The sequence below is a fragment of the Calonectris borealis genome, unplaced genomic scaffold, assembly GCF_964195595.1.
Source record: "Calonectris borealis unplaced genomic scaffold, bCalBor7.hap1.2 HAP1_SCAFFOLD_58, whole genome shotgun sequence".
Taxonomy (NCBI): domain Eukaryota; kingdom Metazoa; phylum Chordata; class Aves; order Procellariiformes; family Procellariidae; genus Calonectris; species Calonectris borealis.
Genome location: NW_027441464.1, coordinates 1,033,828 through 1,104,993, shown reverse-complemented (window position 1 = coordinate 1,104,993; position 71,166 = coordinate 1,033,828). Strand labels below are relative to the sequence as shown.

At 49.2% G+C, this 71,166-nt stretch overlaps 1 protein-coding gene across 1 annotated transcript; it reads right to left on the bottom strand.

The window, feature by feature from the left end:
- Positions 1-17,509: 17,509 nt before the first annotated feature.
- On the bottom strand, positions 17,510-62,564 carry LOC142076487 (uncharacterized). The gene is made up of 13 exons (XM_075138771.1): positions 62,475-62,564; positions 31,194-31,387; positions 28,916-29,043; positions 28,542-28,711; positions 27,592-27,771; positions 26,799-26,933; positions 26,326-26,457; positions 25,738-25,887; positions 21,345-23,840; positions 20,476-20,631; positions 19,942-20,049; positions 19,737-19,787; positions 17,510-17,841 (listed from the first exon to the last, which is right to left on the bottom strand). The coding sequence occupies exons 1-13, from the start codon at positions 62,562-62,564 to the stop codon at positions 17,671-17,673; spliced, it is 4,161 nt and encodes a 1,386-aa protein (XP_074994872.1). The 3' UTR covers positions 17,510-17,670.
- Between the last annotated feature and the right edge of the window lie 8,602 nt (positions 62,565-71,166).

Genomic DNA, 71,166 nt, shown 5'->3' with positions numbered 1-71,166 from the left:
AACAGGTTCTGAAAGGCTCTGTTGCCGTAGCAAGAGACAAACAAAACGCAGATTGACCTGTTTTGTTTGCCCAGGTAGCCCACATATTTTCCCACATTGATAACATTCGCATAACACCCAGGGTTTACATCGGTGACAGTCTTCGCATCTGATTTTGCTTTTTTCTATTTCATAAGGAGAGGTCATAACAACGTACAGTCTCGGTCGTTCCTTTGATACGTCTTCTTCTTCTTGTGAAAGCACAGGCTTCACCGCTCGGCTAGGCACCCGTATTGGTCCCTTATCTGTGGAAACACACATGTATCCCCTCCCATTAAATATTACCGAAACTGGGCCCAGCCACATGCCAGTGATTGGGTCTCGATACATTACTTTTAGTTTCGGAAGCGTTGTATGAGAGTTAAACTTAAGGTTTTGGTGATGGATTATAATCGATGGCTCTTCTCTGTCTCCCATCAGACACAAATAATTTAGAGTAAATAGGACTTTATGCAGTCTCATTTGCGGGTCCTTTTCTTCCTCCTTTTGCTTTGTTAGATAGTCCTTCAATACCTGATGCGTGCGTTCTACAAGGCTCTGCCCCGTCGGTGAGTGTGGGATGCCAGTAATATGCTTGACCCCCCATCTCATCAGAAAGGTTCTCAACTTCTGACTGGTGTAAGCAGGGCCATTGTCTGTTTTCAGTTGTTCTGGCACACCCAACACCGTGAAGCAAGCAAGGAGGTGCTTACACGCATGATGAGCCTTCTCACGCGATAAAGCCGTGGCCCATATTACCTTAGAAAAGGTATCTATGGTGACATGTACATATTTGAGCTGCCCAAATTCAGCAATGTGAGTGACGTCAGTCTGCCAGAGCTCTAAAGCCTTGAGACCTTTTGGATTAACGCCCAGCTCTATTCCAGGTCCATGATTTCCACACTTGGGACAGGCCTGTATGATAGAGCGAGCTTCGTTTTCTGATAACCCATATTGCCTTCTTAAACCCTTTGAGTTTTGATGAAATATTTCATGACCCTGCCTAGCTTGTAAAAATTTATCTACAGGTGGTACATGACACGCTGGACTGACAAGATTGTCCGCTATCTGATTGCCTCGTCCTAAACCCAACTCCCATTGACGGCTACGGATATGAATGACGCAACACGGAGCCGCTCGCTGGGAGATGGTCGATCTTAATTGAATAAATAGTTTCCCCAGCTGAGGATTATTTGTTTCCCTAATCAGTGCATCTTGAATTCTTGGTATAAGCCCAGCTACATATACAGAATCAGTCACCACATTCAAAGGATGATCAGGCCAGTTCCCTAATGCCCATACCACCGCCATTAATTCTAAAGTCTGTAAGGTATCTCCAGCTTGACCTTGCAAAATCTTTTTGCACCATTGATCTGTTTCCCACCATACGCATGCAGCTTGTCTAGAGCGTTTTCCTGCATCTGTGTATACCGTCAACCCCTCGAGTATCGGGCTAACAATCACTTTAGGTTTTTCTAGCCACTGATTTCGTTTTAGAATCTGCCACAATTTCCCTTGAGGTTGCTGAGAGTGCACCTTTCCGCTAAATCCTAACAGAGATTCTTGAATGGCCAGCACGTGGCGTATCCACCATTCTAAATCTACAGCGTGTCCTAGTTTCGGCAGGGATAGGGTTAAATTTCTTCCTAGTGCTGTGTTTTGGATTTAGTATGAGGAGAATGTTGATAACACACTGATGTTTTCAGTTGTTGCTAAGTGCCCTCCTAGTCCAAGGACAGCTCCCGTGCCTACTGACTGAGCTAGGTACACAAGGTGGGAGGGAACATAATCAGGACAGCCAGCCCAGCTGGCCAATGGGGTATTCCATACCATGTGACGTCATGCTCAGTATATGAACGGTAGGCGTGATCCAGGAAGTGCCGATCGCTACTTGGTTATCGGTCAGCGCGGGTGGTGAGCAATTGCATTGTGCATTTTGTATATTCTATCATTATTTATTATCATTATTCTTCCTTTTCTGTTCTATTAAACTGTCTTTACCTCAACCCACGAGTTTTTCTCACTCTTACCCTTCCGATTCTCTCCCCGTCCCACTGGGGGGGCGGGGGGAGTGAGCGAGCGGCTGCGTGGTATTTGGCTGCCTGCCAGGTTAAACCACGACAAGCGTTAACAGGAATATTGATGTCTGCTGGTTCCTGTCCTGTCAGCTCTATAATTCGCGTTCTCCCTTTTCAGATTAATTCCCCTAGGGCTTCAGGACGAGTTTGTATACTGAAACGTGGTTGTACCCGTAAGAAAACCCATTCTAAAATTTGAAAAAAGGAGGAATTTGGCAAGTTATCATTATTCTTGTTGTCAATGGCAGTCACGGAGTTCATTCCCTGTTGTCCCTTCATCTCCCCCTTCTTGTTTTGCCATTGACATATAACGGCAAAAGGTGATTCTTCGGTGTTACAGATAAGCAAAGAAAGTGGCAGGTCAAGGATTCTTCTTGCAGTCCAGGCTATAGTAAGTTTGTTTATAATGTGCTGTAAGGCTGCGTTTTGCTTGTCCTTCCAGTGACTCAAAATACAACCTAAGAGGCTCTTTGTCACAATGCCTCCACTCTGTTGACCCCCCATCCTGTTTGCCTACACAAAGAGTAGTTAAAATTAGATTTAAAATCACTAAAATTTTAAAGATATCCTCTGATTGCACCAAATATACTTCACACGTACAATGCAGACACTCAGTCACACAAACGGGCCCGTTACACTTCTCACTCACACCACAAACTGTACCAATTAGAATAATAATCAAGCTCACATATAGCATAAATCATTAACCGTAAACCGTTTGCCACAAGTCTACACAGATCAGTTTAAACCATAATACACGGTACTGGATTTTACAACAGATGACCATAATTATGGCAATGCCACATACAACTCCTATCACTACAGTTAGGTGACCCCAAGGGCAATCGCTCTTCAGTCATGGGGCACTGGTCAACCCAAACAGGGTCATTAGCGAGCCATGTTATGTTGGATGCAACCCCCCACTGTCCGTCCAAAATAGCATCCCGAACAACTCCACTCCATCGGCCGGGACGGGTAGCTGCGGTAGGTCCAGAGAAACAGGGTGGCAAGTTGTCTCTCGAACCGGCGGTTGACCAAGGTTCTCCTTTTTGCTGAGTCTGTGTAGTTAATTCCTTTAGTTGTTGCACAACCTCTTTTAACAGCTGATTAATACTTTCTGTTGAATTTTTCTCTTTTCCGCCGGATGGTGGTGTGGCTGCGCCGGAGGAATCACTGAAGGGCGGCAAGGGCGGGTAAAGAGGAGGGGCAGTGGGAGGAGGGCGGCATCCTTCCCCGCACTGAATTGGGGGGGTGGGCGGAGCTGGCCGCTCCTCCCCCTTCATGCCCGGCGGTTGCTCTTCCGCTTTCGAACCACACTGCTGCGGTGCTACAGCCCCGGCAACTTCCGGCTTTTCTGGCGAAGACGACATTACGACATTGGGCGTTTTAACCTCAGAGTCCTGCTCAACTTTATCACGCAATTCAGCAACAGTCTTACAGGCGGACCCCGTCATACCCTTCACAGCAGGCAGCCCAAAAAATCGCGCGAAAGGTCCCGCCTTGGATTCCATGCTCTTAGACTGTTCCGGCATGGGGTCCGGAGCCAGCATCTGAACAGCCGCACACGCCACCTCCCGTTCAGCTTTCAGAGCTTTTAAAGTTTCTAGTACATCTCCCCACAATTCTCTCACAGACTTAATCTCCTTCTCCAATTTTTCATCACCTTCAATAATCTTCTGCCACATTAGTTTTCCCAGCTCCCGCCATTCAGGCACAGAAAACAACGTGTGAGTGTCTTTAAAATGTCCCAAACGTTGTCCTAACTTAATTAGCTTGATAAGCTGTTTCACCGTTGTCTCGATCCCTCTCTTAGAGAGTAGTCCTGCGAGCAACGCAGCTGCTGCCTCATTCTCCATGATAGCAGCGCACCCTCTGGGAGGCAGTTGGCCACTCTGCACCGATATCTATTCTATCTGTTTGAGCAATAGAATAGTACAACTCCCAGTCGCTGGTTTCCCACTCCCCTTCTCTCGCTGCGCTTACCGCAGTCTCGAAGAATTGTAGTCTCTGCTACCAGACCTCTGGGTTACGAGCCCAGCATGTTTCCGCATCCTCTGCTACCAGATGTCGGAGTGACCAGGGGTCGGAGTGGGAGCGCGATCCCGGAGTAATGAGGAGTCCCAATGTGGGTATGGTCATTCTCCTTTATTTCAAGATATTGTGCTACTTTTATAAGCTAGCCACACTAACACGCGCATCTACGAATCCTCTATTGGTTTACAGTCAGCAAGCACACGAATCTGAACATACACAGATTGGTCAAAAGCAGGTGTCCACGCGAACGCTTCCTGCGCCTGCATTCCGTTACCTAATCTACTGATGTTTACATTCCTCAGCCTGTTTTTCCTACTCTACTATCACTTCAGAGACTCTAAAACTACAATTGCTCTTTAGCAACCCTTTGCCTTATACTGTTGTTAACAAATCCTCAGTGCTTGGAATGTTCATAGGATGTCTGCTATTTAATAAAAATCCTTCCACAGTGTCCCGCATGGAGTTTGCTTATTTGAAAGATGTAAATAATGCCCAGCTTTTTGCTCTGTTTAAAACCCTCAGAGAATGCATTCATCGAAGGATCCACACTTTTTTTATATTGCATATCAGATCTCATACTGCATTGCCGGGGCCCCTGGTTGAGGGAAACCAGTTGGCTGATTTGCTTGCAGGGGCTGTTGTTGTCCTGGGGAAATTTGAGCAAGCGAGGCGTTCACATGACTTTTATCATCAGAACGCTAAGGCCTTGGCTAGAATGTTTCATTTACCACTTACGCAAGCATGCCAAATTGTCACTGCATGCCCTGAGTGCCAGTGTGCAGGCCCTCCACAGCCGGGGGGAGTCAACCCTCATGGCTTGCAGGCGCTCGAACTGTGGCAGGCTGATGTTACACATCTTCCCGACTTTGGTCGACTCAAATGTGTCCACGTCTCAGTGGATACATTTTCGGGAGAAATTGCAGCCACAGCCCGCACTGGGGAAAAGTCCCGGGATGTCCGAAAACATTTTCTTCTTGCTTTTTCCATTCTCGGAGTACCGAGCAAAATAAAAACAGGTGATGGCCCCGGGTACGTTGCCCAAGCCACACAGACATTCCTGCAAACGTGGGGAATCACTCATATCACGGGAATTCCACACAGTCCCACAGGGCAAGCCATTCTTGAGCGCGCGCACCGTTCGCTCAAAGACATGTTAACAAAACAAAAAGGGGGAGTAGGTGATTTGACCCCACAGGAAAGATTGGCAAAAGCCGTTTATGTTCTTAATTTTCTCAATCGGTGGGCTGAGGAAGGTGGACCCCCGATTTGCAGACGTTTTGATTCTGTTGAAGGTCGTGAGGCAATCATAAGGGACAAGGCGTGGGTAAAGGTGAGAAACCTGGAATCTCATGAGTGGGAAGGCCCGTTTTCATTGATAACCTGGGGTCGAGGGTATGCTTGTGTCTCCACAGATCGAGGACCAAGATGGGTACCAGCGCGGTTCTTCAAGCCGTCTTTTTCGACGTTGTCGCAGGCGTAAGCGCGTTTTGGGCCCCACTGCAGCCCAAAGAGAACATCTGGATCGCCCTTGCGAATCAGACAGGCCAGGAGACCATTTGCCTTTTGCTCTTGTCACCTGGAGATCCTTTTTTCCACCTGCTTAGTGGGACTCCCGTGGAACAATTGGACCCTAGGTCTCACGGAGCCACATGCAACACTTTGTAGTGGCAGCCGCAATGTGACTGACAATTGGGACGGATGTTTGGTGTACCGTCCACCCCTGAGTGTAGAGCCACAAGAGATGATAGAATTATTGGGGCTTGGCAAAATGGGTAATGAGTTTGATTGAACTGGGAATTATATGTTTGATTGTATTCGTATGTATTCTTGTGTGTGTTTACTATGTTTATTGCAATGTGTGAGATGAATAATAGAAAAGTCAGTTAGCTTAGTGTTTGTTGTAAAAGAAAAAGGGGGAGATGTGGAGGAATCAATGTCTGAGAGTACAAGCAGTATCATAGCGTTGGTAAACAAGAAGCCATGGGAAGATGGGAAGTGAAAGAAGCCGGGGGGAAAAGGGAGATAAGAGGTGGCAGTTCACGGTTCTGAGGGCGTAACAAAGATAAGGAAATTAGCGGAAGAGTGTCGAGATGACCTTTGCTTAGGCGATGTACTAGGGAATTCTTTGAAGTGCATGCGTGGCATAATGTGAGGTATAAAAAGGCGCTTGAGCTGTATAATAAAGGGATTTTCGTCTTCGTCTTCGTGCCCTCTCAGACGGAGTCCGTGTCCTTATTCGCCACAGAGGGGGTTTGTGTCTCTTCTCTGAATGGATGGTGAGCTAAGAGATATTTCAGCCTTAAGGAACCTGAAGTTAAACCAAAGAATGTGGAATGAGTTCAAAACACTGCTCAAGCCTTTGGAACATCCTGGCTATATTCATTTAGGAAAATAAGTATTTTAGTCGAGCATCCCTTATGCTAGGTAAAAGGAGAGGATTAAAGGCTTTTACTGCTTAAAATAATCATTGAAATGTCATTTTAAGTGTGGGTCTTAAGATGAGGTATGTCTGCATTTCTTTTCTTCACAGGACAAAAATTTTGAGTCTGTTTCCAGAATCTAAAAGAGCACAGGAATTCCAAGGAGTTTCATGATGGAGGTGAAAGACCCCAATACAAAGGGTGCTATGCTGACAAACACTGGAAAATACGCAATACCAACTATTAATGCGTAAGTATGGAATTCATTGGACTGACCAAAAAGTGAGCAAGAGACACCATGCGTAAATATCTGAGTGGCTATGCAACCAAGTTGGCCAGCATCTGTACTTACGGGGCAGGAAGCACTGTCATTGTGCTTAACCATAGAATCTGTGATACTTTTGAATATTAAAATAGGGTGGTCCTACTGTTCATGCCCCTGGAAGTTGGTTAAACCTGTGGTATGCTAAGAGTCTGTATTTCTGCAAAACATTTCAGTAGTGTTTACAGTGGAGTCCTTTTCTCTGAAAGCTCATTTTGCTTTTGGTTTATGTTTCAAAGGCTTCTTGCAAAATTTAACCAATAGCTGTTGGATTGACATTTCCTTCCCTTCTGACTTTTATCAAATCCCATCCCAGACTGAAGTTTTCCTGTTGCTATAAACTAAGAAAATACTACTGTGTGCTGACACGAGTGGCTGTTTTAAAATGCACTTGGTAGCACTTCTGTGTTTCTGTCATGGATCTCCTTTTGTAGAAGCTGTAACATAGATTTCTTCCATGTATAAAATGTAATTGCTCGGAGGCTAACTTCATCCTGAGCCTGCAATTTACATTTGCCCTCTGGCAAAGGAGAGGTGGGATTCATTCCACCTGATTTCTAGCTGTCAAAAAGTTATTTTTCTAGCCTGAGGTAATTTCTTAGTTGATCCAAAGAATGGGGGAGTGCTGCAGAAGGAAAATTGTTTCTCCCCTCCCTCTTCTAGTGTTGTGGCTATAGAAAAGTAGTTTAAACTAAATGCGTACGTTTTAAATGGCTAGTGTGGAGTGAGAATAATTCCATCTATTGTCTTCCTTTGATAAAATCCAAAGCTTGGAGAAATTTTCCTTTACCCATCTTTAACTTTTTTCTTTTTCCTTCCCCTCCAGGGAAGCTTATGTGAGAGGAAAGAAGGAAAAGCCTCCCTTTTCACCCAAGGAGCCCGAGTCCTCCTCCTCCTCCTCCTCAGATGATCCTCTTCCAGATGAGTTGTTATGTCTCATTTGTAGATACGATGACTGAGCAGTTGTTAGTCCCTGCTGTGGAAACCGTTATTGTGAAGAATGTGTTACTCCCATGTTTGTTAATTCAAAACATCATATCTGATCTTCTGAAAGCAGAAATAGGAGATAACAAAGTTACTTTGTTACCGGTTCTATTTAATACTTAAGTATACCCTGAATAGGAAAGGACTCTTCTCCTATAAAGGAAAAAAAAAACGGAAAGCTTTTTTCCCATTTTACGTATCTAGTTAAATCCTCTTTACATGCGGAAGGACGAGTATGAGAAGAGTGCAGAATTGTGCAGGTGATTACAGTGTTGGATATTGAATGCATTTAGTTTGTCCACAGCCTTTTCTCTCATACAAAATTCTATAGCCAACTCTGGTGACTTACTGTGGTCTGCCACAAACGGATAGTTAGGCATTTAATCCACATTCTTCTCCACAGGAGAGTTGGTTAAAACCTTCAGAACTCAAGCCTACTAATGGTTTTGTGAGAAGCGTTTTATTCATTAACCTTGAGGTTGGTGACTTCTTACTGTACTAGACAGTGGAAAGAAGACTAGTCGAAACATCAAGACACAGCCTACTCTACATCTTCAAATGTTACAGTAGTGAAATATCAAAACTGTATAGTTATTTGCTGCATACTAGAAATTTTTTACACTATTGAACATTTATAGCTTCATGCTCTCCATTCCAGACCATATTCACCCATTAATCATATACATCTTTTTATAATTGATTAAAACCCCAAAAATGTCCTTAGTTTGGCTAAAAACTATTTTGATTATTCTAATTATTCACAGGTATTAGAACAGCATTACTGGAATCTGAGGCATATACATGCCCAACGTGTCATCAGACAGATGTTTCTCCTGATGTGTTAGTTGCCAACAGTTGCTACGCCAGGTAACATGACGACTTTTATGTAAACTGTTTGTAAGAAAAGTCTATTTGTAAAAAGCTGAAAGAGAAGAAAACATTAATTTACATCTCCTTCAGCAAGACTAAATTGAATAAGGCTAAATTTACTTTTCAATACATTATCTGCTGTTACAGAAGCTTACAACTCTTTAAAGACAATCTGGCAAATTCAGGTCACACTTTCATTTAACATGATTGCCTCACTTTCAAATTCGGCGTTAACACTGAAGTACTTTAAATACAGATAAACTCTGAGTTACCAGTCATTAATATCAGTGTTTCATGTGATGTGTTCATATATCTCCATAAGAAGGTTCAGCAGCAACAGCGGCAGCAGCCACCGCCACCAGCACTCACGGCTGTTATACCTCCTGCTTCTCTGGTGACTGCCGCCCATCTTTCTAAATCTTCTTCTCTGTCAATCTGCAGTTTGTTGGACGAGAAGGTATGTTGTATTTCAACATATGCAGTGATTCTTGTATTTTAGCAGAGCTTATTTTCCAACTGTTTGCATTTATTCACAAGGGCTATCAGGTTCCTGTACAAAGACAACCAGCATTACCAAGTCTTCTCAGCCCCAAAGGACAATCAATACCCACAACTGGTAAGTAACTATAACTTCAGAATTTCTATAAAAAAATTATCTTCAGAGAAACTGAATGGGATTTTTTTTCTTCTTCCTCTTCCCACTCCAGAAGGTCATCCAATGAGAGCCAATACAATTCACTCAGCAGGTGGCAGACCAGGCTGCGAACTGTAAGCATTCTACAGAAATTCAATAGATTACTACTTGTAACCCGTTAAATGAGGCCGTAACACATAAATTCTAGAACAGCTGATTTATAGTGAAATAGGTGGGCACAGATAGTTGTGGAGAACCCAAGTGATAATTAATTTTTAAATGGTTTAATTTGAATTGGCTTTAACAAAGGGGATCCGTGCTTCCAGTAAGGTTATTTAAAATAAAATTCCAGTACATGATTGAAAAGAGGATGCTGAAAAATGAACGCTTTTTGAGGAAACCATAAGTACATATAAAAATTAAAGGTAATTATAGGATCAGGTGGAAACCCACCCTCTTGATTACTGGCTGAATAGGGCTGAAGAAACTGATTTCCCGATAGAAATCAGCCTCCCAACATTCTTTTTTTAACAACTTAGTTGATACTGAATGAGCAAATTGTTGGAAAAGTCAACGCTCTTATTTTATGACAGTTTTGAATTTCTTCAATTTAGTCATCTCAAATACCAGGCTTTGTGCCTGTGCCTCCACCTCCCCGGTATCCTCCACCGCCCCAGGCACTTCCTCTTCCACCGCGGGTACCACCACCACAGTTTCCTCCTCAGTTTCCACCTGGTCAGCCTCCATCTGCTGGATGCACTGTCCTCCCTCCAGGATATCCCTCAGCTCCTGCAGACATGTCATCAGCTTGGGTACCAACAGCAGTACCAACGGCTCATTCAAATACCATCCCAACGACACAAGAGCCTCCTTTATAGAATCACAGAATCATAGAATCATTTATGTTGGAAAAGACCCTTAAGATTGTCGAGTCCAACCGAAAACCTAACACGGCAAAGTCCACCACTAAACCATGTCCCTAAGCGCCACATCTACACGTCTTTTAAATACCTCCAGGGATGGTGACTCCATCACTTCCCTGGGCAGCCCGTTCCAATGCTTGAGAACCCTTTCGGTGAAGACATTTTTCCTAATGTCCAATCTAAACCTCCCTTGGCACAACTTGAGGCCATTTCCTCTTGTCCTATCGCTTGTTACCTGGGAAAAGAGACCCACCCCCACCTCACCACAACTTCCTTTCAGGTAGTTGTAGAGAGCAACGAGGTCTCCCCTGAGCCTTCTTTTCTCCAGATTAAACCACCCCAGTTCCCTCAGCCGCTCCCCATAAGACTTGTTCTCCAGACCCTTCCCCAGCTTCATTGCCCTCCTCTGGACACGCTCCAGCACCCCAATGTCCTTCTTGTAGTGAGGGGCCCAAAACTGAACACAGGATTCGAGGTGCGGCCTCACCAGTGCCAAGCACAGGGGCACGACCAATTCCCTGCTCCTGCTGGACACACCATTTCTGATACAGGCCAGGATGCCGATGGCCTCCCTTATCTAGGAAGGACTTTTACAGAGAACAACGGACACTTATAGAGGAGTAAGTATTTGGCTCAATGAAGTTGAGAGCCAGAGAAATCACAAGAAAAGATCTGCCCCCTAACAGTCAAATTAAGTAGAAACGCCAATAACGGCAAATGTGACTTCCAAGTAACTCAAGTGGGCTAACAGCGAGATGTTCAGATAAGCTTACTGCGCTGACTGAGACCAAAATCTTAATTGGAATGTATAGTTAAATGGGCAGCTTTCTCTCTAGATTTCTTATTTGGGCATTCATAAGCATCAATTATGTATTAATGTAATGGTTTGGTTGTAGTCCAACACTACTTATTAATTCTGATTTGGGGATTTGCTTTAATTAGATAGTACTTTGACAGTGCTGTTTAACTCTGGTTTGATTGAGTTTCTAACGGCTTTAATCTTAGTAATATACTCTGACCTACACCCTGGTGGGCATTCCAGCTCTTCTGACAACAGGATGTGCTGCAATACCGCTTCTGGGGTCAGGCAGCACCCGGAGCTGCAGCGAGGGCTGGGGGCTGACAAGCAGAGCGGCACCGGCTGACGAGGCGGCAGACGTCGAGCCAGGTGTGCGGAACGGCTGCCTGGATGGGAAGCTCTGCTGCAGGAGCCTATGCTGACCCAGCCCTCCTCCCGCCGGGGTGGATGCCAGAGGCACCGTGGCACAGAGCTGCTGGCTCCCGCTGGGCTGCAGGCCCCTCACAACAGGGCTTTCGCAGCAGAAAATAAAAAGGTCATGCTGCTAATCTTCTGCACTTGCTGTTCTTTCTCAAACATACGGGCTAAGGCTGTGCAGCCTGCTGGGAGAGCTGATGGAGGAGCAGGAGCAGGCAGTGAGCTCTCCCAGCCACAGGAGACGGGGCTCCTGCACACATCAGCTGGTGCTGAGACCGGTGCTCACGTTCATCAGGGGCTCGGCTCAGGCACGCTCGCCCGTGCAGGACCTTACAGGAGGGCTGGCTGGGCTGCACCCGTTTCATGGGGACAGCAGGCAAGCACTCCGAGACTTCGAACAAAAGCCACTTGTCAACATTCAATCTGGAGAAAACCCACAACTGAAAAAACTAACCAGCCTAAAAGGCTGGCTGTTAGGCAGCAGACCCTGGCTATGATTTCCTATAGGAAGCTGAAAACTACTGTTACAGCTTATTTGCTAGTGTTACACAGCCATCTATGTGTAAAGTCAGTCCTTTTCTCCTGCTCACCTTCCCCTATTGGATATATGCTACTTTGCTCTTCCTTTTCCTAGCGCTACAGCAGTTGCCACAGGATTTAACCACCTGCTAATCCCGGGCTCGTCCACTGTGCTCACTGCGGGCAGCAGGGATTTCCTCCTGGGAATACTCAGTGTGGCCAACGGCAGCTGCTTGGGGAAGCAGCAGGCAAGAACATGAACCCACCATACGTAACGAACCGTAACTCCCTTTCCTCTGCATTTCTGGGCATATGCTCCCTGTGTTCTCACAAAGTTCCTTATTTTAAAGGGCCTGATCAAACAGAGAACACTTCAACATTATATACCTTAGCCCCTAGAGTATATAAGCTTGTTTCTTCTGTACCCTCTTTCTAGTCAGCTTGTGTTCTTAAAGGGTAACATCTAACAAAAGACATCCTGTGGTACAGTAAGAACAGAGAGAGCAATTCTGGGATGGAGGAGGATAAAGAAGAAAGGGTGCTCTACACCTGTTTAGCATGTGTCCTTGAGCACGAGGCACAAGTCCTTTTCTTTTGAAGAAAAAAGATTAAATTTGCCTCAACTCTAATCCAAACTTGCCGCTTACTCTCTAATCAAATAGTATTGCATGGGCAACACAAAGCAGGCTCGACACTTTGCAACGGACGCTGGGGACAGTGCAAGGCGCAGCGGCAGCGGCGGTGGGAAGCAGCGGCACGGGACACACGAGGCCTCCCCCAGGCCAAAGAGACGACGACAGAACAGGGGGCAGTCCCCAGGCCACGGGGCCCGGACCGCTGGCTGGACGAGCCAGCAATGGGCGGAGCCAGCAACGGGCGGAGTCAGCAATGGGCGGAGCCAGCAACGGGTGGAGTCAGCAATGGGCGGAGTCAGCAATGGGCGGAGCCAGCAACGGGCAGAGCCAGCAACGGGTGGAGCCAGCAGTGTGCGGAGCCTGCACCCGGCCACATGGGAGAGTTAAGGCGGCCAAAACAATCAACATGGTCGATGCCAACGGTCACGGCAATGTGCAGGCACGCGGCAGTGGGCAGAAAGCTGCGTCCTCAGCTTCCCCAGCGCTCCCAGCGCCCGGCAGAGCCCCTGCAGCCGCACTGCCAGAGCGCCTGTCCCAGCAGGCGCCCGTGTGGTATTGTATGGTATGGTGTGTATTGTATCGTATATGTTGTATGGTATGTATTGTATGGTATGTTTTGTATGGTATGGTAGGCGTTGTATTGATTGTTTTGTATTGTATTGTATGGTACAGTATGAATTGTATGATATGTATTGTATTGTACAGTATGTATTGTATTGTATGTATATTTGTATTGTGTGCTATCATGTATCGTAAATGTATTTTGTGTGGTATTGTTTATTGCATTTTCTATTGTATTATATATTTTATTTTGTGTTGTACTGTTTATTGTATTGTATAGTGTATTGTGTGTATTATATGGTATGGTACATTTGGTGTGGGTAGTGTGGGTATTACATTGTTTTGTATTGTATGTATCATAGGGTATTGTGTGTATTGTAGGGTATTGTAGGTATCATGTTTTATATATTGTGGTTTGTATTGTGTTTTCTATTTTGTAATGTGTTTTGTATTGCATTGTATGTATTGTATGGTATGCTATTGTACTGTATGTACTGTGTCTTGGTATTGTTTGTATTGTATTGTATTTTGTATTGTATTGTATTTTGTGTTGTATTTTAGGTATTGTACAGTTTGTACTCAATGTTTTGTATTGTATGTATGGTATGTACGGTATGGTTATGTATGGTATGGTTATGTATGGTATTGTATTTTATATTGTTGGTGTTTGGTATAGTATTTTTTGTGTTGTATTGTTTTGTATTGTGTATTGTTCATTGGGGTTTGGATTGTATTGTTTATTGGTTTTTGGATTGTATGTTGTTTTGTATTGTATGGTTTGGTATGTATGGTATTGTACGTAGTGTATTGTATGGTATTTATTGCATTCTGTATTGTATTGTACATATTGCATGTATGGTATGGTATGCATTGTATGTATTGTATTTTATATTGTGTAGTATGGTACATATGGTATGAATTGTATAGTATTGCATGGTATGGTATTTATTGTATGTGTTGTACATAATATGTTGTATTGTATTTTGTATTGCATTGTATTTCGTATTGTATTATATGTATTGTCTGTAGAATATAGTATGGTATGTAAAGGATGATATGTAATGTATGCTATGTAAAGTATTCTCTAATATATTGTATTGCATTGTTTGTATTTAGTTGTATTCTGTTTTGTCTGTTGTGTGTATTGTGTTGTATTTCATTCTATTTTATCTTGCACTGTATTGTTTGTATTGTATATTTTGTGTTCTATTCTATGATATGGCATTTATTTTATTGTATGTATTGTACTGTAGAGTATGGTATTTATTTTTGGTAAGTATTGTATGTATTATATGGTATGGGTTTTATTGTACTTTATTGTATTTTGTATTGTATGGTATCTGTTGTATGGTATGGTATGGTATTGTATGTTATGGTATTGTATTGTGTTTTGTTTTGTATTGTATTTTGTATTATATGTATTGTATTTAGCGCATGTAATGTATGGTACTGTGTGTATGGTATTTGGTATTTTGTATTTTGTATTGTTTTTATTCCATTGTAATTTATTTTGTATTGTATTTTACGTACTGTATTGTATGGTATTTATCATATTGTATGTATTGTAATGTATTTTGTATTGTAATACTTATGTATTGTATTTTATGGGTGGTATGGCTTGTATTGTACGGCTTGTATTGCATGGCTTGTATTGTACTTCAGTTTGTTTTGTATTGTACTGTGGTATTGTAGACTATTTTGTAGAAGAATATATACAATATGTATTGTATCCTATTGTGTATTCATTGGTATTAGAGAGACTTGGTGGAATGAGTCTGGGAGTTCTGGGATGGAGGGCTATAGGCTGTATTGTATATATTGCATTTTGTATCGTACTGTATTTTTTGTATTGTAGTCTTTGAATTGCATTGTATAGATCGTATTTTGTACAGTATTTTGTATTGTTTGTATGGAATTGTCGTGGTTTAACCTGGCAGGCAGCCAAATACCACGCAGCCGCTCACTCACTCCCCCCACCCCCAGCGGGACGGGGAGAGAATCGGAAGGGTAAGAGTGAGAAAAACTCGTGGGTTGAGATAAAGACAGTTTAATAGAACTGAAAAAGGGAAAATAATTATGATAATGATAAAACATACAAAATGAGTGATGCACAACGCAATTGCTCACCACCCGTGCTGACCGATAACCAAGTAGCGATCGGTACTTCCTGGATCACGCCTACCCTTCATATACTGAGCATGACGTCACATGATATGGAATACCCCATTGGCCAGCTGGACTGGCTGTCCTGATTATGTTCCCTCCCACCTTGTGTACCTAGCTCAGTCAGTAGGCACGGGAGCTGTCCTTGGGCTAGGAGGGCACTTAGCAACAACTGAAAACATCAGTGTGTTATCAACATTCTCCTCATACTAAATCCAAAACACAGCACTAGGAAGAAATTTAACCCTATCCCAGCCAAAACCAGGACAGGTAAGCTATTTATTGTATTGTATGTGTAGTGTTGCATTTGTGTTGTATTTTGTATTGTATTGTATTTTGTATTGTATGGTTTGGTACGATTGTATGGTATGTACTGTATGGTATGTATTGTTTCTATGGTATAGTTTGTATTGTATTGCATGTATTGCATGGTTTCTATGGTATGGTTTGTTGGTATGGTAGAATCATAGAATCATTAAGGTTGGAAAAGACCTCTAAGATCATTGAGTCCAACGATCAACCCAACACCACCATAACCACTAAACCATGTCCCTAAGTGCCACATCTACACGTCTTTTAAATACCTCCAGGGATGGTGACTCCACTTCCCTGGGCAGCCTTTTCCAAGGCCTGACCGCTCTTTCAGTAAAGAAATTTCTCCTAATGTCCAATCTAAACCTCCCTTGGCGCAACTTGAGGCCATTTCCTCTCGTCCTATCGCTTGTTACTTGGGAGAAGAGACCAACACCCACCTCGCTACAACCTCCTTTCAGGTAGTTGTAGAGCGCGATGAGGTCTCCCCTCAGCCTTCTCTTCTCCAGACTAAACACCCCCAGTTCCCTCAGCCGCTCCCCATCAGACTTGTGCTCCAGGCCCTTCACCAGCTTCGTTGCCCTCCTCTGGACACGCTCCAGCACCCCGATGTCCTTATAGTGAGGGGCCCAAAACTGAACACAGTATTCGAGGTGCGGCCCCACCAGTGCCCAGTACAGGGGCACGATCACCTCCCTGCTCCTGCTGGCCACACTATTTCTGATGCAGGCCAGGATGCCACTGGCCTTCTTGGCCACCTGGGCACACTGCCGGCTCATGTTCAGCCGGCTGTCAATCAGCACCCCCAGGTCCTTTTCCTCTGGGCACTTTCCAGCCACTCTTCCCCAAGCCTGTAGCGTTGCCTGGGGTTGTTGTGGCCCAAGTGCAGGACCCGGCACTTGGCCTTGTTGAACCTCATACATTGGCCTCGGTCCATCGACCCAGCCTGTCCAGGTCCCTCTGCAGAGCCTTCCTACCCTCCAGCAGATCAACACTCCCGCACAACTTGGTGTCATCTGCAAACTGACTGAGGGAGCACTCGATCCCCTCATCCAGATCATTGATAAAGATATTGAACAGGACCAGCCTCAGTACTGAGCCCTGGGGAACACCGCTCGTGACCGGCCACCAACTGGATTTAACTCCCTTCACCACAACTCTCTGGGCTCGGCCGTCCAGCCAGTTTTTTACCCAGCGAAGAGTGGACCTGTCTAGGCCGTGAGCCGCCAGCTTCTCTAGGAGAATGCTGTGGGAGACAGTGTCAAAGGCTGTACTGAAGTCCAGGTAGACCACATCCACGGGGAGGACAACTGGCCTGGCCGAATGGGGAGCTCTGGCTGGGACTCAGGAAAAAAAGGAGAGTTTATCAGGTGTGGAAGAAGGGGCAGGCAACTCAGGAAGAGTACAGGGATCTCGTAAGGTCATGCAGAGAGAAAATGAGAAAGGCAAAAGCCCAGCTAGAACTCAACCTGGCCACTGTCGTGAGAGACAACAAAAAATGTTTTTACAAATATATTAATGACAAAGAGAGAGCCAAGGAGAATCTCCATGCCTTATTGGATGCGGGGGCAAACATTGCCACCGAGGACGAGGAAAAGGCTGAGGTACTTAACGTCTTCTTTGCCTCAGTCTTTAATAGTCAGAGCAGTTATCCTCAGGGTATTCCCTCTCTCCTCACAGGGAACCGCTACGAACTCAAGAGCTTCAATCAGACAACAGCTCGTAATGGCTTACTTCTGCAAGTAAGAAACTCGTAGAATCTTTTCCTAAGCCACGTATTTACCTACCCCTTGCTTCTTCCTGCTGAAAAAGTGCAGTCCTGCAAAACGTCTTTTATTACAAAAAAGTTTAAAAATCACGGTCGCTAGGAGATGCTTCCAAATGCAAACAGAACCAATGCACCCCCATTTCCCGCAGCAAAACACAACACATTCCTGCCAAGGGCACAGGACAGGAACCCCGCGATGCTGCAGCCGTTCCTCTACAGGTTCAGAGGCTGACCCAGCTTCCCAGTCTCTGCTTCGGGAACAGCAGCCTTGGGCTCCCGGACCACAGCTGCTAAGGAGCAAGACAGCTCGTGGTGAAGGTCCGACAGCTCCTGCCTGGTCTTTGCACAGCAGTCTTGGGCCAGCTGCGTCCGCACAAGGGACACCTGAAAGAGGCAAAAGGCTGAGCTCAGACACGCCCGCACTGTGAGGACCATCCGTAGCTCCACGGTACCGGCTGCCGGGGAAGACGCACCCTCGAACTCCAGCCCTTGCAGACGCTTTGTCCCTGGGGAACGGGAAGGAACAGGTTCCCAGAGTCACCCCGACTGAACTTAGATTACCAACAATCCAGGCTTCTTTCTGGCGTACCGTTCGCACGTACAACACCGAGACATCGCCCGTATATTGAAGACAGAGGTTCCTACAGGATTTCGTAACCCCACTCTTTTTATCAAAAGAGAGATTTGGGCTACTGACACCTTAGTTCCACATGCTTTTTCCTCAGCAGGAGCACTACTGGCTACACAAGGTAGTGAAGAACCGTCCTGCTATGATCTAGGTGAAAGACTTGTCAGCTAGCGCATGACGAGGGAGCAAACTCTCATTTCTCCTAACGTCAGAGCATTTCACCACTGAGCAGAGCATAATGCGATGAACTAAGCCCAGGGGGGAAATGAGCCCTAAAGGACTGCTGAGGCCTTGCAAAGCCTCAAACTGTCCTCTTTCCTGGCAACACGGGGTTGTGCCTGCGGGGCTTCTTGGTGGAGGGACCCAGCTGCTCTCACCTCCGGTGAGGTTTGCAGTGCAGAGCAGCCACAGGGGCTCTGGCATGTTGCCCTCTGCCTGCTTTGGAGCGGAGGAGTTGCCAGCACTGGGAGCAGCGCTCGGTGCTCTGCCCTTTTGGGGAAAACAGCTCAGGTGAGAGGTCTTCCTCTCTTTTCAGAGTGACGCGTGCTTTGCCAAGGGCTGTGGTCCACACGGGAATGCGATCCCCAACCTCAAGCCAGCAATATGAAAATATTCCTTCTCGGCAAGTGAACTCAAATAACAGAAGCAATTCCTCAAGGAGTTTTATGGCTTATGGAACCTGCTACGTTTGAATCACAATACCGAGGTCTGTCCACATAAAGCCAAACCAGATGGAAAGGGGGACCCTGATCTGCTAAGCATCTAGAGCAGACGAGGTGCGAAACGCAGGCAGCCAGCTCCAGAAGGGGAATGCGCGGTGCTGAATTAGAAGCCCGTAGTGCACACGGCAAGTAAGACGTCAGAGGGACTTCAGACACGGAGGCTTCCTGGTGAAAACGTCCTTAAGATACAACTTGATGGCTTCAGCAGTATTCTCGGCTCACTTGCCAGAGCTGAGCGTCATGCACTTCACTCACATAAATCCTACGTGCATTTTGCCCTCAACACCTGTGAAGATTCACCTCCTCAGGGAGCCCGGGTGTACCAGACCCATAGAAGTACCCAGAGGAGAAGGCTGGCGACTGCTGCTACTGCCAATACCACTGTCCAAGGACGCAGCAGGGTTCAGGAGCTGGGATGTACATTCTTATGCTGATAAAACAAATGGCCATGGAGCGTTTAGGTCTCTGACTCAGTCCGATATTGGGATCGTGATTAGCACAGAATAGCAACACGAGACTAACGACTGCCGGAAGGCTGTAAGCTCTGGCGCTGCCTCACATCCCTGGAGCTCTAATATGATGCAAGCTCCACTGTTAATTGAGCCAAGGGAAAATAGGAAGGGTCAACAAGACGAGTAAGACTCAAGGGGAACATCCCTAGAATATTCTCTACTTTCCGGCGAGTTCCAGTTTTCTGAATTTCCTCCAATCCCTCTCCCACCATGCCTGACCTTTAGGCAAGTCGGAGACTAGACCGAGGTGAATGATGCTGTTGGCCATGGCCAACAGATGTGTCTGACGGGGTATTTCCACTGCCTGGTGTACTCGCTTCCTGACAGCCAAACAAAACTCGGGCTCTAGCATCGTGCAAAGTTGTGCCCGTCAGCACAGCCACAGCAGCTTTTGATGAGAGCTTTCCTACTCCTCACCTGGTTCTGCAACTCAGCTAATCGACGACTGCAGCGCGCGTGAGACTCCTCCTGTGAAGAAAACACAAGGGTTTCTTTTTCGTCTCCAGTTTGGCCAGGGCCACGGTCTGTATCCGACTTCTATGAGGTCTACGCTGGGGGGTTGCTGCCATTGTTCCTCTCTATGGCCAGACCCTCCTCCCACCAAGTAAGGTTCTGTTCTCACCTGTCTAGAAGCAGGCATCTTGTGCTGGTCAGAGAGAGAAAATCCGCCCGCATCTGGCAGCGACGGACCCCTACAACATCTCTTCAGACTCCTCCGTTCACGTTCCACCTGCACGTTGGACAGGAGAAAGGGTCACAGAAACCTGCCGCCGACCAAGGAGCAAAAGGACCTCTGGACATCATGGCAAGGAGATTTCTGTTCAGAGACTGTTGAGGGCACCAGAGAACGTCGGGGGCAAGAAACACTCGAAGTAGACCGTGGAAGAGAAAGAGCAAGAGGAAACAGCTCCTGACACAAGAGTGTCAAATGTGTGTCTGTGGGGACACGGGGGCAAGAAGGGTGGCACCGGAGTGAATGTGCACTTGTGAAGGCAATGGGCTGCCAGAAGAGAGAGAAAATACGAAAGTGTGTGTCCACAGGGAAAAGCGGGCGAGGGAAGGAAACAAGCAGAGGACTCCAAAGTGCTCTCTGTGGAAACGTGTTGTGTTCCAGAGGACCGTGAGGCTTTGCAGAGGCAGTGAAAGCCTGTTTCACCTGCTCAAGAGTCCTCCTGAGCTCAGCGTTGAGTTGCTTCAGCTCAGTCTTCTCAAGTTCCTGCCTTGCAACTGCTCGCTGCAGACATTCCAGCCGCTGCGACAGGATTCTCTTCTCCGAGAGCCATGATAGCTGCTCCCCCTCTGCAACAGCCTGCTGGGTATTCAGAGAGGAGATGACGTGAGCTGGTGCCGCATAAAGGTTAGAAGGGCCAGAATCAACCAGTCGGGGAGAGTGACCGGACTCAGGAACGGACAGTGCTAAGTCCCTTCTTCTCCTCCTGGTCCACAGGCCAAAGCAACACACTCTCTTCCCAGGGCCCTCCTCCAGATCACCTTGGAGAAATCCACACAAATTTGCCTTCATGCTTTTTGGACTGCGGCACAATGAAGCCTGATCAGGCAATGGTACGAATTCCGTTATTTTTAATACACTGGAAAACCTGTACCTCAGAAATCTAAATCTCTGAAAGCACCATCAGTGTAGCTGCCGTTCAGCCATCGTTACAAAATTCTGCAGAGTTTGGTACATTAGTTTGGTCAGCTGTGCCCTTTCCTTTCCATGCCAAATCCTAACCACGACATGTTGGCTAAGCTTGCCTGGATAGGAGAGAACCAATTACCCATCCCCAACTTTTGGGCTTGAGTTAATTTTAACAACAAGCTCCGTAGTTCTTTCAGGAGCTCTGGGCTTGACAGAAAACATTCTAGCCGGTGAATGGTCTCTGGCCGGAGCTACACAGACAGGCAAGCCTGCTGGCTGCAATCATAGTTTCTTTGGCCAAGCAGGTCACGTATTTATGGGAATATACAGTCATTAGAATCCTTTATAGACATTTTAGTGGACTGATGATAAACCACACCGCCTACCTGATCATGAAACCGGTCCATGTCCCTCTCTGAAACCATGCTCTGCAGGACGGCTACTTCTTCCCTCAAAGTCCCATTGGCCATTTCACTCTTGGTAAGGGCAAGAGTCAGTGCTTGTGCTTTCTCTTTCCATTTGACTTCTCTGCTTTCAGTCTGCTTCAAAACAGCAACCACACACTCCAATTCTTCCCCCTTTGCTTTCCGCTCATCTTCCAGTTGTTGGGTTAGCTCCTTCTGCCTTTGCAAGGAACGGTCTCTCTCCTGGAGAACTCTCCTCTTCTCTGCTTCCTCTTCCTCCCATTTTTGGAGTTTCTGGATCTGTTTCTTTAGGGTCTCCTCGTCATCTTTCCATCGCAAAGCTGATGTTAATTGTTTCAGGAGTTTACTCAGCCTCCTAAGCTCTTGTTCTCTCCCTGTCAGAGTCTCCTCTAAATACCCGACTCTCTCTCTCTGGTACTTGATCTCCTCATCCTTCTTTGTCAGAGTCAGCTGAACGTGCTGGAGATCTTCCCGAAGAGCTCTCACTTCCTCTTCTTTTTGCTCACCTTGAGCCTTGGTCTCTCGTTCCCTCTCACGCAAGGCTTCTTCCAGGAGCTTCTCTTGCTCTCTGGGATGTCTAACCTCTTCGTTCTCCTCCGTTTGCCTAAACTGGAGATTCTGCAAGGTCTTCAGTTCTTCTTCTTGGCGCTGGACTTTTTGCATGAGAGTTTCGTTGTCTTCGTCTCTCTTCCTCACCACTTCCTCAAGCAGAGTCACCGTCTTCTGGCATGCTGCTAGTGCTGCTTTCATGCTTTCGCCACGAAGCCGCAATGCGTTCATTTGCTCTGTCTGCTTGAGGAACTCCAAACGGTTCTCCTTCCATATTTGGCTCATTTTGTCTAGATCCTGCTTGCCTTCTAACTCCTTCTGCTCTCGAAGGTCCTGGACATGCTCTTGCAAAGACGCTATCTCTCGATCTCTAGCTTCTAGGGAAGATTCAGCGTATTCTAGTTTTCGCAGTATAGCTTTAGTCTGCATCGCTGCCTCCTCCTTTTGCTGTTGAAGCTTAGAGATAGCCTCCTCCAGAACCCCTATCTTTTCTTCTCTTTCTTTCAGAGTCAGTTTGGTTGCTTGAGGATTTGTTTGCTCAGCTTCATGCTTTTCCTCCTTCTCCTCGCATGCCTCACATCGCTTTCTAAGGGATAAAATTTCTTGCTCTTTTTCCTCTAGTGCCACTTGAAGACGCTGCAGAATTTCCTTCTGCTGTTCAGAGTCTTGTTCTTGGTTTTGGAAGGTCTCAATCAGCTCCTTCTGAGATTCAATCACAAAATTCTTCTCTTTCAGTATTGCCGCAGTGTATTCCAAGTCTCTGCGTACGACATTCATCTGTTCTCCTGTTTTCTCCTCACAGCTCCTTGTTCGTTGCTTTTGGATGTCTACGAGTCTGTCCTTCTCTTTTAAGGTTTCTAAGGTCTGCTCCAGCTGGTCACGGACAGCCCTTAACTGCATTTCCATGACTTCTTCAGCTTCCTGGATTTGCTTTTGTTGTGACTCAAGCTCTTGATCTTTTTCAGATAAAGAAAGTGTCATCTTTTCTACTTTACCATGAAGCTCTTGCAGGTACCCCTCTTGCTGTTCCTTGTACTGCTGCCAGAGTCTTAACGGATCCCTTGGAGAATCACACTCGCTCTCTCTGTCCTTAAGAACTGCCCTCAGGTGTTCAAGGCTCGCGTGCAGAGATTGCACCTGCGCTCTCTCCATTTCCAGTTCTTGGATCTGCTGAGTCAGAGGCACAAGCTCTAAGTTTTTCTCCTTCAAGTTGCCTTTCATATGATCAAGATCCACCTGCAGATTTCTCGCTTGTGATGCACCGTGTTGTTCTAGAATCATTCTTTTCCCCTCCTGCGATTTGATCTCCTGGTCTCTCTCCTCCAGCTCTTTGCTCACCTTGCTCACAGCAGCCCTCTGCATTTCTCGCTGCTTCTCCAGGTCCCGTATCTGTTCTTGCTGGGATCTGATCTCCCGGTCTCTCTCTTGCAGGTCTCTGCTCATTTTGCTTACAGCAATCCTTTGTTTTTCTTGCTGCTTCTCCAGGTCCCGTATCTGTTCTTGCTGGGCTTCCATCTTCTCGTTTTTCTCTGTTATGTCCTTAATAACGTGAGCGAGAGTAGTTTTATGCATTTCTTTCTGCTTTTCCAGCATTCTCACCTGCTCCTGGTACAACTTCATTTCTCCCTCCCTCTCTGACAGGATGGCAGTCATATGAGTGAGAGTCTCCTGCAAAGCTTTTCCCTGTGCTGCCTCTTTCTGGAGCATCCGGATTTTCTCCCACTGCATTTCCACTTCCTCGTTTTTCATTTTTAAGATGGACAACGTCGTTTGAAGTTCTTGTTCAAGGCAGTGAGTCACATCTGTGGCTGTATTTGCTCGGGTTTCAGAGGCTGTGACTGATTCCTGAAGAAGTTTTACCTCCCATACCAGTTTTTCTTTAACTGCTTGCAGTCTGTCCCGTTCATGCTGCAAAACAGTGAGAAAAAGATTCAATAATTCCATCCATATAGGTTTGCTTGTCGTACCAGATTTGAACTCCGGCTTCAGTGGCAGTCAAGGGCTGCCCCCTCTCTCCCTGCCTCTCAGGATGTTGTAGACCCTTCCTGTGCCACCCTTTAGGTTGCGTCTTTCCCAGCTTACTCAGCCAGTCCCATCTTCCTCTTTGCCCTTCTCTGAACCTCTTCTAGCTCTAGTGTGTTCTTTTGGGGAGGAGCCGCCAGAACTGCAGCCAGGATTTACAGTCCAGACTAGGCACGATTTAGGCAGTGGCTTGATGATGTTCTCTCCATTAGGGAAGAAAGGGAAGAGAGAACAACCCCAACATTTGATTTCCCAATTTTGGGGGGTCTTTTTTTTTTGGACCTCTTCTGTGTAGAGTTTTCATGGTACCATCTTCTAGAACCCCACTGTCCCCTCTTGAAGGAGTAATGGTCAGATCGCAGTCTGTCATTCTGTGTTTGAAATCAGGACGAGTTTTCCCCTCGCAGCCATACATATTTATCTGGATCAGCACTTTTGTTAATCAAATGTCTCTATTTTTTCCCCATTGTCTGCTCTCAGATGGGCAATGTGGAACAGCTTTCTGTGACTGGCAAACTTTGTCTTCTCACCCCTTTTTCCAGATCCAGATATTTAGAAATCTAAATATGGAAGTGGACACAAATAATTGCCCAAAACATGCAATTTAAATAGAGATAAGTTTGAAAATTACTTTGACTAAAGCTTCGAGGGCAGAAATCATGGAATCGTAGACTCGTTTAGGTGGGAAAAGACCTTGAAGATCATCGAGTCCGACCGTTACCCTAACACTGCCACATCCACCACTAAACCATGTCCCTAAGCACCACGTCTACACGTCTTTTAAATACCTCCAGGGACGGCGACTCAACCACTTCCCTGGGCAGCCCGTTCCAATGCTTGAGAACCCTTTCAGTGAAGAAATGTTTCCTAATATCCAATCTAAACCTCCCCTGGTGCAACTTGAGGCCGTTTCCTCTCATCCTATCGCTTGTTACTTGGGAGAAGAGACCGACACCCACCTCGCTACAACCTCCTTTCAGGGAGTTGTAGCAAGCCTCCTTTTCTCCAGACTAAACAACTCCAGTTCGCTCCCCATCAGACTTGTTCTCCAGACCCTTCCCCAGCTTCATTGCCCTTCTCTGGACGTGCCCCAGCATCTCCGTGTCTGTCTTGTAGTGAGGGGCCCAAAACCGAACACAGGATTCGAGGTGCGGCCTCACCAGTGCCGAGCACAGGGCCACGACCAATTCCCTGCTCCTGCTGGCCACGCTGTTTCTGATACAGGCCAGGATGCCGTTGGCCGCCTTGGCCACCTGGGCACACTGCTGGCTCATGTTCAGCCGGCTGTCGACCAGCACCCCCAGGTCCTTTTCCGCCAGAATTTTCAGAATTGAGGAAAATAAACACCCTGAATCGGAACTGAGTTTTATATGACTACAGCATCTTTTCCTGCTCATTCAGAAGAATGCAATTGGAAAAGTTAAACCAAAAAACAACCACTGCTATAAATAACACTCTTCTGCTCCTGTGGTGCTGAGTGGTCTCTCCACATAGTTTGTGATACAGGTCATCTTAACTATCCCTCCTTTCTGGCCTGTCTTCTCTTACCCAAGGTGATGACCCTGCTAATTCAGCTACATGGCAAAAGTCTGGGAAACAAGGAATGCTGAGTGGAAGGAAGGGGAAAATGAGGGAAACTTGGTCAGCATTTGCGTACTCTGTATCTTCTCAGATTTGGACTGAACCTGTACAAGACCGCCCAAAATCAGCTCTCCACTGGAAAAAGTTGTTCCTTAGAAGGATTAACAGAAGGCCAAAAAATGTGTAAGAAATGGCCCTTTACGGCATCTGACAGCCTCACCAGGACCTCCTTTCTTTGCTTCTCAGTGCTCTCGAGTTTCCTTTCCAGAGACGCCACCTCTTGATGCAGAGTCATAGCCTCCTTCTTTAGGCACTCTTCGGAGGCTGCTAGCTGGGATGTCAACTCTTCCACCTCAAGTAAAACACAACAAAGCAGTCAGAGACTGCAGCTTGTCACTGTCAGCCATATCATGTACTGTGAGGAAAGGGAAAGGACACTTTGAATTTCACCCTATCATGAGAGTACCAGATTCAAACGGATACAGCCGACTTGTTTAAAAATCTAGGTGGGTCACCACGTTCATCTGAAAAACCACCTTAAAAAAACAGGACCAGCAGAAATCCATTCTGATGATTACTGGCAAACAGGCAAAAGGACTAGCCCATCTGTCCAGGGAGGAGCTGAGATTCAGCTGGCCGGTAAGTCTCCTTCAGACCAGCTGAGATGGAGACCACAGCATGATGGCAGTCAGAGGCATTACCCCATCAGCCTGCTGCTCTGCGATGGAAAGGCAAGAAGGGGAGACACCACCTGTCTGGTGACTGCAGTAGCTACTGCTGTTTCAGTCACCTGTTTTTGTAGAGCATCCCTCTGCTGAAGAAGGATATTCATTTCCTCTTTGACGGTTTGGTGCCGCTCCTCCACTGCCTTGATCTTACTGCGAGTTTCCTGCAGCTCTCCTTGCAGCTTTTCTCTGACGTTCTGTAAACACAAAGGGAGAGCAAGCTACTGGGAGCTGCCATCGGGCCCAGCTTTTTCCTCTTTCTGTCTCAAAAGCACATTCATTCAGCCACTTCTTTCTGCTTTTCTACCCAGCTCGGCTTCCCTTGTAACCCTTCCTTCCCGTTGCTGATCTCCGGAGCTTACCAGGCTCCGTGCTTTCAGTGCCTGCAGTAGTCCTTGCCTCCTCAGGCGCAGCACTTATGTTTTATTTCCTCGTTACTGCCCTGCACTCTGTCACCTGGCGCCCTCAGCCTCTCTCTCAGCTTACGTCCCATTGCCAACGGCCTGTTCCTTCAACCTACCCTACTAGTCAGGCTTACCTGCCCAGTCTCTCGCTGCTCTTCCACCTCCTGCCTGAGCTGCTCTAGCTGCTGGCGGGCTTCTCTTAGCTCTCCCTGAGTTTGGAGTAGCGCCTCTAATAAAGCGTCCCTCTCACGCTCCTTTTCTAGCAGGACCTGCACAGAAATATAGAGAAGACGGATTTAAACTTCCCATACAAAATTTGAGAGGTAAGAATCAAAGACCGACGGGCTCACACGTTCTCAAAGCACTGTGCTGCTGGTCTCCTAGGTCATTATCTGCCCGCTTGGAGGCACAGATTCCTAAGTGAGACTGGCAGTACAAACAGGGTCCACCCGTGATTGAATCTTCAACAAGCTCGTAGTCATCCATCAGGAAAACGTGTGGCATTTCTCAAGTGTCTCGCCTTGCCGCTGAGGGCATCCCTCGTCTTCTGCTGTGTCCTGTTTGTCTTTCAATAGCGACTTTCGCACCTAGTTAGCAGCCCGATAACCAGCCAGCTCTCTCCTTGCTGTGCAGGCGGCTTCCTTTGCGAGCTCACTCATTGTGAGACACGGTTACGGTGTTCATGTTCTCTTCAGGCCTGCAACGCGCTCCCTGCCTTTCTTAAAACCTACGCTCTGGTAGCCTCTCGATTTAGAGGCCCTCTCCCTCATGGCACAAAGCTCTCGTCGTTGCTAAAGCACCTCTTTGCTTACAAAGGGGCATCCAAGAGACACTTCTACCCAGACGGACAGTGTCCAGAGAAGCACTGCCAATAAGGAGCCCAGAAGAGTAAAAAAACCACACAAATTCTCCTTTCACAGTCTTTACCTCTTGCTTGGCATTTTCGACTCTAGTTCGTTCCTCTTCTTGCTGAGCTTGCATGGTGGCAACTTTCTGCTTCATATCAAAGAGCGTCTCCTCGTGCTCCCTTTCTGTCTCTGCCTTCTCCTTTTCCCATTGCTCCAGCATCTCCTGTAGCTCTGAACGGTGCCCTTCCCGCTCGCTTGCCTGATGAGGGGAGGAAAAGACGTCAGGATGGAGTCCCAGCCAAGCTCCTCAAGAAAATGTGAAGCGTCATCCCTCCCACAAACCCCCACCTCAACAGTGCACAGTAGTGTCTTCGAGCCCTCCGTAAATCACGTCCTGTCAAGGAACTTCAAAGGAGATGTTACCTTCCCCTCTCTGATGGCAGCCTGCCTCCTAGCACCTCCCTCCTCGGGATTTCTCTCTGTTCTCAGAGTCTCGATTTTCAAAGCTCAACTCCGTTCTCATCAACGAAAAGATGCAGATGGACTGCAGGGTGAGAAAGGGGCCAGCACCCCGATGCGCTAGTCACAAGACAGGCCACGAACTGAAGTACCAGGAACAAGGGGCCTGTTCCGTATGCTTTAAGCCCAAATACCTCCGTCAACCGTGAGAGGACAGAAAGGAAGGAACAAAGTTCCCGTGACTGCAGCTGGCAGCAATGTAAGGAGTCTACTTCATGGTAGACAGGAGCCTGGTAAGATCCTACCCCTTTGCTGCCATGCTTTGGGTGGGGACCGCCCAACCTTCTGCTGAACGCGTCCCTGAATCTGTGGCTGCAGTTACCGTCCCAACATAGTCCTGTGGGTCTTCACGTGCCTTCAAGTACGAGCCACTGGCTCTGCTGCCCGACCTAGCCACGTGTGGCCTATGACAGATGATTGCTGCCACTTCGCACCTTTCTCAGGCTGTTACTCTTCTAAAGCCAGCCCACAAAGCTTGTTTGAAGAATTCAAAAGCACATTGTTTCCTACCAGGTCTTGCAGGAGCTTGTTTATTTCCACCTCGTGATCAGTTTGCCGAAGCCTGAGGGTGCTGTCGTACTGCCGCTCTGTCTGCAAGAGCTCTTGTGCCATGTTTTCCCGTGCCCGCCTCATTAGAGATCTCTCTGCTTCCAGCTCACGTTGAAGGCACTTCACTTCCCCTGCAAACACACAAACGGCAAGATTCAGTGCCTACACAAACAGGGCTTCTGACTTCACTGACCTTAAGCCATTTCAATTTCAGTGCAGGAGGGATCTGTCTCCAGCTCCTTCACTCCTCAGAAGCACTGCGGACAGAGAGCTCTTTTTATACCACCTTCCCTAGGCAGGGGGATCACCAGAAACAAAGCACACGAGGCTCTCACCTCGTATCACCTCCTTGGCCTGAGTGGCTGCGTGAAGTTGGATTTCGAGCTGACTCCTGGCGATCTCCAGCTGAGATAAGTGCTGGTGCGCCTCAAACAGGCTGGATTCCAGGGTCTCCTTCACTGACCTACGAGTTGCAAATACGGGGAGAAATGAGTTTCTTGCTCCTGACACCCACAGGGAGTTACTGCAGTGAGAAGTCGTTCAAGATCCCTACCCGTGAGTACGGAAAATGGGTTGCGTGGAAACTTGTATACAGAAAGCATACCTCTGCCATTTAAAATAGCAATGCAGGCCCCTCCGAGGGGATGCCCAGGCTTTACTTACGACCTAGCGTAACGCAGAAAGCCCGGCCAAATTTGATCTCAACAGCCAACTCTTAAATTGCCGTTCTCTGATCTATGACATACGGGTAGCCGTGCCCACAAGGTCTGTGCCAGCAAGCAAAAGCCCAGCCTCTGCTCACAGCCCTCATCTCATCAGCACTTCCAAGTTGTCTGCAGGGGCACAGAATAGGAGCATTTCCCTGGCTGACTCGTGACTTTTCAATGCTGTTCCTAGTGTAGGTAATTCTCCAGACTCCCTATATTTAAAAGGGTCTAAAGAAATACATCAGATGATACAATAAAACCTCATGCTTGTAGCAGCATTTGGAAGAAATCTGAACTAGATTTTACCTGAACAAGGACTACCTGAAAGGAGAGACGGGTATCCTTCAGTTTAAACTGTTGGAAGTTCAAGAGAAAAACTTGCTACTTTTCTTTAAGCGTTACTAATGAAGTAGGCAGTAGCCCAAATGACTCGTCGCTCTTTAAAATGGAAGTTGTAGTACTGCAGAGGCAAACCGTTACATCCACAGACTTCAACTGACGGCTGCGTATGACACACGGGATTCTGGAACCAGGAGCTGAAGTTACCTCCCTGATCTAACGCAGCGTCCTGTGTGCCAGGTTCCTACAATACACAGCCCTGCCTCACTAGTACAGGGATGCAATCAGGACAGCATCCTTCAGGGTACAGGGGCGCCTGAGCGCCCCAACTTTGATGGACAATGGAGGATGTATCTTCAAGAAGGAGAACAAGCACATATTTCTGATTACGCCAATCTCTGGCAAAGTAACTATGCTCCATTTTAAGGATAAGCCAAAGTCAGCCTCTAAAACAGAACAGAAAAGATAGAGTCCAAAACTGTGACAACAAAAGGCTCTTGAGAACAACACCTGGCAAGAATAGTTGCTACAGCCCAATAATTGACAAAGCATAATTCAGCTGGATCGAATAAGAGAAGCTGGAGCTCAGAAGAAGCAGCAGCTCTCAAGAAACAGGCTGAGTCAAAAGGGTGTTCATCAGCCTCGCTAACAACGTACTCTGGAGTGGTAAAGCGTAAAAGTCAAGAAGCATGACAAACATCATTTGTACAGCTCTGCAAGTTCAGGAGTCTTCTAAAAAACACCGAAGAGGAGGACAAACATCTCGATACCTTGGGTTGTTTTGGGGGTGGGTTTTTTTTTTTTTGGAAACGCAAACTTGTCGCATTTGATCTTAGAAACCTGATACAACAGAAGGACAGAATCTTGTTCCTTCCCTGTGTAACTTCTCCATGACGTCTGTCTCTAAACAGCACAGTGGTAAGGAGTAAGGACCCAGACATCAGTGAGGGGCAAGAACTCCCGAAGACTGGCGAGAATTCAAAAGAGGTTTCCCTGCTGCTGGTGTAACCAACCCTAGGTCCTGCACCATAGGTAACAAGAGTTAGCTTAGAGACAGAAGGCCCTCAAGATTTTCAGCACGAGCCTCTAGCTTCACCCTAAATGGCAGTGTCCTACTCACAATGTCCGAATGTAATAGCCTTGAATTCTGAAGATCCCATGTCAAACTACTTGCTAAGGAAAGACCTATCTTCAAACGCACAGAACAAGAAACCAAAACCAGAGAGAAGCTTCAGGTTTCTGTAAACATCTGCGTGGTTTAAGTATTACTCAATGCAGAGGCAAGGTACCAGATACTGAGGAATTATATTGGCTTGCTTTGGACTTCACACAGGAATGTGCAAGGGGGCATAAACGTGAGCCCAAGGCTCAGGAGAGCTTTGTTAGCTTTCGCTGTCAGAAAAATAACATTCAAATCATGCTATAGTGTTGGGTTTTTTTTGCTCGAGATTCTTCCGTTTCCTGTCGGCGGACAGTGAAAGCATCTGAAAAGCGGAGAGGATGCAATAAACCCCCGTGCAATGATTACCACCTTTATAATTGCCTAGGGTCTCCTCCCTGCCTTTACCTGGCCTCTGCCAGCTGCTCCGAAAGGCCTTGTCTGTTCCACTCCGTGGCTGCCAGTCGCACCTCTAGGGCAGCCTTCTCACGCACCAGCAATTCCTTCTCTTCGGACACCTTGGCCAGTGCACGCCCTTGGCGAGAGGACCCCTGGCGCAACTGCTCCAGACCACTGCTAGCTGACTCTTGCTGGCGGTAAACCTGAAAGTGGGACAAAATACAGTCAGAGTCCTTTCTCTGGAGTTCTGTCCAGAGCCAGCCAGTGCCACTGCTGAATCTCCTGGAGGAGAAAAAGCCCCTGCACTTTCTGGGCTGAAAGTTTAAGAGCACCTGCTCTGTACCGCACTGGGCTGCCAAAAGGCACTGGGACTGTTCACTTGGAAGTGATGTGTAAGGCCCTGCTGGGTAGCCTGGGACCAGACAGCTCCTTCAGGACAAACGTACATACCCCAGACTACGTGTTCTCATGCAGAAGTACTGCACTTTCCGGAACTGCCACCCTGCAAACTAAAATTCTATCAGAATCTATTCCAGTGCTGGAAATTTTCAGGAAAGTTTGCGCAAAAGCAACTTTGCTTGCTGAAGAAAGTGGAAATACACATGGTTTCTCCTTCTAGGAAAAAAAAAGGATCAAAGTGTCACCTACTTTAGCGCATAAAGCAGTTGGATGCAAGGAGGTGATGCTTGGCAGGGCAACAGCCCCTGTGGTGAGCAGTGTCCTTTAGGGATTTATGAAAGCCTGTCTGGTGCGGCCAAAGAGATGGTAGACTCTATTTGTACAGTAGTTCATGTCAACAATACTGTTTACTTGTCTGACACAAAGAAGTTGTCTAATATACTGTCCTAGTTTCGGCAGGGATAGGGTTAAATTTCTTCCTAGTGCTGTGTTTTGGATTTAGTATGAGGAGAATGTTGATAACACACTGATGTTTTCAGTTGTTGCTAAGTGCCCTCCTAGCCCAAGGACAGCTCCCGTGCCTACTGACTGAGCTAGGTACACGAGATGGGAGGGAACATAATCAGGACAGCCAGCCCAGCTGGCCAATGGGGTATTCCATACCATGTGACGTCATGCTCAGTATATGAAGGGTAGACGTGATCCAGGAAGTGCCGATCGCTACTTGGTTATCGGTCAGTGCGGGTGGTGAGCAATTGCATTGTGTATCACTCATTTTGTATATTCTATCATTATTTATTATCATTATTCTCCCTTTTCTGTTCTATTAAACTGTCTTTATCTCAACCCACGAGTTTTTTCTCACTCTTACCCTTCCGATTCTCTCCCCGTCCCGCTGGGGGGGCGGGGGGAGTGAGTGAGCGGCTGCGTGGTATTTGGCTGCCTGCCAGGTTAAACCACGACAGTCCTTTTTTGGCGCCCAACGTGGGGCTCAAAGGGTTGAGATAACGATAGATCTGACCAAAGTGTGTTAAGGCAAAATTGTTATAAGCATCCATTATATTGATTGGTCACAATGTTGATGTATTGGCTGTCAAAGTTTTGGAGCTGGCTCTCAATGTTGGGTCATGTAATACCTTGCTTGCAGTATGTGTTCCCTTTTGTGCTGTTTATCATCAGTCGGAACTGGGCCAAGATTATCATTTTGTTGCTGTTTTATGAGGTGATAAAATCATTGGTCATAAGTCTAATCTGGTATCTGTACTCAGTACTGCCGTCATTTCTGTACCTCGGGAACCACCTCTTAGAAATTATTGGTAATTGCACTTGTTCCTCCTCGGAGAATGAATTTAAGGGGGAGACGGGATGGGACACTCTCTCCCACTTGTTCATCTTCCCTTCCATATCGTCAGAAACTCCTTTTTCTTCTATCCTCTTCACAAAGATGTCCACAATATTCCCTGAGAATTTTGAATATCCTTGGGATGTTCAAACAAGCATGTTCATATTGCTATGTCTCCTGAATGTGGTTCAGGCCTTGTTTAGGGTTAAACAACTATTCAGGAATACTGTCCAGAGATCAACCCTCAGGAACAAGAAAAGAGGGAGGGCAAGCAGCGGTGCCTCATTGGGGCGGGCGGAGCGGCGAGTCTCGGGGGCGGCTACAGACACGGTGGCTACTCAAAACCCCACGACAGGCACTGCGGCTACTCCAACCCCCATGACAACCCCTGTGGCTACTCAAACCCCAGCAACAGTCACCGTAGCTTCTCCAACCCCTGCGACAAGCACTGCAGCCACTCAAGCTCCGGCAACAGGCACTACAATTACTCCAACCCCCATGACAAGCACTGCAGCTACCCAAACCCCAGCAACAGGCACTACAGCTGAACCAGAGGACCAATCCTTGCTGGTATCCATTGCCCCTGTACAGAAGAGGAAATCTTGGAAGCGGAGATCAGGTCATTTAGAAAGGGATGATGAAAGAGCAGGGACATCACGAGGAGAGGAGGAGGAAGAGGAAGAACTCATAAATGAGACGGAAACCACCCGATCCCTATCCCTGAGTGAGCTGCGAGATATGCGGAAAGATTTCAGCCGTCGTCCAGGCGAGCATATTGTTACCTGGCTGCTCCGATGCTGGGATAATGGGGCCAGTAGCCTGGAATTAGAGGGGAAGGAGGCCAAACAGCTGGGATCCCTTGCTAGGGAAGCGGGTATTGACAAAGCAATCGGAAAAAGGACACAGGTCCTCAGCCTCTGGAGGCGACTGCTGTCAGGCGTAAAGGAAAGGTATCCCTTCAAGGAAGATGTTATATATCGCCCAAGCAAATGGACCACTATGGAGAGAGGTATCCAGTACCTGAGAGAACTAGGCGTGCTGGAGGTGGTTTATAGTGACCTGGATGACGCCCGAACACCCAAAGATCCAGATGACGTCCAGTGCACGCGACCCATGTGGCAGAAGTTGGTACGGAGCGCACCAGCATCGTATGCCAGTTCGTTGGCAGTACTGTGCTGGAAAGAGGAAGAAGCACCAACGGTGGATGAGGTGGTTAACAGACTTCGGGATTTCGAAGAAACTATCTCCTCCTCCCTTGTCTCAGCTGTAGAGAAACTATCCCGAGAGGTCCAGCAACTCAAAGACGATAGGTCCTATTCTCCACCTGTACGGACCAGTATCTCAGCCATTAGGAGTCAGCGTTTTTCTCCTCAAGAGAGAGGATATCGAAAGTACACACCACGGGGCACCCTGTGGTTTTACCTGCGTGACCACGGAGAGGACATGAGGCAGTGGGATGGAAAACCTACCTTGACCCTAGAGGCACGTGTACGTGAGTTGCAAGGAAAAACAATCACACAAGGGGGTTCTCTCAGGAAAAATGCTGCTCCAGTTTTCAGGAAAACCCTGTCTCACGACAGTCCAGTTTCCAGTGAACAGTTCCCCAGACAGAGTAGAAGGGCTGATCTTACTTTGGACTGTAATGAAGGAATTCTTGACTCACGTTTGCAAGAAGTGAGAAGCGGATATTATGACCAGAACTAGAGGGGCCCTGCCTCCGGCCAGGTGGAGGAAAGGGACGACCGGGTTTACTGGACTGTGTGGATTCGATGGCCTGGCACATCAGAGCCACAGGAGTATAAGGCTCTCGTAGACACTGGTGCACAGTGCACCCTAATGCCATCAAGCTATAAAGGGGCAGAACCCATTTGTATTTCTGGAGTGACAGGGGGATCCCAAGAGTTAACTGTGTTGGAGGCCGAAGTGAGCCTAACCGGGAACGAGTGGCAGAAGCACCCCATTGTGACTGGCCCAGAGGCTCCGTGCATCCTTGGCATAGACTACCTCAGGAGACGGTATTTTAAGGACCCAAAAGGGTATCGGTGGGCTTTTGGTATAGCTGCCCTGGAGACGGAGGAAATTAAACAGCTGTCCACCTTGCCCGGTCTCTCAGAGGACTCTTATGTTGTGGGGTTGTTGAGGGTTGAAGAACAACAAGTACCAATTGCTACCACAACAGTGCACCGGCGGCAATACCGCACCAACCGAGACTCCCTGATCCCCATCCATGAGCTGATTTGTCGATTGGAGTGCCAAGGAGTGATCAGCAAGACTCGCTCACCCTTCAACAGTCTCATATGGCCAGTGCGAAAGTCCAATGGAGAGTGGAGACTAACAGTAGACTACCGTGGCCTGAACGAAGTCACGCCGCCACTGAGTGCTGCCGTGCCGGACATGCTAGAACTTCAATACGAACTGGAGTCAAAGGCAGCCAAGTGGTACGCCACCATTGACATTGCTAATGCCTTCTTCTCCATCCCTTTGGCAGCAGAGTGCAGGCCACAGTTTGCTTTCACTTGGAGGGGCGTCCAGTACACCTGGAACTGACTGCCCCAGGGGTGGAAACACAGCCCTACCATTTGCCATGGACTAATTCACACCGTACTGGAACAGGGTGAGGCTCCAGAACACCTGCAATACATTGATGACATCATCGTGTGGGGCAACACAGCAGAGGAAGTTTTTGAGAAAGGGGAGAGAATAATTCAAATCCTTCTGAAAGCCGGTTTTGCCATAAAACAAAGTAAGGTCAAGGGACCTGCACAGGAGATCCAGTTTTTAGGAATAAAATGGCAAGACGGACGTCGTCAGATCCCAATGGATGTGATCAACAAAATAACAGCCATGTCCCCACCAACTAGCAAAAGGGAAACACAAGCTTTCTTAGGCGTTGTGGGCTTTTGGAGAATGCATATTCCAGATTACAGCCTGATTGTAAGCCCTCTCTATCAAGTGACCAGGAAGAAGAACGACTTCAGATGGGGCCCTGAGCAACAACAAGCCTTTGAACAAATTAAACAGGAGATAGTTCATGCAGTAGCGCTTGGGCCAGTCCGGGCAGGACAAGATGTGAAGAATGTGCTCTACACCGCAGCCGGGGAGAATGGTCCTACCTGGAGCCTCTGGCAGAAAGCACCAGGGGAGACTCGAGGTCAACCCTTAGGGTTCTGGAGTCGGGGATACAGAGGATCGGAGGCCCGCTACACTCCAACTGAGAAGGAGATATTGGCAGCATATGAAGGGGTTCGAGCTGCTTCGGAAGTGGTTGGTACTGAAGCACAGCTCCTCCTGGCACCCCGACTGCCGGTGCTGGGCTGGATGTTCAAAGGGAGGGTCCCCTCTACACATCATGCAACCGATGCTACGTGGAGTAAGTGGGTCGCACTGATCACACAACGGGCCCGAATAGGAAACCCCAGTCGCCCAGGAATCTTGGAGGTGATCACGAACTGGCCAGAAGGCAAAGATTTTGGAATAACCCCAGAGGAGGAGGTGACACGTGCTGAAGAAGCCCCACTGTATAATAAACTACCAGAAAGCGAGAAGCAATATGCCCTGTTCACTGATGGGTCCTGTCGCCTTGTGGGAAAGCATCGGAGGTGGAAAGCTGCTGTATGGAGTCCTATACGCCAAGTTGCAGAAACTGCTGAAGGAGAAGGTGAATCGAGCCAGTTTGCAGAGGTGAAAGCCATCCAGCTGGCCTTGGACATTGCTGAACGAGAAAAATGGCCAGTACTCTATCTCTATACTGACTCATGGATGGTGGCAAATGCCCTGTGGGGGTGGTTGCAGCAGTGGAAGCAGAACAACTGGCAGCGCAGAGGTAAACCCATCTGGGCTGCCGCATTGTGGCAAGATATTGCTGTCCGAGTAGAGAACCTGGTTGTAAAAGTACGTCACATAGATGCTCACGTACCCAAGAGTCGGGCCACTGAAGAACATCAAAACAATCAGCAGGTGGACCAGGCTGCTAAGATTGAAGTGGCCCAGATGGATTTGGACTGGCAACATAAGGGTGAATTATTTATAGCTCGGTGGGCCCATGATGCCTCAGGCCATCAAGGAAGAGATGCAACATATAGATGGGCTCGTGATCGAGGGGTGGACTTGACCATGGACGCTATTGCACAGGTTATCCATGAATGTGAAACGTGCGCTGCAATCAAACAAGCCAAGCGAGTAAAGCCTCTTTGGTATGGGGGACGATGGTTGAAATACAAATATGGGGAGGCCTGGCAGATTGATTATATCACACTCCCACACACCCGGCACGGCAAACGCTTTGTGCTCACCATGGTGGAAGCAACCACCGGCTGGCTAGAAACATACCCTGTGCCCCATGCCACTGCCCGGAACACCATCCTGGGCCTTGAAAAGCAAGTCCTGTGGCGACATGGCACCCCAGAAAGAATTGAGTCAGACAACGGGACTCATTTCCGAAACACTCTCATAGACACCTGGGCCAAAGAGCATGGCATTGAGTGGGTCTATCACATCCCCTACCATGCACCAGCCTCCGGGAAAATCGAACGATACAACGGGCTGCTAAAGACAACACTGAGGGCAATGGGTGGTGGGACATTCAAGCATTGGGATACACATTTAGCAAAAGCCACCTGGTTAGTCAACACTAGGGGGTCTGTTAATCGAGCTGGCCCTGCCCAATCAAGACTCTTACGTACTGTAGATGGAGATAAAGTCCCTGTTGTGCACATAAGAAATATGCTGGGGAAGACAGTCTGGGTTACTCCTGCCTCTGGCAAGGGAAAACCCATCCATGGGATTGCTTTTGCTCAAGGACCTGGGTGCACTTGGTGGGTGATGCGAAAGGATGGGCAAGTCCGGTGTGTACCTCAAGGGGATTTGATTTTGGGTGAAAATAGCCAATGAACTGAATTTTATAATGTCAATTGTTATATGATATTGTATATCATTATTTCTATGGTTGCTATCAATGGTGTAGCAGTGAAAATCACCCAGATTAATGAAGAATGAACTAACTCCGATGAAACCGAGCAAAGTGCAACGATGATAGAACTGAACGAGTGCAGCAGTACCGAAATGAGAACTGGCTTCAGAATGCAACAGCCCAACACTGCAACAGCCCAACTCCACACACCATCCTTCTGGTCCTGAAAGACTGTTATGACAGATGGAGCCCAAAGTTGTGGACTAAAAGAACTCAATGGACATTTATATATATTTATGTATATATATGTATGTATATGTATTATATGTATGTATGTATGTATATGTATTATATATGTATATATATATAAAAAAGATAGTGGTGATTAATTGAAAGGTATCGAAAAAAGTGAGACCTAAGCATAACATAAATGGTATGGAATAAGGGGTGGATACTGTCCTAGTTTCAGCTGGGATAGGGTTAAATTTCTTCCTAGTGCTGTGTTTGGATTTAGTATGAGGAGAATGTTGATAACACACTGATGTTTTCAGTTGTTGCTAAGTGCCCTCCTAGTCCAAGGACAGCTCCCGTGCCTACTGACTGAGCTAGGTACACAAGATGGGAGGGAACATAATCAGGACAGCCAGCCCAGCTGGCCAATGGGGTATTCCATATCATGTGACGTAATGCTCAGTATATGAACGGTAGGTGTGATCCAGGAAGTACCGATCGCTACTTGGTTATCGGTCAGTGCGGGTGGTGAGCAATTGCATTGTGTATCACTCATTTTGTATATTCTATCATTATTTATTATCATTATTCTCCCTTTTCTGTTCTATTAAACTGTCTTTATCTCAACCCACGAGTTTTTCTCACTCCTACCCTTCCGATTCTCTCCCCGTCCCACTGGGGGGGCGGGGGGAGTGAGTGAGCGGCTGCGTGGTATTTGGCTGCCTGCCAGGTTAAACCACGACAGGGTGTGCAGGCGGTGGTCGCAGGCTATGGCAGTGATGATGAGGCCGTTGCCCAGGAGGGCAGCCAGGTAGATGCCCAGGAAGAGCCAGAAGTGCAAGAGCTGCAGCTCCTGCGTGTCTGCGAAGGCCAGGAGGAGGAACTGGGTGATGGAGCTGCCATTGGACATTTGGTCCCTCTGGGCATGTGAACCTGTCCAAGGAGGAAAAGGCAGTGGCAATTTAGGGGAGACTTCTCTGAGCAAAATCTTCTTCATTTCTCATAGAACCTCCCCCTGCCCCCCATCCCAAACTGCCTGTCCCCTTTCAGGAAGACCTTTGGCAGGTTGCTTCCATAACGTCTGGATGGTGCTGGCTGAGGGTGCCCAGGGAGCTGGGAGCTCTGCTGGGGGCTCTGCAGGAGTCAGTCCTGCCCTCCAGCAATAGGCAAATAGGAAACAGGAGAGATCCCAGATTAAAACCACTCAGGGCATCAAAGAGCTTTGCAGCATTGTTGCTCCCAACGCACCTGACTGCAGAGCAGAGCTGGGGGGGTTTGTTGGGTTTATTCTGTTCTAGTTGCCCCACCACACCTGAGGAGTGTTTTTAAGGCAGAAATTGTTGGCATTTCTGCTGCACTCCACATGAAACATTGCGGGTGCTGAGAGGCAAAGGGACTGTCCCTTAGTGCCGAGCGAGGACGGCCAGTCTGCCCACCAGTCCTGGGCTCAGCTGCCCGGTGCTGGCAGCTCCTTCAGCTGGAGGACGATTGCACTCAGATGTGTCCCTGGGGGTGATGTGGAGCTGTGAGCAGCCCTGTATCACACAGCACCCTCCTGGCAGCAGAAGGACCCTGCCCTGCCCTGCCAGGGGTCACTCCTTCTACCCACAGCTTCCCCCACGCCCCCTCATTACCTGGTAGGCCAACCCGGGAAGAGGCGTTGGGTATGGGTTGTCACTTCCTTTCCACCTCAGTAACTGAGGGGACAGGGGCAGGCACAGGGCTTGGCCGGGTCAATCCCAGAAGCTGAAAGGCCAGCAGCAGGCACGCGGCTTGGGAGATCATGGTGAGGTCACTTCTGTCTAGTGGGCTGATAGGCCACAAGGAGGCTGGTGGGTTGGGATGTTATTATGTTATCAATTGTGTCTGAGGGGCTCATTGGCCAGCAGGAGGCACATGGCCGTGAAGGGGAGTGTGAGGCCCCCTTAGTCTCCAATCTCCTTGAGTGATTGGCCATCAGCAGGCACAGGGCTGGGGTGTTGGCTCTGACATTCCCTTCTGCTGAGAACCTGAGAGCCAGCAGCAGGCACGTGACTTGGTGGTTGTTTTGTACCCGGAGGTTCTGGTTTGTTATGTCCCCACTAAGAAAGGCACGCAGACGCTGTGAGGTGGTGTTTAAAATGCCATTTGTTAGAGAAACACCATAAACAAAGAGCAGATCATGGAGGCAATATTAGGTTCCTTCAGATGCCAGAGCCTTTGGCAGTGGGGCAGAAAGTTGTGCAGCTTCCATCTGTGGAATCTGCCCCTGTGATCTCTTTCCATGTTTTCTAACAGGGAAACAAACTCTAGCCGTCATTTCTCCTGCCCTAAGCAGTGATGTTCACATGCAAATTAGTTGCTGCAGTGTTTGGTAAAGGTAAGGACATGCAGTTGGCCTCATCACCAGTACCAGGTGGGAGCTTCCTGCAGATTCCTCTGTTGCAGTCAAGTTTCTCCTGTGACCCAGGGATATGCTCAGCACAACACAGCCTGAAGACCAAGCTGTACGTGGAGCACAGCACAGCGCGGCACATGCAGGCCAGGGTCTTTTCAGGTTTGCTGTTAGGGGGATCACTAACTCCTCCATGTACAATGCTCTTATGGTCGGGATCACTGAACCGCCTGAGGAAGGTTAGGAAGAAGATGAGGGCTCCTTTAGAAAGCTGGAGGAACGGACACAAAGGACTTGGTAGTCACTGGGGACTTTGAAGGCCGTGGACCTCTGCTAGAAGGCCTCAGTCAGAGGGAAGGTGGAAGGTGATCCCTGATCTGCCATGGGGGGATGCTCTCCTGGACTTGTTTCTCACAAGAAGCTGGTGGAAGATGTGGAGGGCAGCTTTGGCTGCAGTGGGAGTGAGGTGGGGATGTAGAAACCCTTGAGGGAAGTCAGCAAGACAACTTGTAGCAGGGCTGAGTGGAGAGGAAGGATCACCTCCAGCCACCTGCTGGCAGTGCTCTGCCTAATGCAGGCCAGGGTGCCGTTGTCTGCCTTTGCTGCCAAGGTGCAAAGGCAGGAGAGGAGAAGGCTTTGGGGAGACCTAATGACAGCCTTCCCATATCTTCTGGGAGAGAAGAAAAAGGGAAGGGAAGGGAAGGGAAGGGAAGGGAAGGGAAGGGAAGGGAAGGGAAGGGAAGGGATTTCTTCTTGGGTTAAAGAAATGGAAAACCAGGGCCTCCCTGGTCTGGAGGAATGGGGAAGAACTGGAGTGGCCCCAGAGGACATCTGCTAGGATGCGGTGTGGGGCCTCTGTGGAGAGGCTCAGGGACCTGGTGTTCTTTAGCCTGGTGAAGTAGAGGCTCAGAGCTTTTCTTGGTAGTGGGAAGAGAAGGCAACCTCCACAAAGCACAGCTTGGAAGGTTCAGACTGGATGTGAGGAAAAAGAACTCTCAGTCAAAGGGTAGCTTTGTGATGTAAGAGGTCACGCAGAGGGAGTCTGGATCAGCCCATGGCTTTGTGTTTCAAGGAAAAGTCAGTGAGGGTGGAGAGACATGAGTGAAGGTCTAGAAATGCTGGGGTGAGAGCTAGGTGGGAAAGCAAGATGGGTGTCTACAGCCTGAAGGGCAAGAGGTGCAGGCATGGGACAGTGTAGGACAGCCTGCAGTACAGATGGCTGAGGGCTCTGTCAAGGCCAAAAGGCTCAACAGGACCGAGGTCTTTGTCCCCTTGGCTAAGGCAGTTGCCTCTGCCACCGAGGCCTACAGGGGGGAACTTTCTTTTGAGGCTCTGGACTTCATTTCCTCCTTGCCCCTTCTTTTGGAGGCCGGGAGGTACCATAGAATTTTCCTACACTTGGCATTGCTCACCCCCACATCCAACTGCCCCCAAGAAGAGCCCTGAGCCACGCATGAGGGACAGGATCTGCCTTCCCAGGGCCTGGGGGTGAGGGCTTGGCCTTTCTGCTTCCTAAAACAAACCAAGGGTTTTCTCAGCATTACAGCCACCTGCACAGTGCCTTTGCCTACCTGCAAGCATGGCCTCCAATGATCTGCTCTAACGAGGCCATGGGGAGGCTTTGTCAGTAATGGTCCTCAGTGGGACCCATTAATGCTTCAAGGTACTTTGAGTTTTGCTTCTGACTTGGACTTCTTGAGAGGTTTGTTCTTTCTCCTCTCATCATGGGAGCTTCAAGGGCTCAGCACCAAATACACCATGGGTGTCATTAAAATACAGAAAGCCTTAAGGAGCTCTTTCTCTTCTTGTAGTTTTCTTTAGGTCTTCCAGGCTTGTACAGCTAATTGGAGTCATTTCATAGTGTAGTGAAAGAGGAAGATTTCAAAGTGCACCAAATGAAAGTTATTTTTTAATTTAAAGTTTCTATTTTATTACTCTTCATTTTAGAGAAGAGGTGATAGAATCCTTCTCCAAGTGATAGTGATCCAGGGTGTCTCCTCAGGAGGTCTGGACAGCTAGGAAAAGCACTGACACTGTATGGAGAACTTTGCTCCTCACGTCCCCAACCCCACCATTTTTCTCATTGGCCATCTGGGACTTGCATCACTCTTCCTTGCATCAGACTTCACTGAAATCTGCAGCTGAATGTTACAGCTCCATTGCACCATTCCCCACCTGCTTCCCTTAGAGACCTGGCTGCACAGAGACCACATAAGAAGTTTTCCTATTTGCAAGCAAATAAAAGCATGATAAAGTTTCATAAAAAATAAAACACACTCCTCAACCATATGCTAAGTACAAGCTGTCTCTAATGAGGTTGCCTTTCTACAAGGGATAATCTTATGAGAAATGTTTGAGATAGATACAAAAAAGTTAGATACAACCATAATTAAAGAATTGGCTACAGGGATGTTTAGGGTACTGAAAGACAGGCAAGGTTTTAACTCCCCGAAGTGCAAAGCAGCAACTGAGTAGGTGAGAGGTATCTGAATGAACAAAGAATAACAGCCGGTTGGGAAATAATGGAATGGGCCTTTGTCTAGAGAGTCTGCATCTGCAAAAGGGACATTAGAAATGGTCATTGTATGAGGACAGGTGAAATTATATGAAAGATTAGAGAAACTGAATACACCGTATAACAGGAAGAACAGTGGTAATGAAGTTACAGGGCAAGACCAATATTTCTTTGGAATATCCCTTCTGAAAAGTCATTGGATTGGTAGAGGTCTCTTGTGAGTGAGGACAAGCAAGAGTTGCACTCATCTTTGAAAGTGGCCAAAAGTGCAACCCAGGGAACCACAGGCTGCACAAGCTCACTGTGGTGAGCAGTGAGCCATTGAATGAGTGCTCCTGGGTGACATTTGTGGGCACCTAAAAGAGAAGAGCATCGCCATGGACTTACCAAGGGTAAATCATGCCTCGCCAACCGGGTTGCCTTCATGATGAAGGAGCTACATTTGTGCACGAGGGGACAACAGTTGATGTCATTGACCTCCACTTCAGCAAGACTTTTGGCGTGGTCTCCCTCAATATTCTTGTACCCAAGTTAGGCCATTCCAGTCTGGAGAGGGAGACAAACAGATGAGCAAAACACCAGTTGGATGATGAGGCTGAGAGCGCAGTGGGGAAGGGGCCATGCTCTACCTGGAGGCCAGGGGACGTACTGGGGTTTGGTGAGGCGGCACAGGGGACTCTGCTGAGCCCTGTGCAGTTTAACACCTGTATCCACGGCCCGGAGGAGGCAACTCACACCACATTTTTCAATGATGTAAATTTGGGAGGATCATTCCTGTGCCTTAGGGACGCCTTTCAGGGGAATCCGGACAGGCGGGAGAACTGTCCTGTCAGGAACTTCATGAGACAAACAAAAAACAAAGGCCAGGTCCTGCGCCTGGGATAGACTGACAGCCTGCAGTGGCAGGGGAAGGGGTCTGCCTGGCTGGGGAGCAGCTCTGTGGAAAAGGCCCTGGTGGTGCTGGGGAACAGAAGGGAAAACAAAACCCAGTAGTGTGAGCTGGTGGCAAAGGTGACCGGCAGTGTCCCTCAGTGTGTAAAGAGGAGCCTTGCCAAGACAGTGCTTTAGGCTCTAAACAGAACTGAAAAAAAAAAAACCTCTGACTTGGGTACTATCAACTTAATTGCTGAAGGAGAGGGAGGTGGAGGGATCTCAGCATTTCCAGGTTCCTGCTGAAGATTTAAGGCCTCCGAGAAAGCAGCTGAAGAGAACACTTGTGAACTAGCATAGCCTTTAGATCGTTTCACATGTGAGGGCTCTGCTCCCCCATCTCAATCCTTGGCACCCAGAAACCTCACCTGCTTTTCCGTCCTCTCCTCCCAAAACCTGACCAAGTGATGGGAGGAAAGGCAGCAGAAAGGCCCTTAGCCTCTGTGAATCAGGTGGGGTCTGGCACCTGGAGGGCGATGGTGTCATTTCATTGGACACCCCATAAAGACTCAAGCTGGAGAGTGCCTCTGCAAGTCCGAACCAACAAGGTCCATGGCCAGGCAAGGCTGTGTCTCTGGCTGTGTCTGGAGACCCGAACACCTACAGCTTAGATGAAGCTGGGGCTGAACCTCAGGCCTGGGCTTCAGTGGCCTCCTGGGCCCATGGGCAGAGATGCAGTGGAGGCCCCAGGTGATGCTGCTCAGGGCCATGAAGTCCTATGGATGCTCTCAGGGCCTTGACACTGCCATATTGGACCCACCTGCCACTGCCCTCACTAGCCCAAATTCTCACTCCCTGATGTGCAGGGTCTGCTCTCTGCTACTCTCCTTCCCCATGTGCCTGGGCATCTGGCAGACCACAATTTCATGGTCACTATGGCCAAGGCTGACACTGGTCTTCACATCCCTGACCAGCTCTTTCCTCTACCAGGTCCAGGTGAGGAGAAGACTGGGTGGCCCATTTAGAAGCTGACCCACACACAAGCCACCATCTAACCTGTTACGTGTCCCATAGAGTCCCTCCATATATCTGAACTGCCCTGACACCACACAAGGCAGCCCTCACTCATCTTCCCCATCACTCTCTCCTAAAGATGTTCTATCTCCATTACCACAAAAGCCGTGGGAGCTGTCCTTCCCCACCTCAGCTCTTATTCCACTGAAGTCACAGCTCTGTGATGGCACCCGCGGCTCCTGCTCTCTGTGCCCCAGGCTGGGGGCTTTGGTGCCCATTTGGGCTGCAGCCCCTCCGATGGGGCACCAGGGCCAAGGGCAGTCTTGTCCCATGCAAACCTGGTCCCCAGAGATATGACCCCGTGTGTGGAAAGGCTTTGCTTCCCAGCAGAGGCATGCTGGAGTGGGTGGCAGGTGGCAACAGCATGGTGGATGAGGTTGCCACCCCGAGAGCAAAAGCTGCAGTGCCCAAGGCCAGAGAGAAAGAGGTGAGGGCTGTGCAGCCCCGGCAGGAGAGGGGTTTGCTGTCCCAGGTGACTCTACAGCACCGTGGGGCCTATGCCAGAGGTGGGGCTGATCTCCACGAAGGACAAGGTGCTGCTGAGAATGTCCCTGGGGGAGGACAGCCTGTGATCCAGTCACACTCTGGACATCATGCTGGGGGCCAACCAGCTAGACAGCAGCTCTGCAGAGAAGGACCTTGGGGTCCCAGAGGACAAGCAGCTGAAGAGGAGCCAGCAGTGCACCCCCGCGGCCAAGGCCAACAGCCTCCTGGGCTGCATTAGGAGAAGCATTGCTGGCAGGTGGAGGGAGGTGACCCTTCCCCTCTCCTCAGCACTGGTGAGGCCCCATCTGCAGTGCTGTGTCCAGTGCTGGGCTGCCCAGTGCAAGACAGTTGTTGACCTGCTAAAGCAAGTCCAGCCAAGGGCCACAAAGCTGGTTTAAGGGACTGGAGCATCTTTCACAGGAGGAAAGGCTGGGAGATGTGGGACTGTTCAGTCTGGAGAAGAAAAGGTTTGGAAGGGTCTTATTAATGTTATAAAGTACCACCTGAACCCAAGAAAACACTTTTTGACTGTGAGGGTTGTCAATCACTGGAACAGGTTGCCCAGAGAGGTTGTGGAGTCTCCATCCATGGAGATATTCGAAACCCACCTGGACAAGCTGCTGAGCAACCTGCTCTAGCTGACCCTGCCTCAGCTGGGGGGTTGAACTCGATTATCTCCAGAGGTCCTCTCCAATCTCAACATTTCCGTGAGTCTGGGAGTATAAAGGAGAAAAGAGAGACAGAAAGAAATGAACAACACATGGCCTTGATTGTAAATATGGTGGGATCCATGGAGGAGAGGACCCAAGGTGGAGCAGGGGAAAAGTGTGAGGAGGAAGGAGACGAAGCGATATTCTTTACTGACTGTTAACCCCCTCTTCACCATCCCCCCTGCTCCTCTTGGTGTGTGGGTGGGTAGATGAATTGGGAGCAATGGAGAAATTTGAGCAAGAAGAAAGTCTGAGGAGAATGGCCTTTAATATTTTTGTCATTGATTCTCACAATCCCGATCTTTTTTAATTGGCAGTAAATTAAATTGATCCCTGGCAAGTCAACATGTCTTTGCCCATGACAGTAATTGGTAACTGATCTTCTTGATTCTATCTTCACCCATGACATTTCTGGTTTATTTTCTCCCTTTGTCCTGTTGAACCGGGGGTGTGAGTGAGTGAGCAGCTGGGTGGGTGTCTGGCTGCTGGCCAAGGCTAACCCACCACAGGACCGCTGTGTCCAGTTTGGGGCTCCCCAGCACAAGAAAGACCCTGACAGACTGGAGCGAGTCCTGCAGAAGCCAGAAGCATTGTTGGGGCCTGGAGCACATTTTGGCCAAGGAGAGCCTGAAAGAGCTGGGATTTCTTTAGAAATCCCTCAGAGCCAACCACTGGGGCAAGGACCCAGGCCAGTTGGTGGGACCTCAATCAATGGAGATTTTCAATGTTTGTTGAGACAAGGCCATGAGCACCTGATCGAGCTGGGGCTGTCTGAGAAGGGACTTGGCTGAGAGACCAGCTGTGGCAAGAGCTCTGGGACTTGTGTGTAAGAAGTGTCAGTAGGAAACTGGTTCCCTGTTTATTAATACTGGCGGTGGAGTTGGGTATCAGTGAGCCCCAGAGGAGGACAGAGGTGACCAAGCAGCAAAGGTCCCTCCAAGCAGCAAAGGGGTACAACCAGAGGTGGAAATGGCCAGTGTGTGGGACTCGTCTGGGATGGTTTTCCCAGGACAGCTTTCCCGGGGTGTCCAGGGACCATGGCACAGACTGGGCCTCTCCCTTCTGCACCTTTGGTGCCTTGCTTCCTTCCCCATGATGCCTGACTCTGCACTGTGAGCACCCTGCTGTGTGCCCCCACCCTGCACACTCACACAGCTGAGCACTACACTGCTGCTTTCCTCTCCTGGGCACTTCCCAGCCCAGCCCAGCCCCTCCCCACCTCTCCCCACCACCCCTGCCCTCTCCCCAGCCCAGCCCAGCCCAGCAGCCCAACCTGGGCTGGTCCCACGGCAGTGCCCACCGCAGGGTGCTGCAGAGCTCTGGGCACTCACCCCACAGCCCCAGCCCCTCTGAGGGGCACAGCAGCTGCTGGGGGGCACACAGGGAGCTCAGCCTCCCCATCAGCCCCAGGGATGCTGCTGGCCCCAAGGACACGAGGAAATGGAGGCTACTCACTCGCTGCCTCTCCTGCTTTCATATTGCAGGTGATGCCCAGCCCTGACTGAATTTGCCCCCTCCTCTGCTCCCACCAGCCCCACTCCCCACGACAGCATGACAGTCCTGCCCTGGGCCTCCTCCGGCACCTCCTGCATCTCTCCAGTCTCCCCTCCCTCTGCCTGCTGGGTCCCCACTCACTCCCATGGCACTGCAGAGTCCTTGTCCATGGATACGTCAATCTGGTGCTTTACTTTTGGGGGACTTCACCTTGGAGGGTGTTTCACCTTCTGAGTCTCCATTCATTGCAACCCCAGGGCGCGGGGTGAGTCCCCATCCTCTCCTCTCCTCACCCCTCCAAATTCATTTCCAGAGACTCTGGTATGTGCCATCAGTCTTGTCATCCATGAAGGAATCTGAGAAGATAATGGGAGTTCATGGACCGTGTCCCCTGCCATTGGACACCAAGGAGAGAACTCTTAAATCCAGACCGTTTGGTCCAGTGGAATGCAGCTTGACTCCCAAACCATTGAGAACAAAAGGAGAAGAAGCTTTCTGAAAGACCAATTCCTTGGACATTTTCGTGGAAGCAACTTTGAAGGAAGAGCCCAGCCTTCAGACACTGCACCTGGGAGATCCCCTTTTATTGAAGAGCTGCTTTTGCACATGCCACATCTGACACAGTGTTGGGCAAGATTCAGACACAATAGTATGAAGCCTCAAGACAAGTAGTATAAAGCCAGAAAATTATATATAATAAGGATTATAACAAGAGAAAAAATAGAGCCATGGCCTAAGATAAACTCTGGGGACTGTGCAGAGAAGGGGAGGCAGGTTACTGTCGGTGAAACAGCGTCCACTGGGCCAGTTTCCTTAGGGCATCCTTGAGCTCCTGGTTCCTCATGCTGTAGATGAGGGGGTTCACTGCTGGAGGCACCACCGAGTACAGCACTGCCACCACCAGATCCAGGGATGGCGAGGAGATGGAGGGGGGCTTCAGGTGGGCAAACCCTGCAGTGCTGAGAAAGAGGGAGACCACGGCCAGGTGAGGGAGGCACGTGGAAAAGGCTTTGTGCCGTCCCTGCTCAGAGGGGATCCTCAGCACGGCCCTGAAGATCTCCACATATGACACCACAATGAAAACAAAACACCCAAATGCTAAACAGGCACTAACCGCAATAAGCCCAACCTCCCTGAGGTAGGAGTGTGAGCAGGAGAGCTTGAGGATCTGGGGAATTTCACAGAAGAACTGGTCCACAGCATTGCCGTGGCAGAGGGGTAGTGACAATGTATTGGCCGTGTGCAGGAGAGCATTGAGAAACCCACTGGCCCAGGCAGCTGCTGCCATGTGGACACAAGCTCTGCTGCCCAGGAGGGTCCCGTAGTGCAGGGGTTGGCAGATGGCAACGTAGCGGTCGTAGGCCATGACAGTGAGAAGAGAAAACTCTGCTGAAATGAAAAAGAGAAAGAAAAAGACCTGTGCAGCACATCCTGCGTAGGAGATATCCCTGGTGTCCCAGAGGGAATTCGCCATGGCTTTGGGAACAGTGGTGGAGATGGAGCCCAGGTCGAGGAGGGAGAGGTTGAGGAGGAAGAAGTACATGGGGGTGTGCAGGCGGTGGTCGCAGGCTATGGCGGTGATGATGAGGCCGTTGCCCAGGAGGGCAGCCAGGTAGATGCCCAGGAAGAGCCAGAAGTGCAAGAGCTGCAGCTCCCACGTGTCTGCGAAGGCCAGGAGGAGGAAGTGGGTGATGGAGCTGCCGTTGGACATTTGGTCCCTCTGGGCACGGGGACCTGTTGGAGGAGGAAAACACAAGAAGTTAGGGGAGACTTCTCTGAGTAAAATCCAAGCCATTTCCCACAGCCCCTGCCCCTGCTGCACACCCCCTCTTTGCATTTTCCAGGAATCCTTCCTCAGCTGCGGGGCTGGAGCTCTGGTGGGTGCTGGCTGAATGTGGCGTGAGGAGCAGGGCCCCTGCCCGCTGGCTGCCGAGGAGTCAGCCCTGCTCTGCAGCAGTGGGTTCATGGGAAGGGTGGGGGCAGGGGCCAGTGCTGGCGTTTGACTTGGTCAGATGGAACCGCTCCTAACGCAGAAGGGCCTGTCAGCACCTGCACTCCCCGTGCTGAGGAGCTGAGGTGGCAGAAGGCACTGTGAGAGGCTTGGGGTTTTTGTCAGCTCCCCCCTAGACCCCATGGCCGGGAGGGCCGAGGGCTGTGCTGGGTGGCAGAGATGAAGGGGGTTGCTGAGGGAAGGCATCTGCACTGCAGGGGTGGCCGGGAGGTGCCCACATCTCCCCTGCAACAGGGCTTCCATTAGCAGGTCCTTCCTTTGCTGCCCATCTCTCCTGCCTGGAGCTGTCCCTGCCAGGAGCTCTTGCTCTGGCCCCACGGCTCTTCCCTGCCAGTGCTCACAGACCCCATCTCAGCCCCTGGGTGCCCAGCGCTGCCCTGCAGCCTCTCCGTGTGCGCAGGGGGTAAAGAGCAGGTCCCACAAATGCTGATGAGACTGGAAAGGGGATGCTGGTGCTATCGGTAGCCCCCCTGTTGTCCGAAAAGCGGATTCGTGCCCGGCGTGCAAGTAACCAATTCCACACACTCAGGAGAGATATTGTTTTATTCAGGCCTGGGTGCTCGGTGGACTTGCCACAAATCAAGCACACCTGGTCTAGTCACCTTTCTGTTTATATCCATGCTTCTAATACATATTTTAAATTTCCTTGTTACATATTCATTACATTTCTGAGAACCAATTATAATATTACATCATCTTAAACACATGTGCACTAAAGCCTTTAGGGTCTTCTTGGAGGTCTCGGGTGGTCTCTGGTGGTCGGCAGGGTGGTGAACTCTTCATGAACTTATTTCCTCTTTACCTTATATGGTCGCAATTTGTCCCTGAACCATGCTTGGACCACGTTTGTTTATAGTTTCCATAGTTAAAATTAATTATCACTACCTCTAAAACACACAGTTTATAATTAATTACTACTCCACACAATTACAAACACACACCTGTTAGTTATCTAACTTCTAAGTAACAAATCTTCATTGTTTAAAATTACAGAAGCGAGCAATATAGAATGCACAACAAACTAAATATCTATCACCATAGTGTTCTTAAATTAAAACATATACATCTTGATCTCCTCCAATCAAACACCCACTCACTAGCTTCATCATTCTGGTTTCTTATTAACTGGTCTTTTAACCCAGTTCTGGGTGAGGGCTATACTCAGGATGATAACACTTTGAAGATTAATGTTGATTAAGATTAACATTAACACCCCGAGCTAGAAACTGAACAGACAGACTCAGGAAAGCTCCTTATCCAAACAGTCATCCCTCCTTGACCTTCCAGTTGAAAAGTCCCCTCGTAAATGCCCGGGGCTGAGCTGGAACTGTGAGCAGCCCTGACCCAGGAATCACCGTATCGACAGCAGAAGGACCCTGCCCTGCTGGGGGTCGCTCCTTCCACCCACAGCTTCTCCCCACAGTGCCGTGGGGAGCTCCCCGGGCAGGCTGAGTGCTGACCCTGGCAGGCGGCAGAGTCCCTGCCCCAGCACACAGCCCCTGGGGTGCAGGAACCTGCTCGCAAGGACAGCCCTGGGCACCCCTGCCTGCACACCCCTGCAGTCCCCCCCAGCAGAAGGCAGCCCTCATGCCCTGTCTCTCTGACCGTGCAGCAGGGAAGCCCTGCTCTGCACCATGTCCTCCTCCTCCACACCAGAGAAGGTGGGAGAGACCTCCTGAGATGTCCTATAGGCTGTGGCATGTGCCAGCTTTTGGAGATCTCTCCAGGCACCGCAGCTTCTTTGCCCTGCACCCGGAGACTTACCGTGTCAAGGGCTGTGAAGGTTTCTCCTCCCGTTCATTCTCAGCATCCTCCCAGCCCAGACTGCCTCTAACCTCTCTCTGCCTCGCTCCTCTCCCCTCGGTGCCTGCAGGCAGTGCCCTCAGCCCTGCTGCGCTTTGCAGAGGAGCTGCTCCTGGGCAGAGCTGTCTCTCTGCAGCGCTGCCCGCTTGCCAGGAGCTCCCTCCATCGCAGGAGCCCAGCCCAGCTCAGCAGCAGAGGACCAGCCCAAGGCACCACTTGCTCTGCCCCCTCGGGGCTCCCTCAGGGATATCCCTGGGAAACCAACTGTGGAACAAGCTGAAGTCATCACTGATGTTTCCTCCCTCCACTGGCGAGGGACACTTCTTGCCAGCAGCGGCATTTCTCCTATTAGAAAAAGATTTGGGCGTGAGAATCACCATCGTTACAAAGGACACCAGGAAATTTACAGCAAAGGACCTAAGTTCTCCAAGCTGCGCGGGATGTCTTCACTTGGGTGAATTTAGGCATTGCATTCTGGGTTTGTAGTTCTAGGCCTCCAAAGACATTCAGCAATCTTTTGTCCTTGCCATGTCTCTGCTCTGAAACAAAGCCTTTGCACACACGGGGTCGAGGACACTTGGTACCAGGACCCCTTATGGCAAGTCAGAGCTTGCCTGGTTCCACAGCGTATGTGCTTCAGCCCTGATGTGCAGCAATGCCCTCAGCCAGGGCCACAGACACGGTGAGCTGGAGCCGTTCATGTCAGAGACCGAGCTGTGACACTGATGGAATGAACTGCCAAGGCATGGTGGCAGAGCTCAGTGCAGCTGCTCTTCAAGGACAGCATCCTCCAGGCACAGCAATAGTCCCGATCGAAACTGAGTCTAGACCTGTAAGGCAACGCAAGGGCTCCATAAGGAGTGTTGACTCCTTGAGGAAGAGTTAAAGTAGAAACAAAGACACTGTGTGTGGCCACTGCTGAATTTCATAAGGGATAGAGGTGAGATTCTCCATGTCCTCTCATCGTCCGTCTTCACCAGCAAGGTCTCCCAGGCCTCAGTGACTCGAGGTAGGAATCTGGAGAAGAACAGCCACCAGTGGATGGGGATCAAGTCGGGGTCACTTGGACTAATGCAATCTTTACCAGTCTCTGGGACAGGAGGGGTGGCATCCCAGGGAGCTGAGCGAGCAGGCTGGTGGCACAGTGAGGCCACTCTCCATCATCTCTGAAAGCTCACGGAGACTGGGAGAACTCCTTGACGCCTGGCAGCACCCAAATGTGGTCTGCACTTTTCAGAAATGGCCAATGCATGAGCAGTGGAACTAAAGGCTGTGCCCCAGAACACGTCCACTCAGATCCCACCTCTGGGGGTCTGGAAGAGAAGGTGACTGCATTTACGCAGGGTAGATTGTGCCTGGCAGGCCTCTTTGCTTTCTGTGATGAAAGGACAGGACTGCTGGACTTCGGGAGAGCGGTGGTGGTCTTTTCCCTGGAAGTCAGCAAGGCATTCAGCAACATCCCCCACGATATTCTTGTGGCCAGGAGAGGATATTATGGTCTGCATGGGTGTATAAGCAGATGGATGAAAAAGAAGCTGGATGGTTGGGCTTGGCAGGATGCTAGATAAAGGGAGAAACTTCTCAATCATGAGGATAGTCAAACTCTGGAAGCTGTTTCCCAGGGAGCATGCACCAGTTCTGTCCTGGAATGTGATCAAGATGTGTTTGGATAAAGGCCTGAGTAATCTGGTCTGACCCTGCTTGGAGCAGGAGGTTGGTGGAGACACCTCCCGAGGTCACTTCCAGCCTGAAGGATGCTGTCCTTCCTTCCCCTTCATGGTTTCAGAGTAGAGGAAGCTCCCAGGTGCTCCCTGACCCCAGAAATAATTCACATCACGTGCAGGGCTGCCTTACAAGTACCCCCAAACAGCCCTGACCACATCTTTGGCATCCCTTTTCATTTGCCCCAACCCACGTTCTTCCTTTTTACTCTCCTAATACCCTTCCAAAAAGAACAGCCTACCTTGGTAATCCTTTCAGAGCAGGTTTCTCAATAGGTGTCAGCAACCATGTACAGAGTCTGCACATCAGCCAGGCATCAAAGCCACCATCACAGAAATGGAGATGAGGCACTTGACCAGCTCCTTCAAACCAGGAATCGGTATGCCACGCCACCTGAGATTCCCTGGAACCCTAAGCTTTAAGTGCAGAGAAGTGTGAGTCCTCGTCAGGTATCCTGGCTTGTCTCCTGACCCATGTGGTGCTTCAGGCTGTGGACAGAACCAAACCCAACTCTGTGACTAGGTTAGTTCCATTTCACATGCTGACATGCAGGGCAGATGAAGGGAGCTCACAGCTCCAGGCTCTCTGCTGCACAGGTAGGACTTTGGGAACTGGAAGTGCAGGTAATGGTGGTGTGTCAGTGCACACCACATAAAACTTCTGGCTCCCTTTGTGTCTTTGCACTAATCTGGGTTCTGTTCTTTGGCTGCCTTTGGCTGAAAAAGAAACAACACCCTCATTCCACCTCACTCTCACCCCAGAAAGTAAGGCGAAAAGATATTTAGTAGGGATTATTACAGAGGACTTCTCTCTAAGAGGTGCAATCTTCAAATGATAAAAGAGTTAGCACTGAAAGAAAAAGCACTCTTCTAAGAACTTCCTCAGGAGGCTAACTGCTGAGACGTAGTAGCTTTTTTGACAAGTAAGAATGACTGTTGGGAATGAAATTGAAGAGCTTGACTTCATCCTCACCATCGAGAATAAGAAGGAACTCCCTTACAGCACTGCCCTGTTACTTTTGTTAGTGATAGTAGCGCTAATTCAAAAACACCCTTGAGAGCTGCTCTATTTCTCCTTGGCTCCAAAGCTCACCCTGCTCAGATTTTGAAAGGACTACTTCAAACCTCTGCAACCCAAATCTCTACAGCCTTCTCTCATCGAGGGTCTTGTACCCCAGGAAGAGGAAAACTTCCAATTCAGGCATCAACCCATTGCCCAGCCTGCCTGGAGAGCCGGGACAGTTGTGCCACACAACAGCCAGCCTCAGAGGGAAGCTGGAGGTAGTGTGAACTGAAGGGGTTTTGACTCAGATGGAAGCTCAAATCCTGAGCTGGCAGGACAACGTTGGCTGCAGTTAGACATATGATACTTGTCACAACTGTGAGCTCAGACCTCGTTGGCAGAGGTTCTCACACGCCTCACTGAGGAGGGCAGGGTGTCGGGGAGGTGGGAGCACGCTTCTGTTTCCCTGATCCCAGGACGGTGCCCAAACCATCCATCCCTTGGCCTCTGGCATCCCATTACATGCAAAGCTGGTGGGCCTTTTGTCCATAATCATGTTAAAATGCATCAATAATCCTCCAAGTGTCTGTGTGATTTCCCGAAGGGTATCAGTATTTTAGAAAAATAAATACCAATTTCAAAAGGGTTAATCTGCCTGAATATAAACACCTGCAACATAGCAGTCTGCATCTGTGGGTGCCCTTCTGGGCAGTGCCCATCAGATCGGTGTTTGCACTCTAAGGCATGATACCCCATGCCCAAGTACATATCGAAGTGGTTCAGATGAAGGGCGGTCTTGCACAAGTCACCCTTTTTCTCCCCAGGTGGCATGGACACTGCTGGTTTGCCTCTCCAGAGAGTGGCAGAGGCTGGATCCCCTTCTCAGGACAGACTCCTTGCCAGAAAGACACAGCCGCGGGGGGAACTCAGCAGGTTTTTATGGCATTTCACGCAGCATCCGTTTTGATCTCTTTGGTGCTTTTCTGTGACTGCTCTTTCTGCACAGACGATCATAAACAGAAAACGGTTTCATAAGAGATGGTCAAAAAGGCCCTGTTGTGGACAAGAAAGTTCACCATGAGCTCTGGAGCGAGCGAGGAAGTTTATAATGAGCACCAGGAAGAACCAAAAAGCTCAAGGCCTCTTCTGAAGAGCGAGAGGCCCTGGGCAGCAGTGATTGGCCATGGTAGGTCTGGGAGAGAGGGTCGGGGGATGTCCGGGAGAAGCAAGGCGATGGCTGATGGCTTTAGCAAATCCTTACAACCATGCCTGAGCCCAACAATAGACAGCAGTTGATGCCTGCAGGTGGAGGAGGAAGAAGAGGAGGATTGTCCTGGGAATATGGCAGGAAGAAAGGCCCTTCTTGTACAAACAGGGATGATAGAGACATTTCCACCCTGTGCGCATGGCTCAGCCTGGCAGAAGGGAAATGCCCACTGCTGGGGGGAATGTGCTCAGTAGTGCCCAATGAACTGACCTTGATCTCTTTTCTTCCTTCATTCCCCACGCTTGGATGGGCCTCAGGGAAACATCCATGAGCCTGGAGAATGCACAGACCTCCTGGGCTGTTGTCCCATCACATCTTGGGTGACTGAGGAGCATTAGCAAGGCTTTGGAAGAAGCTGCACAGTGTGCGGAGACTCACAGCCATTGGCAGAACCTCAGAAAACCACAGCTTTGTGTTGATGAAACACATCAAGGCCTTTCACAGTTGCCTGCACATCTGATCTTCAACCTGTAAGCAGTGCCTCTGCATTCCTGCTTCACCGGCCCCCAGAGACAGTCGCCTTGTCATCTCATTCCCTCCATGATCTCTTCAGTGATGGCCTCAGGGGGACTAAATAACACCTGCAGAAACTTGGAGACGTGCTGCTGACTCTTCCTTCTCCAGAGGCCAGTTCAATCTTCTTTCAGTATCTGCAGTTCAGGAACTTGGCACCAGAGGGCTCATTAACATGCAAAATGCCCTACCCAGCCAAGTCTCTGGGCATAACTTTCCTTCATTCCTCTGTTCTTATGGGGTTAATGTGAGAGGTTTCAGGAGTGTAGTCAAAGTGAAAAGTTTTCAATACTAAATATCAGTAAGAAACCATTTCTTCTTTTTCCCCTTCTTTTTCTGCTTACACATTCAGTGGTACCAGAAAACTCCAACTGATATTGATCCTCAGCATCTCCTCACGGAGGCTGAAGATGTAGGGAAGTCAAGGCCCTGTATGTCAGACTGGCAGTCTTTGTCCCTACCTCCAACCCCACCATTTCTCCCATCAGCCCCCTGGGACTTACAGCACCTTTGTTCAAACCTGAGCTTTCTCCACTACAGTCCGTAGCTGCGTGTTTCAGCCCATTGGCACCAACTCCCACCCGCTTTGCTTGGAGAACAAGCTGCACGCAGACACAGAAGGATGTTTCTTAATTCCAGCAAACAAAACCAAATGAAGGTATGGTTCAATAAAAAATAAAACCCACTCCTTTGCTGTTTATTAAGTCCACCTTACCTCCTCTGAAGTCCGCTTTCCACAGTGCATGGCCTTAGACCAACAGAAAACACATTTTTGTGTCAAGCACAGACCCCAAGAACCCCCAAAGCGCTCCCTGCCCCAGACTCTGTTTCTCCATACTCACTCAGAGCGAGTCACACCCTGAAGTCATGAGCTCCCTTAATGCACAGAGGGAAGCAAAGAGGCAAAGTGCATGGAATGCTCTCTTTTGAATAGCCAAATCTGCACTAGTCCCAACATATCGGGGTTACAAGAGCGTCTTCAAGTAGACTCTGCAGCACCTAGACCCACTCATTTCTCATTCTCCTCCAGTGCTGGACACCTTGGGGGCAATTGTCCAGGCTTCCCTTTCTACTCAAGGGAGAGAAAGGAGTTGTCTCAACTGAGATGCTTTGGCCTACCCTGCCTGTCCACCAGCTCCTACTCCAGAAAGGCTCCTGTCAGCCTTGGGTAACATTTCCCAGTACCATGTGGGGTCTTCAGCTACCCCTGGGAATCTCGGTGGCCACCTCGGTGTGGGCAAGTGCATCAACCCCTGAAGGAAGATGTTAGGCAGAAGTTGAAACATATGCAGAAACGACCTCGGCGTAATAAGTGTGTAAGAAGGCTTCATCTTGACAGCTTTGACACTGGTCTGTAAATTCTCAGAATTCATGATTAAATCTGGAATTCCATGATAGTGGAATTGAATCCACTGACTGGATTCAATTCATGAATCAGTATTTGCAATGTACAGCATGATACCCAATCCAAAAGTACACATCTAAAGCGGTTCAGCTGAAGGGCGGTCTTGCAAAAGTCACCTTTTGTGTTCCCAGGTGGCACGACCACTGCTGATTTCCCTCCCCGGATTGGCAGAGGCTGGGTCCCTTTCTGAGCAAGGACTCCCTGCAAGGAAGCCACAGCCGTGGGTGTTGCTCACCTGGTTCTTACTGGCACTTCACCTGGCATCCCTTTTGGTGTATTTGATGCTTTTCTGTGACTACTCTTTGTGCACAGAAGTTCATAAAAAGGCAATGATTTCATAAAAGCTGGTCATAAGGGCCCTGTTACGGACAAGAAAGCTCACCATGAGCTCTGGAGGGAGCCAGGAAGATAGTTAATAAGCACCAGGAAGATCCAGGAAGCTCAAGGCCTCTTCTGAAGAGTAAGCGGCCTTGAGCAGCAGTGATTGCCCCTGTGGAGGTCTGGGAGAGAGAGTTGGGGCACACCAGTGAGAATCAAAGTGATGGCTGATGGCTTTAGCAAATCCTTACAAGCATGTCAGAGCCCAGAAAGGGAAGGCAGTTGACATCTGCTGGCAGAGGAGACGAGAAGAATGGTTGTCTCGGGAATATGGCAAGAAGGACCTTGCTGTCTTTTCCTCCTTCACTCCCCACGCTTGGATGGACCTCAGGAAACATCCATGAGCCTGGAGGATGCACAGACCTCCTGGGATGAGGTTCCATCACTGCAGGGGAAGAGGGAAGGACTTGTGAGACACATGGGGGTGCAGGTAACAGAGCGGTGTATGTGTAGCAATAAGTGCGCTACAGGTAGGAAGAAGACCTGAAACAGCATGGGCAAGGGGCGGGGGGGTGTCGTGCTGAATTGAAAGAGGTTGATTTTTTTAATTCGAGGCAGCAGAAGCAGGAGGATGTACAGATCAGTGCTGGCATATGGAGTGAAGATTCAAGCAAGTCTGGGTGCCAGAGGAGCATTAGCAGAACTTTGGAAGAAGCTGGCCGAGTTGTTGGAAACTCAGAGGCACTGGCAAATCCACAGAAAACTTTGCGTTTGAAGACAGAACCAGTGAGGATAGAGGGACACCAGTAAAGCTTGGGACATCCCGCGTCAGTGAGGCAGGGGACCAAGGGGGCGGTTAAAGGTTTCAAGGAAACAGGCACAGGTAGAGGACAGTGTAGGACAGCCGGTGGTGGGGACAACCAAGGGCCATGGGGGGGCGGGGACACCCCCCCAACAGAACTGAGATCCTTGTCCTCTCGGCTATGGCTGCTGTCTCTTCCGCTGGGGCCCATGAGAGGACAGCAGTTCCTGATGTTCCCAGTGCCTTGTTGCCTCCTCACCTCCATGGAGGCTGGGGGTGTCCTACCGCTGTCCTCACTCCACATGGCACACCCCCACCTCTCACTGCCCCCAGGAAAAGCCCTGAGACTCCCAGGAGGGAAGAATCCCCTTTCCCAGGGAACAGGGGTCAGGGCTTTGCTCTCTTGATTGATGAAATGCATCACAGGTGCATCAGAGGCACCTCCACTTTTGATTTTCCACCTGGAACCGGTGGTTCTGACTTCCTGCTTCACCAGTCCCCAGGGACGGGAATCTCGTCCGGTCATTCCCTCCGAGGTCTCTCCAGTGATGGACATCAGTGGGGCCTGCTAACACCCTCAGAAACTTGGAGGTTTGCTGCTGACTTTTACTTCTCTAGAGGCTTGTTCAGTCTTTCAGGATCTGCAGGATCTTGGCACTAGAGGGCTCATTAACATGCAAAACACCCCAACAAGCCAAGTCTCTGTGCATAGTTTTCTTTAATTCCTCACTTCTTATGTGGTTAATTAGATTTCAGAAGTCAATAGATTTCAATACTAAACAGCAACAAGATAGGATTCCTTCTTTTTTAATTTTTTCTTCATTTGTCTTCTTACACATTAAGTGATGTCAGCAGTCTCCAGACAATATTGATCCTGAATGTCTCCTCATAGAGTCTGAATATAGAAGTCAAAACCCTTTATGTCAGACACTCTATGGACAGTCTTTGTCCCAGCCCCACCATTTCTCTCATCAGGCAACTAGGACTTAGCAGCCGGTTCAAATCTGAGCTTTCTCCTCTGAAGTCTGTAGCTGCATGGTTCTGTGCGTTGGCACCAGTTCCCACCTGGGGCTTTACTTGGAGAACGAGCTGACACAGAAGGATGTTTCTTAATAGCCAACACAGAGAAACAAAGGAAGGCAGAGTTCAAGAAACAAAAGACATTCCTCAGCTGGAGGTTAAGTCCACATTACCTCCACTGAAGTGCACTCTCCATTCTGGATGGCCTTAGACTAAAACAAAACACGTTTGTGTGTCAAGCCCAGATCCCAAGACCCCCCAAAACACGCCCTGCCCTGCACTCTGTCCATATTCGCTCTTTGCACACAGTGAGTCACATGTTGAAGTCACAAGAGTGAATGAGATGCTCTCTTTTGGATAGCGAAAACTGCACTAATCCCAAAACGTCAGGGTTTCAGGAGCATCTTCAGGTAGACTCCGCAACATCTAGCGCCACTCACCTTTCATTCGCTGCAGGGTAAATTACATGGGACTCCGTTGTAGGTGAAGACAGGGATGAGAGTGATCTGCTACAACATTGGACACCTTGGGTACAATCGCCCAGGCTTCCCTTTCTAGTCAGAGGAGAGAAATCAGTTGTCTCAACTGAGATGCCCTGGCCTACCCTGTCTGTCCACCAGCTCCTGCTCCAGAAAGGCTCGTGTTGCTCCTGGGTCACATTTCCCAGTCCCTTGTGGAGGCTTCAGCTGCCCCCATGTATCCTGGAGGAAGTTGCCCCCTCTGTGTGAGCAACTGAATCAGCCCCTGGATGAAGATGTTAGGCAGAAGTTGAAACATGTGCAGAAAAGGCCTCGGTGTAATAAGTGGTCAGGAAGTCTTCATTTTCAGATTTTTGACGCTGGGGTGTAAATTCTCATGAATTTTTTCATAGGACGTGGACATGGACCAGCAAGCTGATGACAACTTTCTCACCTCCTTTGTAAATATAGATTTATGCAGCCATTTCCAAAACCACATTTTGTCCCAACACTTTGAATGGAGAAGCTGTGTTTGGAGGACGTGTTTATTTTCATACATTTCACATCTACATTTCATATCTAAATGGAGCTGGGAGCAATGAAGGTTGGGAAGTGGGATAGATCCTGCCTTTATCTCTTTGCTGCCAAGCAATGGCCCCGCCTGCTAGCACTTCCCTCCTGTCGTCCCTTTTTTTGAGATGGCCAAATCTTTATGGGGTTGTACAATGGCATAACACCATGGCCCTCCAAGTGCCAGACCGCCACTGGGGTACATATGCCCTGAGTTCACCCAGAGACCTTCTCTTTCAGGCACCCAGAAATGCGATCCAAGAGGACATGCTCTGGGACATGTTCCTCATCCAAAGTGAAGCTAAGCAGCCTTGAGCTCCCCAGCTCATTCTCTGGCCCTTTTTGAAAGATGTGTGCACCATTTACTTTCTGCCAGATGTCAGGGAGTCCCGCCAGTCTCCATGGCCTTTCAGAGATGACAGAGTGGCCTCACTGTGACATTGTCTTACTTGCTCAGCACCTCTGGATGTAACCTGTCCATTCCCATGTACTGGTAATTGTTGAGTTTGCTCAAGGAGCCCCTGATTTGATTCCTATCCTCTGTTGGCTGTTCTCCAGGGTCCTGCCTTGAGGCACAAAGGCCTGAGAGACCTTGCTGGTGAAGTCTGAGGCAAAAAGGACATAGAGTATCTCAGATCTGTCTTCACCTACTCTTACTAAATTCAGCATTGTCCAATCAATGTCTTTGTTTTCTTCTTTAAGTGTTCCTGAAGTAGGAAAAGCTCATTGTGATTCCCTTGAATTCACTTTCAGCTCTCAAACTGATTTTTGATACAGACAAGTATTCTGCTTGGAGGATGCTGTCCTTGAAGACTAGCTGTGCTGAGCTCTGCTGCCCTCCAGTGGGGCTGACCATTGGATCCCCACTGAAACTCCCCAGAAGAGGCAGAAGTCTGCTCCTCTGAGGTCCAATGTCTGCAGTCTTCTATTCTGCTTCCTCACTCCCCGCGGGTGCTGGGACCTCACTATTTCAGGGTCACGACAGCCAATCTTCACATCTCTGACCAGCTCTTCTTTGCTTGCAAGTATCACATCCAGGCTGGCATTATTTTTGTTGGCCCATCCAGCAGCTGTGCTAAGACGTTGTCCTAAGACACTCCCAAAACCACCTGGGCTGTGCATGCTGCTGAGGTCCCCTTCCAGAAAATGCCAGGGTCATTGCAGTCCCCAGTGAGACCCAGGCTTCTACAGCCAGGGACTGCCTTGGGGGGCTTCGAAAAGACTCTGCCCACTTCCTCACCCTGACTGTGGGTTCCTCAGCTCCCACATGAGAGGCCACTTTTACTGGCCTCTGCTCTGACCCTCTCCCACACAAGGGCTCACCAAACTCTTCACCTGCCCCACAGAGGAGCTCCATACATCCAGTTAAAGTCTTCACTTTGAAGGAACCCCAATCCTGATCCTTCCAGCCTGTCTCTCCTGAAAAGCCGGTACCCATCCATTGCAGCACTCCAAGCTGTGTCATTTGTCCCACCACGCCTTGGCTGTTACTCTATCGATGTCAAAAAGCACAGGCTCTCGCTCAACTTGTCTGTTGCCCTGGCTGAGGGCATCGGTGCACATCTGGGCTGTGGCATCTCAGGTGTGGCTCCAGGCCAAGCTCTGACTTGTCTTAAAGGAAACCTGGTACCAAGCGTCCCAGTCCTTCTGTGTGGAAAGGCTTTGCTTCACAGCAGAGACATGACCAACTGGATGGCATCTGGAAATATAAAGCTGAAATTAAATGACAGGTGGGGAGGAACTGGAAGTGCCCGGAGGAGGTCTGCATATGTCCTGTACTTAAGGGCCCATGAGGAACATGCCTCAGATATAGTGATAAAAATGTAAACATTTGTGTAGGAACATCATAACCATGAAGGACAATAACAACAGCAACAAAGACATATATAATGGTAAAAAATACCAAACAAAACCCAATGGAATCAGATACTGTGGGAGTCATTTGTGGAGAGAGGTGGTAATTTTATCACTAATAAAATATTTCAATGGACTCACTTTCCATAGGGCATCTTTGAGCTGCAGGTTTCTCATGCTGTAAATGAGGACGTTCACTGCCAGAGGCACCATGGAGCACACAACAGCCATCCAGGTGCAGGGATGGGGAGGAGATGGAGAGGGGCTTCAGGTGGGCAAAGTTGACAGTGCTTAAAAACACACAGACCATGGGCAGGTGAGGGAGGCACATGGAAAAAGATTCGAGCTGTCCCTGCTCAGAGTTTATCCTCAGCACAGCCCTGAAGATCTCCACATAGGACAGCATGATAGAAATAAAACACCCAAATGCAAAACAAACACTGACCACAACTTCCCTGAGGTAGTCTGAGTCTGAGCAGGAGAGCTTGAGGACTGGGGGGATTTCACAGAAGAACTGGTCCACAGCATTGCCGTGGCAGAGGGGTAGTGACAATGTATTGGCCGTGTGCAGGAGAGCAGTGAGAAACCCACTGGTCCAGGCAGCTGCTGCCATGTGGACACAAGCTCTGCTGCCTAAGAGGGTCCCGTAGTGCAGGAGTTGGCAGATGGCAATATAGCGGTCGTAGGCCATGACAGTGAGAAGAGAAAACTCTGCTGAAATGAAAAAGAGAAAGAAAAAGAGCTGTGCAGCACATCCTGAATAGGAGATGTCCCTGGTGTCCCAGAGGGAATTGGCCATGGCTTTGGGGAGAGTGGTGGAGATGGAGCCCAGGTCGAGGAGGGCGAGGTTGAGGAGGAAGAAGTACATGGGGGTGTGCAGGCGGTGGTCGCAGGCTATGGCGGTGATGATGAGGCCCATCCATGAGCTGGAAGGTGCTGGCTGAGGGTGCCCAGGGAGCTGGGAGCTCTGCTGGGGGCTCTGCAGGAGTCAGTCCTGCCCTCCAGCAATAGGCAAATAGGAAACAGGAGAGATCCCAGATTAAAACCACTCAGGGCATCAAAGAGCTTTGCAGCATTGTTGCTCCCAACTCACCTGACTGCAGAGCAGAGCTGGGGGGGTTTGTTGGGTTTGTTCTGTTCTAGTTGCCCCACCACACCTGAGGAGTGTTTTTAAGGCAGAAATTGTTGGCATTTCTGCTGCACTCCACGTGAAACATTGCGGGTGCTGAGAGGCAAAGGGACTGTCCCTTAGTGCCGAGCGAGGACGGCCAGTCTGCCCACCAGTCCTGATCTCAGCTGCCCGGTGCTGGCAGCTCCTTCAGCTGGAGAACGATTGCACTCAGATGTGTCCCTGGGGGTGACGTGGAGCTGTGAGCAGCCCTGTATCACACAGCACCCTCCTGGCAGCAGAAGGACCCTGCCCTGCCCTGCCAGGGGTCACTCCTTCTACCCACAGCTTCCCCCACACCCCCTAATTACCTGGTAGGCCAACCTGGGAAGAGGTGTTGGGTATGGGTTGTCACTTCCTTTCCACCTCAGTAACTGAGGGGACAGGGGCAGGCACAGGGCTTGGCCGGGTCAATCCCAGAAGCTGAAAGGCCAGCAGCAGGCACGCGGCTTGGGAGATCATGGTGAGGTCACTTCTGCCTAGTGGGCTGATAGGCCACAAGGACGCTGGTGGGTTGGGATGTTATTATGTTATCAATTGTGTCTGAGGAGCTCATCGGCCAGCAGGAGGCACATGGCCGTGAAGGGGAGTGTGAGGCCCCCTTAGTCTCCAATCTCCTTGAGTGATTGGCCATCAGCAGGCACAGGGCTGGGGTGTTGGCTCTGACATTCCCTTCTGCTGAGAACCTGAGAGCCAGCAGCAGGCACGTGACTTGGTGGCTGTTTTGTACCCGGAGGTTCTGGTTTGTTATGTCCCCACTAAGAAAGGCACGCAGACGCTGTGAGGTGGTGTTTAAAATGCCATTTGTTAGAGAAACACCATAAACAAAGAGCAGATCATGGAGGCAATATTAGGTTCCTTCAGATGCCAGAGCCTTTGACAGTGGGGCAGAAAGTTGTGCAGCTTCCATCTGTGGAATCTGCTCCTGTGATCTCTTTCCGTGTTTTCTAACAGGGAAACAAGCTCTAGTCGTCCTTTCTCCTGCCCTAAGAAGTGATGTTCACATGCAAATTTGTTGCTGCAGTGTTTGGTAAAGGTAAGGACATGCATTTGGCCTCATCACCAGTACCAGGTGGGAGCTTCCTGCAGATTCCTCTGTTGCAGTCAAGTTTCTCCTGTGACCCAGGGATATGCTCAGCACAACACAGCCTGAAGACCAAGCTGTACGTGGAGCACAGCACGGCACGGCACATGCAGGCCAGGGTCTTTTCAGGTTTGCTGTTAGGGGGATCACTAACTCCTCCATGTACAATGCTCTTATGGTCGGGATCACCGAACCGCCTGAGGAAGGTTAGGAAGAGGGTGAGGGCTCCTTTAGAAAGCTGGAGGAAGGGACACAAAGGACTTGGTAGTCACTGGGGACTTTGAAGGCCATGGACCTCTGCTAGAAGGCCTCACTCAGAGGGAAGGTGGAAGGTGATTCCTGATCTGCCATGGGGGGATGCTCTCCTGGACTTGTTTCTTACAAGAAGTTGGTGGAAGATGTGGAGGGCAGCTTCGGCTGCAGTGGGAGTGAGGTGGGGATGTAGAAACCCTTGAGGGAAGTCAGCAAGACAACTTGTAGCAGGGCTGAGTGGAGAGGAAGGATCACCTCCACCCACCTGCTGGCAGTGCTCTGCCTAATGCAGGCCAGGGTGCCATTGTCTGCCTTTGCTGCCAAGGTGCAAAGGCAGGAGAGGAGAAGGCTTTGGGGAGACCTAATGACAGCCTTCCCATATCTTCTGGGAGAGAAGAAAATGGAATGGAATGGCGTAGAATAGAATAGAATAGAATAGAATAGAATAGAATAGAATAGAATAGAATAGAATAGAATAGAATAGAATAGAATAGAATTTTTTCTTAGATAGAAGAAATGGAAAACCAGGGACTCCCTGGTCTGGAGGAATAGGGACAAATTGGAGTGGCCCCAGAGGACATCTGCCAGGATGTGGTTTGGGGCCTCTGTGGAGAGGCTGAGAGACCTGGGGTTCTTTAGCCTGGTGAAGTAGAGGCTCAGGGCTCTCTAGTAGTGGCCGTCAACTACTTGAAGGGTGGTTTCCGAGATGATGGAGCTTTTCTTGGCAGTGCAAAGGGAAGGCAACCTTGGTAGTGGGAAGAGAAGGAAACCTCCACAAAGCACAGCTTGGAATGTTCAGACTGGATGTGAGGAAAAAGAACTCTCACTCAAAGGGTAGCCTTGTGGTGTAAGAGGTCACCAGAGGGAATCTGGATCAGCCCATGGCTTTGTGTTTCAAGAAAAAGCCAGTGAGGGTGGAGAGACATCAGTGAAGGTCTAGAAATGTTGGGGTGAGAGCTAGGTGGGAAGCAAGATGGGTGTCTACAGCTTGAAGGGCAAGAGGTGCAGACATGGGACAGTGTAGGACAGCCTGCAGCAGAGATGGCCTAGGCCTCTGGCAAGACTGACAGGCCCATCAAAACCGATGTCTTTGTCCCCTTGGCTAAGGCAGTTGCCTCTGCCACCAAGGCCTACAAGGAGGAACTTTCTTTTGAGGCTCTGCACTTCATTTCCTCCTTGCCCCTTCTTTGGGAGGCCAGGAGGTACCATAGAATTTTCCTACCCTTGGCATTGCTCACCCCCACATCCAACTGCCCCCAAGAAGAGCCCTGAGCCACGCGTGAGGGACAGGGTCTGCCTTCCCAGGGCCTGGGGGTGAGGGCTTGGCCTTTCTGCTTCCTCAAATAAACCAAGGGTTTTCTCAGCATTACAGCCACCTGCACAGTGCCTTTGCCTACCTGCAATCATGGCCTCCAATGATCTGCTCTAACGAGGCCATGGGGAGGCTTTGTCAGTAATGGTCCTCGGTGGGACCCATTAATACTTCAAGGTACTTTGAGTTTTGCTTCTGACTTTGACTTCTTGAGAGGTTTGTTCTTTCTCCTCTCATCATGGGAGCTTCAAGGACTCAGCACCAAATACACCATGGGTCTCATTAAAATACAGAAAGACTTAAGGAGCTCTTTCTCTTCCTGTAGTTTTCTTTAGGTCTTCCAAGCTTGTACAGCTAATTGGAGTAATTTCAAAGTGTAGTTAAAGAGGAAGGTTTCAAAGTGCACCTAAAAAAAATATTTTTTAATTTAAATTTACTCTTCAGTTTAGAGAAGAGGTGATGGAAACATTCTCCAAGTGATAGTGATCCAGGGTGTCTCCTCAGGAGGTCTGGGCAGGCAGGAGAAGCAGTCCCTTGAGGTCTGACTCTGTGCGGAGAACTTTGCTCCTCACCTCCCAAGCCTCACCATTTCTCTCATTGGCCATCTGGGACTTACATCACTCTTCCTTGCATCAGACTTCTCCACTGATCTCTGCAGCTGGGTGTTACAGCTCCATGGCACCATCTCCCACCTGCTCTCCTCAGAGAACTGGCTGCACACAGGCCACATAAGAACATTTTCTATTTGCAAACAGAGAAAAGCAAAGCATGATAAAGTTTCATAAACAATAAAACACACTCCTCAACCATATGCTAAGTACAAGCTGTCTCTAATGAAGTTGTCTTTCGACAAGGGATAATCTTATGAGAAATGTTTGAGATAGATACAAAAAAGTTAGATATAACCATAATTAAAGAATTGGCTAAAGAGCCAATGAGACTACTGAAAGACAGGCAAGCTTTTAACTCCCTGAAGCTCAAAGCAGCAACTGAGTAGGTGAGAGTTATCTGAATGAACAAAGAATAACGTCCAGAGAAAATTAGAGACTGATGGAATGGGCCTTTGTCTAGAGAGTCTGCATGCGCAAAGGCGACATCAGAAATGGTCATTGTATCCGGACAGGTGAAATTATATGAAAGATTAGAGAAACTGAATACACCGTATAACAGGAAGAATAGTGGTAATGAAGTTACGGGGCAAGACCAATATTTCTTTGGAATATCCCTTTTGAAAGGTCATTGGATTGGTAGAGGTCTCTTGTGAGTGAGGACAAGCAAGAGTTGCACTCATCTTTGAAAGTGGCCAGAAGTGCAACCCAGGGAACCACAGGCTGCACAAGCTCACTTTGGTGGGGGGTGAGCCATTGAATGAGTGCTCTTGGGTGACACTTTGGGCACCTAAAAGAGAAGAGCATCGCCATGGACTTACCAAGGGTAAATCATGCCTCGCCAACCGGGTTGCCTTCATGATGAAGTAGCTGCATTTGTGCATGAGGGGACAACAGTTGATGTCATTGACCTCCATTTCAGCAAGACTTTTGGCGTGGTCTCCTTCAATATTCTTGTACCCAAGTTAGGCCATTCCAGTCTGGACAGGGAGACAAAGAGATGAGCAAAACACCAGTTGGATGATGAGGCTGAGAGAGCAGTGGGGAACGGGCTATGCTTCACTGGAGGCCAGGGGACACACTGGGGTTTGGTGAGGGGGCACAGGGGACTCTGCTGAGCCCTGTGCAGTTTAACACCTGTATCCACGGCCTGGAGGAGGCAACTCTCACCACATTTTTCAGTAATCCTAACTTGGAAGGACCATTCCTCTGCCTTAGGGATGCCTTTCAGGGGAAACCTGACGGGTGGGAGGACTGTCCTGTCAGGGACTTCATGAGATAGACAAAGGACAAAGGCCAGGTCCTGCGCCTGGGATAGACTGACAGCCTGCAGTGGCAGGGGAAGGGGACTGCCTGGCTGGGGAGCAGCTCTGCGGAAAAGGCCCTGGTGGTGCTGCGGAACAGAAGGTAAAACAAAACCCAGTAGTGTGAGCTGGTGGCAGAGGCGGCCATCACTATCCTGGAGTGTGTAAAGAGAAGCCTCACCAAAAGAGTGAGGGAAGTGATTGTCTCCCCTGCTCATCACTCATTAGACCACCAGTGCACTACTGTGTCCACTTCTGGGCCCCTGGTTCAAGTGTACTGGTCTGGCTGGGATGGGGTTAACTTCCTCTGTGGCGCTGTCTTTGGCATTTGTGCCTAAACCAGTGTTGATAACACACCAGTGTTTTGGCTGTTGCTGAACAGTGTTTGCACAGCGCCAAGGGCTTCCCTGTTTCTGACTCTGCTCCCTCCCAGTGAGTGGGCTGGGGGTGGGCGAGAAGTTGGTGGGGGGACACAGCCAGGACGGCTGACCTTGAGTGACCAACTCCGTACAATATGACGTCAGGCTCAGCAATGAAATCTGTGGCAGAGGAAGAAGGAGGAGGAGTTTTTTGTCGTTCAAGGTGTCTGTTGCTGGGAGACTGCTGGGCGTCAGTCTGCTTGTGGGAGGGGGTAAGTGATTGCCTCTTTGTTATGGTTTATGTTTGGGTTTACACTTTTTGTCCCCTATTATCTGTTTTGATCTCAACCCACAAGCTGCACAACAACTCCATGCAGCAGCATGGGTGGAGACCTGGCCAGCTAAGGAGTGCCCTGAGGAGAAGGGCTGGGCACCAGGACGATGCCATAGGAGCCAGTGGGCCTCCCATTTCAAAAGGAAAGTGGAGAAACTGGAGAGGGTGCGGAGGAGGTCTGCCAAGATGGAGCTAGGGGCCTAAAGCAGGAGCTGGGAGGAGAGTCTGAGGCAACTGGGCCTCTCTAGGCTGCTAAAGGAGGCATGGGGCAACCTAGGAAGAGCCTACAGCTACCTGGAGAGATGATGGAGCCAAGCCTTTTCTGCAGTGGCCAATGATATGACAGAGGCAACAGGCACAAACTGCCTCTTGGGAGCTTTAGGCTGAGCCTTAGGGAAAATAAAATGGCCTAGGCTGAGCGTTGCTGTGATCTCCACCTTTGGAGCTCTTCTTTGCTCTGCAAAGTCACAGACAGCCTGGAGGCTTGACTAGAGACCCCCAGCAGTCTCTTTCCCACCAGCCCTTCCATGAGCCTGTGCCTTGACCACGTGCCCTATGGGAAAAGATGAAGCTGGAGGTGAGGGTCTCTACATCCCGTGCTCCTAGGACAGTTCAGGGTGGAAGGGAGCTCAGGTGGTCTGTTGTCCAATGCCCAGCTCCAAGCAGGGCCAGCTCTGAGGTCAGACCCGGTTGCTCAGTAAATGTCAGCACCCACCGAGAGAGTTTACACATGAACCAGGCATCCAGGCCACCATTACAGAAATGGAGATGAGGCCTTTGAGCAGCTCCCTGAGCACAGCTAGGGGAACGCCATGCCTCCTGAGATTCCTGGGAACATCCACCTTCTTGTGCAGAGGAGTGTGGTTCTTCTGCAAGTTTCCCGGCATCTCTCCAGACAACGGGGTGCTTAAGGCTGGACACAGGATTGAAAGAAAGCCTCTGGCTTGGGTACTGTCAACTTAATTGCTAAAGGAGAGGGAGGTGGAGGGATCTCAGCATTTCCGGGTTCCTGCTGAAGATTTAAGGTCTCCGAGAAAGGAGCTGAAGAGAACACTTGTGAACTAGCATAGCCTTTAGATCGTTTCACATGTGAGGGCTCTGCTCCCCCATCTCAATCCTTGGCACCCAGAAACCTCCCCTGCTTTTCCCTCCTCTCCTCCCAAAACCTGACCAAATGATGGGAGGAAAAGCAGCAGAAAGGCCCCAGGCCTCTGTGAATGAGCCGGGGTCTGGCACCTGGAGGGCGATGGTGTCATTTCATTGGACACCCCATAAAGACTCAAGCTGGGGAGTGCCTCTGCAAGTCCAAACCAACAAGGTCCATGGCCAGGCAAGGCTGTGTCTCTGGCTGTGTCTGGAGACCCAAACAGCTACAGCTTAGATGGAGGTGGGGCTGAACCTCAGGCCTGGGCTTCAGTGGTCTCCTGGGCTCATGGACAGAGATGCAGTGGAGGCCCAAGTGAGGCTGCTCTAGGGCCCTGACACTGCCCCCATGGGTTCCCACCTGCCAGTGTCCTCAGTAGGTCAAGTTCTCATGCCCTGATGTGCAGGATCTGCTCTCTGCTTCTCTCCTTCCCCACATCCCTGGGGATCCAAGAGATCACAATTTCACGGTCACTACAGCCAAGGCAGACACTGGTCCTCACATCCCTGAGCAGCTCTTCCTCCTTTGGGAGTACCAGCTCCAGGTGAACATCAGACTGGGTGGCCCGTTTGGCAGCTGTGCTGAGAACTTTTCCAGAACCTCCACAAGAAGCCTCCTGGACTGTTTGCATCCTGCTGTCTCACTTGACCAGTGAACACCAGGGAGACTGAGTCCCCCATAAGAGCCAGGGTCTGTGATCCACAGATTTCCTCAGGTCATTTAAACAAGACTTAGTTCATTCCTCACCCTGACTCTATGACCTGTAACTCTGTCCTGGGTCTGGCTGGGATGCAGTTAATTCTCTCCATAGCAGACCGTATGGTGATCTGCTTTGGGTTTGTTACTAAACGGCACTGGTAACACACCAGGGTTTTGGCTACTGCTGAGCAGTCCCTGCAGAGCCTGAAGGTTTTCTCTTTCTCACTCTGCCCCCTCTGCAAGTAGGCTGGGGGTACGCAAGAGGTTGGCAGAGGCACAGCTGGGAAAGCTGACCCCAACGGACCAAAGCAATATTCTGTACCAAATGATGTCATTCTCAAAAAAAAAAAACGGAAGGAAAGACGGAGGAAGGGGGGACATTCATAGTCATGGCCTTTGTCTTCCCAAGCATCTGACACACATGATGCTTTCCTGGCAGTGGCTAAACATCTGCTTGCTAATGGGAAGTGTGAATGAATTCCCCATTTTGCTTTTCCTGCACACACAGCAAAACATCATCAATCACTGCAGAGCACAGCAGACTACAAAACCCAACTCCAATCTTTGAC

Excerpts from the sequence above, each read along its gene's own strand:
- LOC142076487 (XM_075138771.1), bottom strand. The coding sequence starts at position 62,564 with ATGGCTGTTGTGTGCTCCATGGTGCCTCTGGCAGTGAACGTCCTCATT. Across the intron at positions 26,458-26,798 it reads AGCAGCGAGAGACTGGGCAG|AACGTCAGAGAAAAGCTGCA; the intron begins GTAAGCCTGACT and ends TTGTGTTTACAG. Across the intron at positions 20,050-20,475 it reads TCAGGAGGACTCTTGAGCAG|GTGGAACGTGAACGGAGGAG; the intron begins GTGAAACAGGCT and ends TCCAACGTGCAG.